General features: G+C 32.8%; 1 protein-coding gene and 5 pseudogenes across 1 annotated transcript; all 6 read left to right on the top strand.

The window, feature by feature from the left end:
• Positions 1-12,689: 12,689 nt before the first annotated feature.
• LOC149559776 (glutathione S-transferase U19 pseudogene) lies at positions 12,690-13,464 on the top strand (annotated as a pseudogene).
• Positions 13,465-23,902: 10,438 nt separating this feature from the next.
• Positions 23,903-26,822, top strand: LOC149559775 (glutathione S-transferase U28 pseudogene; annotated as a pseudogene).
• A 1,583-nt stretch (positions 26,823-28,405) lies between these two features.
• On the top strand, positions 28,406-29,189 carry LOC149559774 (glutathione S-transferase U21-like; annotated as a pseudogene).
• A 5,179-nt stretch (positions 29,190-34,368) lies between these two features.
• On the top strand, positions 34,369-41,104 carry LOC149559773 (glutathione S-transferase U25-like; annotated as a pseudogene).
• Positions 41,105-52,785: 11,681 nt separating this feature from the next.
• LOC149559772 (putative glutathione S-transferase parC) lies at positions 52,786-56,583 on the top strand (annotated as a pseudogene).
• A 7,074-nt stretch (positions 56,584-63,657) lies between these two features.
• On the top strand, positions 63,658-64,680 carry LOC149559771 (glutathione S-transferase U19-like). Its single transcript, XM_089823502.1, has 2 exons — positions 63,658-64,094; positions 64,197-64,680. The coding sequence occupies exons 1-2, from the start codon at positions 63,771-63,773 to the stop codon at positions 64,548-64,550; spliced, it is 678 nt and encodes a 225-aa protein (XP_089679628.1). The 5' UTR covers positions 63,658-63,770; the 3' UTR covers positions 64,551-64,680.
• The last annotated feature ends 7,409 nt before the right edge of the window (positions 64,681-72,089 follow it).

The following is a 72,089-nucleotide window of genomic DNA, read 5'->3' as shown; positions in this document are numbered from 1 at the left end:
TATAAACACAAACTTAGACACAGACCTATATTTTCATTTTCCTAAAAATAAAATAATAATCTATGTATTCTATAAATAATATGACTAGTTAACAAGTATCATATTAATCTAGTAGCTTAATTTATGAAGTTGGTCCATATATGCATGCATTTCGGCACTATATAGAATTATTTGATATCAAATGATGGAGATGTTATCATCAATGTCTAAGGTACAATAAAAGGTATCTTAGCAAGCTTAATGATAAGATATTTGTCAACAAAAATGTTATATAGATGAGTGACCAAGGTGAAATCAGAGAAGATAAGTCTTAGACGTATTATCATTGAACAAGCTACGACATGGAAGTCATGAATCCATATTACAATGAAACTAATTCATTAGAGATGGTGACAAGGCAACAATGAGATTTGAAAAATTACTAGAAGACAATGAGGAGTGGTTCCACCATTTAGACCTACACAGTAATGATAGCAGCGTGCATTTAAGAACAATGATTTTTCACTGAAGACATATGACTATTTAGTTTCAGTATCGAATCTATGCACAGTGGCTCAATCACAGCGATACACAACATTGAATAAAAGTAGATTATCATACTCATAGTTTACGGTGATAAAAGTCATTAAAAAAAAACTTCAATATCTATGCAGCAATAAGATTTTGGTTCACTGCAGCGGCAATGGTGATACAGAGGATACAGAGACATATTTGTCCTACACGGAATACTTGGAGCAGAAAACAACGATATATATATTTATGTACCACTGTCCAGATCATAAATGAAAGGTGGCTTTGAATAGAGAATTAAAAGCATTGATAGTAAAATCCAAAAGATAAAGCAACAGTAAAAGATAACAGTCGACTCTCCGTTTGAAACAAACATGGCGAGCATGCACAAATAGAAATGAATGATCAAGATCAAGATCAATTGTTTTTTCCAGTCTTGTGTATGGTTTTATGAACGTCTTATGCAAAGGAGTGCATTTCAATTATGGTTGAAATCCAATCTATCAAATCTAAAAGGGCTTTCAATCTCATATTCTTTGCCATTTACATTTCACTTATGTCAAACTGACATAGTTCATATTAGAATGTTTTAGATTCTAACTATTTGTATAATATTTTTAATCATCACAATGAAATAGGGGAGATGCCATTCTTTATAATTTTACACCTGACATAATACTTCAAACTCAGATACTCGAGAATCATGAAAATAATTACTTTTCAACAAACCTTCAACCATTATATAAGATAGGTTTTCCATATATGCTGTGCAAATATTATAAAGAAAACCTCTGAACCTCATTTATATCATAAAATTTGAAGAGAACATTATTAAACAAAATGCTTCATTAAAACATCGATAAGATTCAATTCTAAAGCCATCATAGAAGTCCAGAAGCCTTCTCCAATACACTATTTTCTCTTAGTTGAAAACGATGCTGAGACACGCTTTATTTAGTCACAGAAGCCATCTTCAATATCTAAAAAACCTGTTTCACTCATTCTACTAACAACTGTTGTACATCCTCTTCTTTGATAAAACATGCTTTCTATTAATTGACAATAATACTAAACAAGGAAACTATCAAAAAGTAACATTGTCAACAAATAGACACATGTACTATCAGAGAGGAAAATTTTCAGATCTGTTCTTACAAAGGGGCTCAAAATATCAAGAACAAATTGAGTTTTCATTTGTGCCCAGACAGAAAAATCAAGAAAAAATCAATTTTCCATCACATAACGACAACTCACCATTGTTATTCAAACATTTATGAGGGGCCATCTTGGATAGCTAAAAATGGCTTACGGGTATTGAAAACAAACAATTATATTTCATCTTCAGCCGTTAAAACTCTTCATACCAAAAATTCATCCAGGAAAAGAAAATCGAATATATTACTAGTGGATATGGCTAGAAGTCGTGAATCACAGTCTAATTCTTCTTTACAAGAAGGATGTTCAAAACACGCAGGAAAAGAACACCATAATGTTTCAGAAAATTTTAGCTTGACATTGGAAACTTCAAAATATGTTAGCATGGTTAGATAATGAGAAACCCCAACTTAATTATCGACTCTCAGCAGCGTATGTTTTATATATCCGATGGTTTTGGTACTCACATTTTTTATTTGATTTGTTTAACAAGAATAATTCTAAGTTCGGGTATCGTGATTATGTGGATCAGTTGTATTGTCATCCATTATTTGAGGAGTAAAGATGCAAGAAGCTGATGTGTAAGATCAGATATGCTACCACAGTCATTGATATGGTCTATGATAGATGCTACTAAGGACCAGCTGCTCCATTGCTAAGGTGCACAATCATAATTGCATACAATTAGAGAAATACTGGTAGCCCATATAGGAATTGTTGATATAAGATTTACTCTAAAGTATAACAAATGTTTTACCATCAAAATAAATAGTCAAAATTACTGATTCATTATAGTCTCTTCAATTAAAAGAATAAGTTTTCAATATTTTATAAGTTCAATGTAATAAAAAGTCATTTTCATTTATCATTGTTCAAACTTAATATAAAATACTTTACTCATCTTCATGAATATATAATATAATTTTACAAAAAAATTCAAAGCGGTGAAATTAAAAAAAAAATTAAGTTATGATGAAAAGGAATCCATTGCCAAACACTAACAAAACAGAAGCATAATACACCTAACATTATGTAAAAATTACTGATACCCATAAAATTACTCACCACAAGTATATTTGAACCCTATAAACCCTTTGCTAAATAACCTCGCCAAAGTCTTATACACCTAAAAATTTCTAACCTCAAAACAAAGAACCTCCACTCAATCTATACCTCAAGCTTTTCCCAACTATCAAAGAAACAAAAGCAATAACTAAATTTATTTTGAAAGAAAAAAAAGTTATGGACTTACAAGAAATATGAGAGAGGCAAATAAAGAAGGGAGAACTTGTCGGGAAGGACTCAATAAGCAATGTATAAGGTCTTCAATTGCATAAAGCCCTCTTTTAAAGGTGATCTTCATTATAGGTCACACTTAATGCACATTGCTCTTCTAGTCATGATGTATTTAGAACCATTGTAAAGCCCTCTTTTAAAAATGATCTTCATTATAGGTCACAATTATGGAGCACTACTCTTCTAGTCATGATGTATCCACAACCATTGGTTCTAATTTGTTTGCTATACTAGTAGTGGAATGTAGAATCTGTCTATTCTCAAGTCAACATATTTTAATGGAACTAACATTAAGTAGTGGAATGTAGAATCTTACTATTGGATATTGGAAACATATTTTAATGGAACAAACATTAAGTAGTGGAATGTAGAATGTTACTATAGGCAAGTCATAGCTTGATTTTTTTGCTATAACTATGATGTCATCAACAATAATAGATTCATTATATGAATCTCATAAAACATTGGAAAATCTTAATGAGTAATCGAAAGTAATACTATATTAAATAATATAATATATTATCACCTTTTATTTGAAAATCTCTTATTTGAATCAAAATAAAAGTAATAATATATTACATAATATAATATATTATTATCACCTTTTACTTGAAAATCTCTTATTTGAATCAAAATAAAAATTCATACTTCAAAATACATAATCCAAATTCTTTTTTGAACAAATAGAACATTATGTCATATTTAAACCATTTTATGTTTAAAGGTTCTAAAATTCATTTATAATTTCAATTTTATTCCTCATTTTTCATTTATTTATGTATTTTATATGAAAAATCATGTATTTCATATTTATTTGAGTACAAAACTCTATAGACATGCCTGTATCACTTCTCTATCCTCTACAAAATGATCTACTCTATGAACATTCGAAGGATCATATCATTAAACTTTTGACCTAGCTTATCTAGTATACCTGTCGAACATTTAATTACTTGCGTCTACTTACCAAATTTGGTTGCCTTTTGCTCTAAATTCGATGATATACTTTATACACTCCCTATCACAGAGGTCCAGGACCATGGCTCCCTATCAATGTGCAGAGCACATTGACACACAATTGTTTTAATTGTGCAAACATATCAAGCAGTTGAACAACTGGAGCAATAATTGAAATTGAAAATGGAAGATTCAATTGGGATACTTTCTCGCCAGCATCTAATTTATCTATAAGTAGGTTGCAGATGAAAGCTAGGATGAAAGTTGGAATCACAATAAACTACTAGTGATGCTATATTAGTTCATTGAGTTTGGCTTTACACCCTTTCTCAGGGGACTTTCCCCAACAACTTGACAAGATCCATGTTTTGTGATTGTGTTTTGGTAAACTCCTGAACCATTTTGTAGATTAAATTATAGAAATTATTGGGAATATGCATTTGAAGATTACCAAGGTTCATTCTATAGTAGCCAAGCTCATATATTTCAACAGCTTCAAGGCTTTTTCTACCAACACAACACCATCAAACATAAAAAATCTCATAACATTTCATGTATAAAAGTATTGTGATCTAACATATCTGCACAAATCTTCGCAAAAAAAACTCAATTTTTTACAACAAATTTGATTCTACACAATAGATCATCGATTTCAAAGTTTGACCAATGGATCTCAAATTTTCAAACAAAAAACTCAATTCTTTTACAAAAAACTAATTCTAAACAATAGACTAGGACAAGCTTCCATAGATAGATTTCATATAAATATGATTATCAGAAAAAAAAATACAACTACAACACAATATGTTCTAAACAATAAATTTGGACAAGATTCCATGTAAACATGATCATCACATAAAACAATACAACTAGAACACAATATAATCTTAAATAAAAAGAATAGAGAAATCTCTGACATACCTTGTACTCTAGTAGAAAGAGACGAAAGCCAAGCCTTTAGAAATGTGAATTAAAAGTAATCAACCATTGCTATAAATAAGCAAATAACAATTCTAGAAGATTCCATAATCAATGCTCACACATGACAAATGTTGACTTAAAAATCATTTATAAGCCACAACTATAAAGAAATATATTCCCTGACATCCATAATCAATGCTCACAGGACAAATGTTGACCAAAAAATAATTTATAAGCCACAACTATAAAGAAATATATTCCCTGACATCCATAATCAATGCTCACAGGACAAATGTTGACCTACAAATAATTTATAAGCCACGACTATAAAGAAACATCTTTTCCAAAGAAACTTATGCAACACTACAATTATAAACGACAAGATATGTCATCTCTCTAATTGCTTATTATGTCATATTGTTTTGTTTGTTTCTGTTGATTTCTTAGAAATGGAATACAACTGTAACCACAACAATAATAAACGACAAGAAATGTCATCTCTATAAATCCTTATCATGCTGTCTTGTTTTGTTTGTTTCTATTGATTTTTGAGAAATTAAATACAATTGTAACCACAATCTATAAATATTTGACAATACTAGTATTGATATCTAAAGTTTGGAAAAATAAAAAATTATTTTGTGTGCACAAAACAATAATGAAAAAAAAACTTTCAAACTCATGACTGTAGCACACATAGACCAATCAAATTGCATGAAAATAAGCTTGACTAAGTTTGCAAAAATGTCAAGAAAAAGATATGTATATAGTGGAAAATGGATAAAAATAAATAAAAGCACCTGATTGGACAAACTAATAAGATCATTCACTTTTAACGAATGCATAAGTTTCCTGCCATGGAAGGAACTAATAATACTTATAGATTGTAAAAATCTACTCACTAATATATATATTTTCATTCGCCTATTATTTCAACCATATAACTTTTATTACAACAGCAAACTAGAAATTGTGATCAGCTTTTATGTCTCTAGAATTTCTTCTTTGTGTTCGGTGCAATCGCCACCAAACTAAAAAAGAAGCGAAAGTTTTGAATGGAAAAATATGTTTTAAGAAAGGGTCTTGATTGTTTATAGTAGAAGATAGATAAACCAAAAACTTATAATAGCCCCACAAAAAGTGTTAGCATTAAACCATGAACAGAAATAACAATTACATGCAAATATAAATAATATTAGAAAATATTAGATCACACAAAAAAGAACACAAGACACCAAGATTTAACATGGTTCACCCAATCCTTGGGCTACGTCCAGCAAACAACAAGTTCGATATTGTTACAATCTAGTGATTAAAATTTGATTATAATCTATAATCCCTTACAGCTCAATACTGTTGCAAAAACCAATTTTTGCATCACAACAATGAAACAATCCCTAACTCTAAGCCATTTTTATACAAGTATTTTTACCATTTTAGGGTTATAATTAATAATTACATGTCGGCCTAAAATCTTGACCAAATAGGGCCCAAATTTTTCTTTTCCAAAGGATCTATGAAGTATGTATAGTACTTTCCTAATTAGTCACCATGAACTAACAAAAAGACAAGGTAAACCTGTCTAAAGTCAAGTTAGTTTGAAAAATTGTTCTTCTAAGACTTGTTCAACTTCAATTTTTTTCCTTCTTGTTGATCATGATGGTAATTCACACAGTTGGTAGAATGCAAGGTAATATTAAAAGGTGGTAAACATGGCATATATCATGGCATAATCAAAGACAAGTTTGACTTTGTTACATTGTAGGCAAGCTTGAAAATAAAACATGGCAAAGGCAAAACAAAATGTTTTTTTTAACATGGCACATATACCGGCGACATAGTAAATGAGAAGTACTGATCAGCACATGGCACTAAGTAAAAGCATGCATGTTTTTGCTAGTTGTAAGATTTTTATGGCAGACTCCAAAGGACATCAGAATGCAGTTAAGGTTGTGGGCATTTGATAGAATATGTTTTAAGCCTACATATGCTATTGTGAAGAGTTTCTTTTTCTACGAGTTTGTAAGTTTTTAATTTTTCTATATATAATGAAGGAATTTTCTCTATGTGAAAGATTTTGTAAGATTTCAGTATGATGTTTTTCGTGTGAAGCAAAATCTAGAAAATATGGGTTCTTTGGTTGCATAAAAGAAAAGGTTTGTTCTCTGCAAATTGAGGTTAAATGTGATAATGGTTTGAATAGCTTTTTTTAATAGTGAATGGTGTAAGGTTTGTTCATGCCGCTTCTTTGAAAATATTCTCATCTATTTATTTTCTTCGTGTGCGTGTGCATGGAATAGCTGAGGTGGAATAATGGAGTTTTTCTTTTAAAACAAGATAAAGGGGTTCACAATTTTGTAACAGAGAATAATGAAGGTAAAATTGAAAAGTTTTCCTACCAGTTATAGGCATGTCGCACTTCATTCAAAGTTTTAAAAGGATTAAGGTGGAAAAATTTGGAATGTTTTCAGACAGTTGAATTTTTTTTTGAAATGTTCTGGAAAAGGAATATAAAGTTCAAATGCTTTCCCATGAGTTATTCTTTAATTAAAAAGCCAAAGATATTGTTTGGTCAATCGGATTTATTCTTTGAAAAATTTAAAAATTATAGTCGATTTTTTTTAAAAAAATGAAATAAGGGTTATGAAAACTATTTTTTTGTTGTTGTGAAAACTATGGAAGTCTTTTCAAATCTCTAGTTTCAAAAATAAAGGCTTTTGATTAATCTTCAAAGGAAAATTTTTGTTCAAACTCTAATGGTTTGAATGAAGTTTCAATAAAATGAAGGGTCACTGTTCAAACCTTAAGATGACACTCTTTCGTTGAAGTTTTTTCATTTGTTCAAAATGCATTTTTTGAAGGCTTCAAGTTTGAAGTCCTACTTGCACAGTTTGAAGTTTATATGGCTGAACATGCACAAATCTGAGGCATAATTGATAAAAGTTGGTTTTAAAACAACATTTCATAAAGTGGTTTTGTTAAACGGCCCTAACTGGTTCAGTTTGTTTTGTATAACTAATTCATTTCAAATTCTATCTCTATTTAAAGAGATCATTGTAAAATCTGAAATGTAAGTGTGTGAAAAGATCATTGAAAAGGAGACACAAATACATTTGAGAAAACTTGTGAAAAGTTGTAATCTGAAAGCTATATTATAAGCTTACCTACATGTATAGATGTAGCATATACATGTATATGTGTATGTGATATTGTAAACAAATAGAAAAAGGTATAAAGGGTCTTGAGTAGTTATTGTTGCTGATTGTAAAGGGGTTGAAGTTCAATAAAGATTATAGATTCATGGAGTGGTTTTTTCTCTTTATGACGAATCCTTTTTGAGGAATTTTGAGGGTTTCCCACTTGGCAAAATAAATGTCTCTATCTTCTGTGAGTTCATGTTTTATATTTATGCATGATGAATGTTATTTATTTGAATAAGTTTTGAATGCATTCAGTTTCTCGAGTCTTTAAAGTTACAATCTGCAAATTGATTAATTAGAATTAGTGAGTTCTAATTCACACACACCCCCCACCCCCAAAAAAAAAACTCTAATACTTCCAACACTTCTAGCATAAATTTCCTGAGATAAAGAGGAATCAACATGCCCAAAGTCAAGTAATTTTGAAAAATTGTTGTTCTAAGTTTTCCTTTAAATGTGACATCGATGGGGGTTTCGATCCTACTGATGCTGGTATTTACTCTTGCCTCTCCTTTTCTCTTCATGGTTGCACTCCCTCAGCCCCTCACACCTGCTCTGGGAATAGAGCTAAGCAACACTCTCAATGTGTTAATCATTAGGGACACTGGTCTCCTCCTAAGGCGGGCATTCTTAAAATCAACACTGATGGTTCTTCTCGGGGAAATCCTAGTCTAGCTAGGATTGGGGGAGTTGGGCGTGATAGTTCTGGTGATATTCAGTTTCTATTTTTTGTATACAAGGGTTACCAAACTAATAACCTCATGGAAGCCCTAGCTATCTTGGTTGCAGTGGAACAGTGTTGTCAACGTGGCTGGAAATGAATCATCTGTGAGACTGACTCGCAGGTGGCTATGAACTTATTGCATAATAGGAACCTTGTTCATGTGGATTGGCATTTGGCTCTAGTTATTCAGTAGATCATTCAGTTAAGCAATTCTCTAGATTCAATGTCTTTTATGCATATCCCTCATAAGTGGAATGGTGTGGCTGATTGTTTGGCTAAATGGGCCTTAGAGCAGGGGCTGGCTTGGAATATTTTTGATCATAGGATGCTTCCCCTTGATTTATCTCAGATGCTGGTTCAACTTGTGGACCAGGATAAAACTATGTAGTTCTCTTTGTTTCTTGAGTTGTTAAGCTCTCTTTTTTATTTAATAAAATTTTTACCCCTCTTTAAAAAAAAAATTTGAAAAAAAAAACTTTGGGTTTTTTTTTCTTCTTCTAGCCTTAAATGTCTTGAGATAAAGAGGCATCATAAAATCAACCTACCCAAAGTCAAGTTATTTTGAAAACTTGCTCTTTTGAGTTTTTCTTAACAACTTTTTTTTTTCTTGTAGCCTAAATTTCTTGAGATAAAGAGAGAATAAAATCATTGAGAAGACTTTCATAAAACTCCTCCATGAATAGTTCATAAGAGCTTCCTTTTAATATTTGATGAATGAGCAGAGGAAAAAAAAATGAAAACACCAAACACAATGTGCTGTAGCACAATAAAAAATATATTGTATTCCATTCACCATGATATCAAATGAATACATAGTTCCTTTTTATAGGCAAGTGTATAATATTATAGAGAAATTAGCATTAGCTAACAAGACAAAATATCTACAAACTTCTAAAAAATACTTTAGCTAACACAACATAAACATCTAATGATGGAAAATTAATTCTAAGTAGAATTAATATTTCTAACAATATTAACTTACTGAACCTCATGAAAAGAGGGAGTAGAAGACTCCATAAAAATTCTTTTAATGTTAAACTATGTTTAAAGAAATTGGTACCAAAATTGTGTAATATGATATTCAACATTTTTACACAAATTGAGAGTAATAATAAATTAATCATATTAATTTTTTGCAGCCAATTTTTTTTAATAATTTCTCCAATATTTCTTGTGAAACTTTGAAATCTACCCCATTTCATCTTAAACTTTATAATCACTATACCCTATGACTCAAATTGTGGCTAACAATTGAAATCTCTTCACAAAGAAGAAAAACTTGAAAACAAATTGTTTGAGACATGCAACTATTTGGCATATAGATATGAAAGTGAGTACAGATTTTATTGTCCTTTTTGTTTTCTTTCATTCTAATGATGGATCATAGAATGTGATGATAAATGTTATATAAAAATTTGGACATAATCACATCCAGAAATAATAGCTTAAATATTTCATATATTGTGAAATTTTTTTATCATTAATTACTCTAATATACTTTGAAGATTAATGTGATGTGATTTTATTAGAGGCCTAATTGAATTATGTAGTCTACAAAGAAACACACAAATAGGGGGCATTGCTGTATTTTTCAACCAAGTTTATACAATGTCAATGTTAGACCAAATTACCATAATGAACTTGTAATAAAAAGTTATGTAAATTTATTATGATGTAGTATTTATAATCTTTAGCACATATAAAAATAATAATAGAGGACACATCTCAATACATTACAAATGTAAACTTTACTGAAACAAAGTTTAACTAAGCTTCTAAAATAGAACACTTTGTAAATTGCACTATGAATTGTAGCACTCTTTCTTGTTTTGGAAGTGCTTTTTTTATACTCTCCCTCTCCATACACTTCTTCACCCAGCCTATAATACTCAGAAATTTATCCTCAAACATAATCTTAAAATCTCCAAATGTTTCATATGTAGAAAAGAAACTTATTGCTAAATAAAATGCAATATATACCATTCCAAAGGTCATCCCTCCCAAATAATATTTTCCTTTGAGATTTTCTTCTAGTATTTCTAAACTCTCTATAACTTGTTGATTTCCTCCTTGTTCTTCTCCATTAGCCCTTCTTAGAAATGTTGAATGTTAGATCCATCTTTCTCTCCTTGTATAGCTCAAACATATATATATATATATATATATATATATATATATATATATATATATATATATATATATATAGTTTTTAACAATGAGATTTGTCTATTTTTCTTTTTTTTTCTTGTAGTTATATGATGAATTATTTAATTCTTATTTTTAACTTTTTTTCCCAATTAAATTATATAGGTGTATTATTGTTCTTTGGATTGTTCTATTTTACCTATCTCTTGATTTTATTTTTTCTTTGTTTTAGGTCTCTCTCTTGCTTTCATCTTTAAAGTAGATAGAGTGCAATCTGAAATGTAAATGCTAAAAAAACTCATACAATTGAATCTAGAATAGAGGACTGAAACAAGAGAGATCTATAATCTACAAAGTGAGTTATAAATTGTTATCAGATCAAGCCTTGTTATTGCATTAGTCTAGGGTAAATCCTTTGGATTAAGGTTGACCTAGCAATCATTTTTAAATTCTTTATCTAGGTGACATTCTAAGTGAATGATTTAAAGTCCTCAAACAAGACTCACTCATAATAGAGTGATTGAAATCTTCTAAACAGGTCACATTTAACAGTGTGCATTGTAACTTTGAACAAGGTTGGCCTTTCATAGGGCATCGCATCAGAAGAGTGAAAATTAGTATCATATTATTGTGGTTTTTTCCAAATTGGGTTTCCATGTAAAATCATTGTGTCAAATGTGTTATTAAATCTGTTATTTCATGCTTACATTTTTGCAAAGTTGATTTGATAGTAACCTAAAAAGTTTAAGTGATTGTATGATCTAATGGATGTGTGATATGTTTTATGGATATGGGTTCACTAAGTTGTGAAAAGTTCTATTTATACATTTGGACCTTGGATAATTGATTCACCCCCCTCTCAATTATTCTAAAGAATTCCAATAGTGTAGAACCAATGGTATTGTGACTAAATTGAAAGCAATTAAAATGCAATAGTAGATGTTTCTGCAAGACAAAAAGTTATCCATTCATTTTGAAAAATAGAGATTATACAAGTTTGATGGATCCCAAGGGTCACCATTATCCCTTGGGAATGAAAACGAAAATCTCATAAGCTAATTAATTATAAAATAAAGTCTAACAACTATAAAAACTACAAAAATCTATATTAAAATTCATGTCTACTTGTAGAAGTCATAACTTTCTTCTCATAGCTCAAAATCATGCACTGTTGAAATTTTTGGAAAGATCTTCTAGAGTTCTACATTTAGTGCCCAAAGTATTAAGTGTAGTTGCGATTTCTTGGCCCTACCAATTTTCCCATTTTTTCTTATGAAAACATCGTGATGAGCATCTTCTTGCACTATGTTTTGATCATGGGTAGATCTATCAAATTACCCACATTATTAGCTAATCTTTGGAGGTGTTTTATCCTTTTAAAAAATTTAAAACTGCACACTAAAGTGAAGTATTTTATTCATTATGGATACATAAATTAAAGATACAATAGGATCTGAAGTTAAAAATAAGTTTTAAAGTATCTGTTATTAAATTTTAAATTTTAAATTATGTTTCTAGTTAGCTTGTCATTACCCTTTTTTCTCGTTTCTCATTTTGTGATTATGTCATTTCTCATTTCTTGTTTCTAGCAAATATGCATGGAACCGATTTCCATATTTCGAAGAGACGGGTCAAAGTTGGAAAGTCCATTACACAAGTAGTTGCATCAACAGTAGTTTTTTTTCCCTTGCCCAACAAAGAAGATAAAATAGCTATTAACTACAACAGAGATTTATTCTTTTTCTTCATAAAAAGATTGATCAGTGAAGATTGAAGGGGAAATGGCTAAAGAAATAGCAGGTGAATATGAGGTTAAGCTTATTGGCTTTTGGGCCATCCCTTTTTCTCTGAGAGTCATGATTGGGCACAAAGAAAAGGGTGTAAAATATGAGTTTTTGGAAGAAGATCTCTTCAATTAAAAAAATCCCCCTTTTGGCTGAAATGAAGTTCTTATTCACAATGACAGACTTGTGGCTAAATATTCCATTATACTTCAATATATTGATGAGGTGTGGAGTAATGACCCTTCTTTTTTACCATCTAATCCATATGACCGTGCCATGGTTCAATTCTAAATAGTTTTTATAGAAAAGAAGGTACATGTGGCTTAAAAATTCATTGATTTTTACTTTAAAATTTATAATTGTTCATAAGATATTTGTTAATAGAATGTTTTACAACGTTGTTATTTTCCTCGGCTATGTATATTTATAGTTGAGGAAAATGTATATTTTGAAGTGAGGGAGAAGAACATGAAGAAGGAAAGCGACAATTTATAGTAAGTTTAGGAATACTGGAAGAAGCTCTTAAAGGAAAAGATTATTTTGGGGGAAATGATTTTGGAATGGAAAATATTGCATTGTCTCATTGATTCGTTGGTTTCTTACATATGAAAGATTTGGAGGTTTTAAGATTATGTTTGGGAATAAATTTTCAAGCATTTTTGGTTGGATGAAGAAATGTATGGAGAGGGAAAGTGTGAAGAAATATCTTCTATTAAAAAAGAGTGCCAAATCAGTAATACAATTTGAAAAATGTTTTGTCCCTAAAACTTAGTTAAACTTTGTATGGCTAAAGAGACATTTTGCAATGGATTCAATATTGTTGAATTTTTTATTTTATTTTTATATATATGTCAATGTTTACATATGATGTACAATAGTCTGGTTGAATAATTGTTCAAAAAAAGATCAATATGGGAAGTATTAAATACAATAATATTTTATTACATATTTGTTGGTTAACTTCTTGTAATATTTGCATATTAATAAGTTCAATTAGATAGAAAATATTTTTTATATTATAAAATTATAAGTCGATGTTAACATATAAGCCTAGAGAAACAAAAGTAAACAAGATCCAATTGAGAAAATGTATACAAAAAACTTTAACAAGATTGTGTCACATATTAATACTTCTTTCTTATTTCTTTTATGTTTCAATTTTATTTTTTTTAAAGCCAATCTTGAATAGAAATCCTAATCATCTGAAGTTTGTAAAGTTATTATCTCTCCTACTAAAATTTTAAAATCATCCAATAAATATTAAATTTGTGAGTAAATTCTAAAAGTTATTTCAAATGATTTGTTATTTTTAATAATTTTACATTTGAGAATGGACATACTTAAAAATCATTTTATGAATCAGACACTTAAATGAGTATTGAGAGAAATAGCCAAAATTCTTCAAAATATGGAAAAATACAATAAGATTGAGCCACAAATTAATTCATATTTCTTGCATGTTGCCAATACAAAAAAAAAAAACCCAATTTTTGAATTAAAATGCTCCTCTTTTTCTCATTGTAAAATTCTTAGTGCTCAAGTAGTAAACTCTAAAAACCCTCATAGAAATTAAGTTCTAAATTTTTTTCTAAAACTATCTTTCATGGACTACAAATTGTATATAAAAATAATCAAAACTTAATGGAGGTCTTTTTAATAAATAATATTTTTTTAGAAGATAGCTACTATTGGATGAGAAAAATGGTAGTTGCAATTGATGAGCTGGATGAGCATGTAGGAGATTCTTGTTAAGATTTGGGTGGTTTGGGAACACATCAGTAGAGTGTTGGTTTGGCTGATCAACAATAGAGTGATGGGTTGGCAGCTCAACAACAAGATGTTTTACAAGTGGTTTCCTTATAGGCTAAGATCGACACTGCTCCTACTAAATTGTGTCGAGGTGATTTCCCTTTTGATGAGGAAGATGTGGCATGTTTGAAATTATTTGGCATTTATTGCAATGGGTTCTTTGACAAGGAAAATGGAGGGAAAGTGTGAAGTCAATGATTTTTTGTGATCCGCAAGTTCAGGTGCATCAGCCAAGGGTTCAATCTGAATTTTCCCCAAGGCTTCTATGTTTAGAGGTATTATGGGTCCTCATCCTTCTTCTAGTGCTCAATTTGGTAAGTCGATTACTAGCATTCTTAGTTTGCATCCCCCTCATCAATTTAAGCCTCGTTATTTTCCCGCTTTCCATGCTTCTCATGGATTCAAGCATAAGAAACCCTTTGTATGTCAACCCCCATTTGATATTTGTTAAGACTCTCAACCATTATTGCATATTTCTGTGTCTCTAGGAAGTCTTGTCCTGTGATTTGTGTCTTCTCCTAATTGGAACCCATTTTTGAAACCCTCATTTTAGTTGCATCAAGCTCTCTTCAATCTAAATTTAGGGTGCCCTTGTCCTAACTTTTCCTTGATTCCCATTCAGAATCAAGGGCAACAAGTTTTGACCTAGGGTAGTCTATCTCATCAGCCACCCAAACCTAGGCTTGTATTTCCTTTCGATATGATTAGTTCTAGAGTGGATTAGCTATGTTTGTCAGCTCTTTTTGGTATGCTACAGTCATTGGTAGAGTTTGAATCTTGGCTTTCTTGGGCTAGCTATTTTTGGGTGAGTCTGACAAAGTTTTTTTTTTTGCAAAGGATTCTTTAGCCTTTGTTGTGATTTTAGACTCTCACATTCACAAAGCAAAAATTCACTAGTTTAAGGGTTGGTTCTACAAGGAGGTTGGCATTACTACTATGGGTTGGATGCCCCATTTTTATTGTTCTAAATGCTTGCCATGGTTTTACCCTTAGTGGGTCACATTCCTGAATCTTCCATTGGAGTACAAAGATCCTTCTCTAGTTAAGATTATTGCAAATAAGCTGGGAATATTTGTTAAGCATGATTTGATTCCATTCTCTGGGCCACATTTGGTAGTAAGTGTTTGTATTCTCATGTAGAATATGGAACCCTTCCCCACAAAAATTTCAATTTTTTCAAAATTTGGGACATGGGTTTAGCAAATTTAGTATTTAGAGGCAGCCACTATTGAAAAAAATGCCAACTCTTTGGGCCATTTTTTACATCAATGTTAGCATTTTCTTTTAGTTTTGCATGTTATCTATCAAAGTTTTGTTTTTGGTCTAAATGTGTGTTCATTTTCTTGCCCTCATTCGTCCTCAGTATCACACTTTTTATAGTTGGTTCCTGCGAACCAATGTTTTTTCATGTTGATTGTACAGTGGAAGAGTTGGATGGTTTGATCTAGAGAAGAGTCGTGGGTTGCAAGTAGTGCCAACTATTCAAGAGGTCTTTCCTATATTTTCTTCTTTACCTCCATTGCTATTTTTTGTTATCTTTTTCTTGTGTTAATGGTAGTTTTGGTTTTTCCTACTCTTTTTCTTTTTTTGATTCTTGTGGTCTAACTGTTGTTGAACTTTTGGTCTCCATTGTATCTTACCTGCTTATTTATTCCTTTGAATGGGTTGATTTTCCTCTAGTGCATTAGTCATTTCCTCCTCTTGAAGAGCAAGGTATCATTTAGAACTAGATTTTTTGTAGTTAGCATTTTGTCCCTACTTTGTCTTCTCCTATTTTTTGCTATCTGACAAAGAAACTTGTCTAAGATCTAGTAGTGTCACGATTTTGGTGCTGGCTCAAGTACTTGATGATATTTCTTTGGAAGAGGGTGTATTTTTTAATGAAGACATTGAGAAAAATTATCCATCTGTTCCTAACTTCTTTGATTATTCTAAAGAGTTATCCATTTCCCAATCCAAGAGTTCTCTTGTTCCTACATGTCACCTGTGTTGGTTATTAAAAACCCTTCAAAGAGGGGTTGCAAACCTCTATCTTCCAAGGTCAAAGAAGAAATTGAAGCTCGTATTCAATCAACTCTTTTGGAGTACTTTTTGCCTATTATTAGAACCAGGAGAGCGACTCGCTCTCTAGCGTCATAATGGAGATTATGTCTTGGAATGAAAGGGGTCTAAATGCCCCTAACAAGATTCGTAGGATTAAATTTTTTTATCTTATCCTCTAAATTTGATATTGTTCTTCTCCAAGAGTCCAAAATTTCTCAAGTATCTTTTAAAAAGTTTTGTAGGAATTGGTTCGCTTGGGAGTCTAGATGTGTCCCATCTTCTAGAGCCTCAGGAGAACTTATTGTTCCTTACAAGATTAAGTGTATTAAAGCCCATATTCTAGTGTCAAAACCCAACTAGAAACTAATTGAATTCAATTGGTTTGATGTAAAGTTTCTTGTATTTAATGTCTATGGACCGTCTTCACCCTAGGATAAACTCATCCTTTGGGAATAACTTTCTGATCAGATTAGTAAACTTGATGATCTTCCAGTTGTTAGTAGTTGTGATTTTAATGCCATTTCTTTGCTGATTGAAAAGATTGGGGGTGGTGAGACTGCTCAGAGGATCATAGATGAGTTCAATTTTTTTATTCAAAATAATGTCCAGTGTGATGTTCCCTTTTCTGAATGGGATTTTTACATGGACTAATCATAGGTCTATTGCACCTATCTCCTATAGATTGGATAGATTCCTTATTCCTTTGGACCTAAAGCTTCTAAATTTAAATCTCTCTACTGAAATTATGTCTTCTTTAGAATCTGATCACTTTTCTATATCTCTTGATTTGATGAATCCAATCATGTCAAAGTAGTGTTCATCCTTTAAATTTGAAAGTATGTGTTTCACTCATCCCCATTTTCTTTAGCTACTTTGGCAATGGTGGATTAGTGCGTCTTTCTATAAAGGTACCAAAATGTCTCAATTTTCCAATAAGCTTAGATTTGTGAAATCCAAAATTAGAATTTGGAATAAAGAAGTATTCAAGAATGTGTTCCATGAAAAGTCTAGGGTTGAAAATTATCTTAGTCTTATTTTAGATCATGTTATGAATTTTGGGATAGATGTAGAAGTAGAAGAGAAACAAAAATATCTCCAATTTTATTGGGAAACTCTACGTGCAATGGAGGAGATTTATTGGAGACAGAAATCTCATGAGTTGTGGTTAATAGAGGGTGATAATAACATGAAGTTTTTGCATGCATCTGCTAAAATCAGGAAAACTTCTCCATCTATCATGTCCATTAAAATTGTTTCCATTAGGGATACCTTGGTGTTGGAGCAAGACATCAACAATGAGGGAGTAGGTTTTTTCAAAAACTTGCTCCTAGTGTGTCCTTGAGAGATAATAAGTGTGATAGGAATGTGATACTACAATCTATCCCATTTTTAGTTACAAGTGCAAATAATGATAACCTTATGAATCCTTTTAATATTCATGAAATCCATTCTATTGCTTTCTTTATGGCCCCAGAGAAAGTCCCCAGTTCTAATGGTTTCACCATGCTATTCTATCATAAGTGTTGGGATGTGGCTAGTTTTGATTTCTTAATGGTTGTAGACAAATATTGTAAGAAAGGATATATTCTTAAAAGTTTTAATAGAATGAACCTCACTTTGATCCCTAAGTCGAATTCACCTCAAACATTTGCAAAATTTAGGCCCATTTCATTATCCAATTCCATATAAGATCATAACTAAAGCTATCTATCTCTTGCTCAAATCCCTAATCCTTAGGCTTGTTTCTCCTTAGAAACGAGGTTTTGTTCCATGCAGGGATACTTCTGATGGGGCTCTTGTTGCTTTGGAAGTCCTACATACTATTGAAACTTATCAGACGTATTCTTTTATAGCTAAGTTAGATATGATTAAAACTTATGATAAAGTGGATTGGGCATTTCTTTTGGAAATCCTTTCCAAGTTTGGTTTCTTAGCTGTCTGGTGTAAATGGATTAATAAGTACCTCTCTAGGGCCTGTTTTGTAGTTATTATCAATGGCATACCTTCTTCCTCTTTCCAAGCTACTCAGGGAGTCTAACAAGGGGATCCACTTTATCCTTTCTTGTTTATTAATAAGGTTGAAGCTCTTAGTAGATACTTAGAAAAAAATTTCTTTCCAACTAGAAGGGTACAAATATACCGAATTCAGAGGTCTTTGTGACCAATATTTTTTTTTCCAGATGATATGCTTTTGTTTGGAAGATCCTTTATAAGTGAGGCTAGATGTATTAAGTAGATTCTAGATACATATAATTCTAGGTCTGCTTAGGTCATTAACAAGAATAAGTCAAAAGTCTTTATTCTCTTTACACCTGACTCTATTAAGCAAAGAATAATTAATATTCTTGGCTTTTAATTTGATGACTTGCCATCCACTTATCTAGGGATCCCATTCTTCATGGGACAAGTGAAAGCTTCATTTTGGGACAATGTTATTAGTATACCAAAGAGTAGAATTTCAACCTAGAAGGTGAGGTGGCTCTCTCTCTCTATTTGGTAAAATTTTATTGAACAAAATAGTTCTCTTAGTTATCCCTACCTATTATATTTTAGTTCTCCAAGATCCACTGTCTGTTATTACTTAGATTGAAAAAATCATTCACACTTTCCTCTGGTTCTCTAATATGACTAATACTAGAAGGATCACCTTGGTGTCCTTGCAGAAGCTCTCCGCCAACAAATTTGCTAAAGGGTCTAGTCTGTAAAACTTATCTCTTTGGAATAAAGCTTTTGGAGGGGAATTAGTCTAGAATATGTATTCCAAACCTCAATCTCTACGGTGTCAAATTATGCAAGCCAAATACTTAGATTCACCTTGCTATCATAGAATCTTTACTATTTCTAATCCCCCATCTGGGTTGTCTACTTAGAATTTTATGATGTCTTCTAAAGAAGTTGTCACCAAGTTCTTATCTTAGCAGGCTCACTCCAATTTTAGTGTCTCCTTTTGGAAGGAATCTTGGAATGTCTTATTACTATATTAAAGGAGGTTATGAGGGTGCCATCTTTAATCAAGGGGGACCTTTTAGTGGACTATGTGGAGTACGTTGACACTGTGTCACATAAGGTATGTTGGAAAGATTCTTTCTCTCTTCCTATTGGAAGAAACTTGGCCAAGAAACTAGCTGATATTCTGGCAAACAAGTTGGCTTTTTTGTCCAGAGGTTGTCATAAATTAATGTGGTGCCTTGCTCAAAGTGGTTTGTATTATGTTAAGTCTGGGTATAAGGCTCTCCTACATATGTTTGAGTAGCATATCACCCTCTAAGCCTTTATTTTCTGTTGGGATAAATGTGTCCTACCTAAAGTTGGAATTTTCTCCTAGTTGACTATTGAAACCAGAATCCTTACGAGTGATCGACTAGGAAAGCTTCATATAGCTGATCCCTTTAAATGTGTTTTGTGTGGACAACATGAGGAATCAATTGATCATCTTTTTGTGCATTGTCAATTCTCTCTACAATGTTGGTATTATATCATGGGGAAATTATCTATCTCTTTCCCTCTTCATAGATCCTTATGGGAGTTGTTCAAAACATGGCCCATATTGTTTACTAATTCAATCTTTGCATGATTATGGATTATTGTTCCATCATCAGTTATATGGTCTATTTGGTGGGAGCGTAATAAGAGAATTTTTAGAAAGAGGTGGCAGATGTGAACATAGTATTTTCCACAATTGAGCATCTTACCTTTGAACAAGTAAATAATTATGCTTGTGGGCATTTTATTGGGAATAAAATTTTCTCATCTTGGGATAGTTCAATAGTCTGATCTTGGAAGGTTATCTCACTTCCCTCTTCTCCTATGTTTCCACATATTAGAAATATCCCAATATCTAGAAAGTCAATTAAATGGAAGCCTCTTGATTCCTCCCTTGTTAAGCTAAATTTTGATTGTTCATCCAGAGGAAATCCTGGTGAGTGAGGTATTGGGGTGGTTCTTCTATTATTATTAATAGAAGAAATCATTTTGATGTATTTTTCTTGCTTGCATTTTGAGGGTGGTTCTTCTATTATTATTAATGCTTGCATTCATAGGAAGAGTAAGAATTCACATCTTTGCTATGTCTTCCAATGAATTTAGGGTCTCATTGACTCTTTGTATAGATATATTTCATTCCATGTCTATAGGGAAGGTAATTCTTTGGCAGATTGTTTAGCAAATGTTAGATGTGATAGACTTATTCTAGACTCTCGATCTTCTGCTACTTTGTTAAAAAAGTTCCCCTCCATTATCTCGACTATCAAGTATGAGTCATCTTTGTTTCACTAGCTGTGAGTTGCTAATTTTATGTTAATATATTGAATGACATCATGTGTGCTTTATTTATGTATATCTGATTATATAGTTTACATGTATAAGCAGTTATGGACCATATAAGTATGTCATGTATGAGGTTAATTTGAGAGTATCAACCATGGTAATATAGGATTAGTAGTTGGTAGGTAGTGTGTAATTTATGATGATATGTCAATGGGCTTATTAGATAGTAGAGTTAACATGAATTAAGAGTGGGTCTGACATTCATACTTGGCATGCTTATGTGGTGGCATACTTATTTGGTGACATCTAAGGTTTAGACTTTGGTACTTCTTTTGTATTTCAGGCTAGTGTTTATATATTGGTAGTTGTTAGAAGGCTTATCATTTATTTGGCATTTTGATATGGAGGCAATTAATAGGTTCATCTAATGGTTGGATTATGATTTCATCTTCATAGCATCAAATCTTTTATTTTAGAGTGGCATTGGACAATTTAAGGTAGTTGTTTGTGCAAAGTTATGATAGCTTTGTTCTCCCTGTAGGATACACATTTCATACATGTATCCTACTTTTCTCAAACTATGCAACAAATTTCATATCTTTCTATGCTAAAGGTTATCATTGCAAGCTCAAGTTATTAAAGTGTCAGGAATAGAAGTCACTTTGGCTTTGATTAAGTAAAAAAAAAATTTGAAAGGACCTAAAACCTTGTGCAAAGGGACAAGAAAGATATAAGAATGAGAATCTTTAAAAAATTGTGGAGAACCACCTGGAAAATGAGAGGGACACACTAATGTTCCCAACAAGAAGGCAACCAACCCAAATCAAACATAGACCATCAAGATTTACATTTTGGTCCCTACTTTTGAGACTATAAGGCCATATCAAATGAAGATTTGGAGGACTTTCCTTTTTTCCCTTTAACTGAAGTCCAACCATCCTCCACCTTCCCTGCAACTTTCTCCCAATCCCCACTAACCCCCAAAAACCCCCCAACCGAAGAGCTAGCAGCTATGTTCTGGAAAGAGTTAGCAACAGAAGGGACAAAAAAAACAATTCTAACTCAAAGTAGGCAAAGGGTTTGGAATCGCAAAGTCAGTAGGATACAGAACATCAACAACACTTTGAATCAAAAATGTGGAAGGGACAACATGCGCAGCATCAGAGACATCCATAGAATCCTCATCCAAAGTAAGATTAGTATGCAAAGAACTATCCAACCCATCCACAACTGAAGCAACTTTCTAAACCATATAATGATCATTTGAAACCCCCAACCACCAAGAAGGTGATTTCTTCAATCTAACCTTATTAGAGGAGCATTGAGTAGTAAGATGTCTAGTATTATGACACTTCCTACATCTAAAGGGTATACCTTCATAATCGAGAAGCTGAATCCAGGAACCACTTGAAGAAGCCAACTTAATCATAGTAGGGAGCCCTTTAGAGATATTTATCTCCACAAGGATGTGAGCATACATTGTCCTAAAGACATTGGAGGAAATTGAATCAACCATTAAGAAATCTGCAAGGCCATCCCCCACAACCTCCAAGATTGAGTCCTACCATAGGTGACGGGGAAGATTCAGAAATTTACCCCAAAGAGGAATCTTATCAAAGGACTCTGTAGTAATGTTGAATACCAAGGTTTGGCTGGATACTGTAGTCACTTTGGTTTTTTGGGCTTTTTCTTTTGTTATTGAATTGTTAAGGGTGTTGTTTTTGGTTATGTGTTCTAATCTTCTTTGTGGTCAGCAATATGTTAGGCCGCACTAGCTCTCTGGTAGGGGTTAGTTATCAAGTCATGCTATGCTCAGCTTGCTTAGCATTTAACATGGATTATTACCTTAGAAACTATAGCTTGGTTTCTTGAAAACTGAAGATTGGGAAATTTTTGGGTTGTATCAAAGATGATATGTTGGCTACGATCTTCTTCTATGATTGTCTACATATACGAAGAGGAATAAAGAGAATCATTGGGCATGAAATTCTTTTCCCTCTAGGAAAGAGAATATTTTATTCTTCTCAGATTTTATCAATTGTCTTGTCAAAATACCTTAGACCTGTTGCAATATCTATTTCATCTGGAGTTGATAGTTGCTATATTTATCAAGCTTGGTTTTTTGTAGGCAGGTAAGCTTGCTAAAGCTTTCCAGAAATATGACCTCTACAGTGGCACCACTCTCATAGGAAGTTTATTTCACCACCATGCACTTCTTAGTAATCATGGTGTTTATGTAGTTTTTGAGAGTATTGAAAAGGCCCTAGAGAGGTAGTCTTTTTGTTTGGTTAAGGCTATTTTGTAGTAATATGGTGATCACCTGTCTAGAGATCGTGTTAATAGTGTGCAGCCATTTTGGTAGTGGCTACGATGCAACTTTAATGCACCTAGACTAGTGTTAAATAGTCTTTAAGTCTTTAATATACAAATGAAATACACTTAAAACAGGTGTGGTAGACAGTGCAATTTTAATATGGTAACAACAAAATAGATTAGTAGTTCATTCAAGCATTTAACAATGCGAAGACTTTCTATTTAATATCGTCAAACACAACGTGTATACTAATAATTTTATCGTAATAACATCTATAATGAAACTTTTATTGTTAGTGTTGATTAAAATTATTTTTCCAATGTCATTAAATCAAATGTCTTTCAATTTAGATCACAATATTAATTAGATAACAAAAAACCATTAAAACTTCCACACATTTCAAAACACAAAACATAAATAAACCAATCATTTCTATCATCTTTCATGTTTAACCAACAAAGTAAAAGTCAATTGAAATCTAATCAGTCCTTATTATAATAGACCCGTTTCTCTACATAATGCTTTGTTTTATGTTTTTTAAATGCATGTTCAAATAGCTGCCTTAGCTTATGCTTATTTCAATTCACCAATTTTAATCTAATAGCCATTACATTTCATTTTACATAGAAAGAGTCAAATTAATTTAAATTATTTGGCTTTATAAAACATTAGGTTGACCCACTTTTTCTTAGCAACAAAGTAAAGTGAAGAGCCCAAAACAACTATAAATGCATCACAGATTTGCTCTTCTCTTTGCATAAAAACTTGAGTGAGATTGAAGGAGTTAAAATAGGTGAAGATGGACAATGGAGATGAGGTTAAGGTTCTCGACTTTAGTGTCAGCCCCTATACTCTCAGAGTCTTGATTGGGCTTGAAGAAAAGGGCGTTAAATATGATTTTGTAGAAGAAGATTGGATGAATAAAAGTCCCCTTTTGTTACAAATGAATCCTATCCATAAGAAGGTACCTATTCTTATTCACAATGGAAGGCCTTGTTGGAAGTATCAGGGTTTTGAGAGGGGGGGGGGGGGGGGTGGGGGGTGTTGGTGGTGTTGAATCAGAGCACTATTAAATTATCCCAAAATTTGATTTCAGTAATTTTAATTCATAATTTACACTAGTGGAGAAATCAAACTGTACTGAAATGTAAACATATTGAATAATATCAACTCACAGAAAGAAGAGACACCAATTTTGTGTCGAGTGGAAAACCCTCAAAAATCCTCATGGTTTCGTCATAGGGAGAAAAACCACTCCATGAACTTGTATTCTTTATTCAGTTTCAACTCTTTTACAATCAATAGCTTCTACCGCTCAGGGTATTTAACCCTTTTATCAATGTTGTAATTACAACCTTATACACACATATAAATGTGTATGTCAGACATTTATACATGCATACAAGTCTATAATAAGACTTTTAGTCTTTACAAATTGTTCTGAAATATAAGTCTTCTTTCTTTCTTCTTTCAACTCATACCTTTTAAATTACAAATGATCTCTGTATTTATAGAGATAAAATTCAAAACTGATAAGTTACATGAGCCTAACTGAACCAATTAGGATTAATCAAAAATTTCCTTTTAAAAATGTTGTTTGAGAAACTAACTTCAAAACAGTTACAATTTCGGATTTGTTCCTATTTCAAAAACCTTCCAAACTGAGCAAGGGTCTTTTATGTTTAAGATCTTCACGAATGCCATTTTGTAACCCAAAGTTATACAACTGAAACTGCCTGCCAGCTTTTCTTTTGTTTTGAAAAAATAGTGCATATAGTGTTCTGGGTTTAATACCCAAAAAATTTTTTATTCATCCTTCATGAGAAATGCAATAAATTGTTCATGCATATTTCCCACAAAACAAAAACTTCATTTTAGAACCTTCTGCAATGAAGATAGTTTTCATGTTTGCTTCCATTTTCACAAAACTAGTATGTGATCTTCTTATTCAAGAAGTATTTCGAAAGCCTTTCCCTTTTTAAAACAAAAATGCTTGACTCTGATTTTTAAAGACGGTTTGACAATCAAATTTTTTAAAAAAATTGAATAGTATATGTATCTTAGAAGAAATCTCTTTCCAAATAATTTTGCCTCTTTCAAAAAATTAAATGTGTTAATTTCAGATTCAACAAATAAAACTTCACTTTTTCTCTGTCGTAAGATTGAAACAAAACCTTTTCATTCTTCATTTATTTTGTAGTCTCAAACCAAAGACGTACCTATGCTTTTAAGAGATACCTGTAATGCCCTTTTTTAAATTTGCACTTCAAACTGAAAGTTCTCTAAATCTTCCTCTTATATTTGCCTCCAATTCCTCATGCATGTGAGCAAAATCAAATGAAGAAAAAATCATTACCCAGAAACCTTAACTGTGAAACTTGAATCAATGTTGACACAAAGCCTTTCAAGTAGTTTACTGAAGGAGAAACTTCAAGAAGAATACTTACGTCTTTGAAGATGAAACCCAAACAATAGATCATAATTCTATCAAAGACATATCAATCTCGCAGGTAAGATAAATGTGAAGACAAATTTTTAGTTTGCACAGAGAGACAAAGAAGTTTTCCAGAACAAATGAATTTTCCTTTAGTCACAAATCACCCACAAAGAAAAATGAGTTTCATAAACATTTCAAGTCCACTATACAACTCTGACAAATGGCGAGATTTCTTTCAACATGCAGTCATTCCTTTAATCCTTGCGTACCATCTGGCTTCATTTATTAAACAAGGGTCATGATGTCATGTTTTTGTTTTATGTTGATGCCAAAGCATTTTATTCTCTTTTAAAACTGTCTTTATTTTATTTACCTTATTCCCAACATTCAATTCATCTGTCAGTTTTATTAAATTTTTATTTATTTATTTTTTGCCACTTCTGTGTTAAGGTATTTTGTCAACTCATTTTGCCGCCTTTTCAAAAGAATCATCGTGGTCAATAGGCCTCTCATTGATTCTTCTATTATTTTGCAATACATTGATGAGACATGGAGCAAGGGTCCCACTTTTTTACCATCTCATTCATATGACCGAGCTACGGCTTGGTTTTGGGTAGATTTTATAGATAATAAGGTATGTCTATTCAATTTTATCAGTAAATCAAAAAAAACTTCACTTTGTTTCATATTTTGAATTATAAATAGAATCTTTAACTTCTCCAATTTAATATGTTGCAATAGTATACTTTTAACTTCTCCAATTTAATATGCTGCAATAGTATACTTTAAATCCATATATAGTACTTCTCAATTATTTAAACATATTGCACATTCTATTTTTCACCATTCTTTTAAATTTATGTGCATTCAAATAATTATTAGTAATAATTAAATATTATTTCAGATCTGTAATTCTGGAGGAAGAAGCATAGCATTAAAAAAAGGAGAAGAACAAGAAGAAGGAAAACAAGAATATATGGAAGGTTTAGCAATACTAGAAGAAACTCTCAAAGGGAATGATTACTTTGGAGGGAGTAATTTTGGAATCGTAGATATTGCACTTGCCCCACAAATATGTTGTCTTAATACATTAGAAATTGTTGGAAATTTTAAAATTATGGTTGAAGATAAATTTCCCAACATTTTTGCATGGATGAAGAGATGTATGGAGAGGGAGAGCGTGAAGAAAGTACTCCCACAACAAGAACAAGTGTTGAACACATTAACTCAAACTAGAAAGTTTCTTTTTGGAGAGGTTTAATTGAGCTTTCTTGTAGAAGGCTTAGTTTTGTAATGCATTGAATTGTGTTATGCTTTAGTTTGTCTTAGGTGATGTCTATTTATATATGTGGTGTTTAGTAGTTTAATTATATAATTACTATAAGGAGGTCAAAACCAATAGATTTAAATAATATTATTATTTAAATATATTCTAAGTAAAAGAATATTTCAGAATTATGTAGTTGGTTGAGAAATATGTGGGATTAGGTAAATTGTTCATCCACTTTGATAAAATTATGAGCAACTATGTAATTCTATATGTATTTCCTTCAATATTGAATAAAATGGGTTTTGATGTGAAGATGAGGTTTCATAGGATTGGTATCAAAGTGAATTACCAAGATCCTCTTTTGTTGTATTACATTAATAGATAAAGACTTTGGTGCAAATGTGTAAGTGGTATTGAGGAAAATGAATTTTAATAGAGAGATGAAATTTTATAGCATTTATATCAAGTGATCAATTGATACAGATTTGTGAAATATGTAGACTTGTAGAACTTGATGCACAAAAGGGTTGAGGGCCTTGTGGGACCTTTTTGGTGGATTCATTTATTTTGAATATTCATTAAGAGGCTACCGCAAAAGACCTTGTGCTCTTAATTTTATGCTTTTATGTGGAATGTACAATTAATTATCTAAGTAGATAATTTTTCATGCATTATTTTATATTTGTATTAATTCACATAAGTTAGTATTTTATCATTTCTACCTTTATTCTAGAAAGTCTAGATCAATAAATTATGTCTCATGTATATGTGTGTCATAACACAAATGTACACCTCTTGGTCTAGGAAGGTCAATCTGAAGTTGACACGTGGTTGGATGGTCTATCAAAAGTTGACACATGGTTGGATAGTCTTGACCATCTTTATTTTACATGTTGGGAGTACAGGAATTCATTTTAGTGGTCAAGTTTGTACTTCATGTAGCCTTTTTTCTACAATTTGACTAGTGTAAATCTATTTAACATTATTTTAATTTTAAATTAAATTAAAACTAAACCATTGTATCTCTATAATTAGTTAAAGCATATAAATGTCTAATATTCAGATATCTCGATGTAAACACACAATATTGTGTGGTGTAACTCAAACTAATCATACTTCTCATTTCTTTCTCATGATATATTTTTGAGATCCTTATAAATATTACTACAATGACAATGGGTAGATGAATTTCCGATGAATTTATAAATCTACTTGACATTTTATGGATCCTTACTTCTTCCAAGTATAAAACAAAATCTCTTACTAGATGTTCTTTGTGATCAAACCTAAAAACTTCAAAGTCAAATTTCAACATAGAAAATTGGTAACAACCACCTTGTTGAATGTCTTTTAAAAGACATTTACTGAGGACTCAGTTATCCTCCCTACAAAATGCATTGTTGACCAAATTTCAAAATATTGAAAGCACACTTTTTTTTAAATCTTTGATACATTTTATCTGGGATTTAGCGAACGCCCTTTACCAAAATGTTTGACATTCAAATATGCCACAGTTTTCCCTCAAATGCCAATCTTTGATAAATTCATTTTGTCAAAAGTCTTTTTAATTGACAATGCCGCCATTTTCCACATGGTCTTCCTATAGCAATAGAGTAATAGAGTACATATGACAGAAACATTGGACTAATTTTCAATGTTTTAACGAACAGAAGGTGTGGAAACGGGTCAAACTTTGATTGTCTTTTTGGCCCATCAAAACCACTAAACTACAGCAAAGATTTGTTCTTGTTCGGCAGAGAAAGTATAATTGAAGATTGAAGGAGAAATTGCTGAGGTTAAGCTTCTTGGCTCTTGGGTCAGCCCCTCTGCTATGAGAGTGATAATTGGGCTTGAAGGAAAGGGCCTAAATTATGAGTATGTCGAAGAAGATTTGTTATATAAAAAGAGCCCCCTATGTTTGGAAATGAATCCCGTGAATAAGCAGGTACCTACTCTTAATCACAATGGAGTAATGGAGTAATGGTTCTGCTTTCTTACCATCTGATCCATACGACAGAGCTATGGCTTGGTTTTGGGTATATGAGGCTAAAAACATATTTGATATTTAACTAAAAATTAAATTGTTTATGAGAAAGCTTAGAAATCTTAGAGGAAACTCATTATTTTGAAGGACAAACTTTTGGAATGGTAGATTTTGCATTTGCTCCAATGATACGCTTATTTCATAGTGATGAAGTACTCGGAGATTTTAAGCTTATGCTTAAAATACTATTAAGAAATTGGGGCAGGATTAAGAAATGTACTAAGAGGGAAAGTATCAAGAAAGTACTTCTACAACAATAACGAGTTTTACAATTTATGATGCAAATAAAAAAGCATCTTGTTTCACAAACTTAGTAAAATTATGTTTTTTATTATAGGTTATTAGGGGACAGGTTAATCTTCCGGAGAAATGCACTAAAGACAAAACAAAGTCAAAAAAATTTTTTTTAGATTCATGAAAACACAGTTATATTTTTCTAATTTTTTTGTTGTTTTTTACTACAAACTACGTAGATCATGAAGATCAAATGCTGAAATTTTCAGAAAAATCCATTTTTTTTATTTTTTGAAAATTGATCAATGTACAATTTTCCTAGAGGATAGCCGCATCCCTTTAATAATGTATTGAGACTTGTTTTCTTATACTTTGTTAGATATTTAAAATCATGGACGTTAAAATCATACAATTGTATTACCTTGGAACCGATTATAACCTATACATAATTATTGTGCGAATTGTGAAAAATACAACTTCACAACACAAAAAATTTCTTGGGATTAGTGGTTTATGAGTGACAAGCAGTGGGTGTCAAGTGAGCTTTGCACATTAAGGAGTCAAGTGGAGTGCTCGGTAGTAATGGATGTTGAGTGGGCTCGGCAATAGTGGGAGTCGAGTGACTCAGTCACCAAAGGGGAGCTCAGCACCTAAAGGGAACACAACACTAAGTGAATTTGGTAGATGAAGGAACCAAGTGAGCTCAGTAGGCACAAGATGGAAACTTGGTAGTGCCAACTATAACTTGACAAAAACAACAAAAACAAGTGTTGACTGAGTGAGCATAAGGAGAGCTCAATTTACATGTGAACTGAGTGAGTCAATAACATACTTGCTTTAGGGGAAACTGATCATTTCAAAATTTCAACACACCCCCTTTTTCTCAAGCCAAACAAACAAAGATCACTCTTGATCCAAATCAACTACATCAAAACTCCTTGTTAGGTGTAAAAAACTTGATATTCCCAAAGGCTTAGTAAATATGTCTGCTAGTTGTTGCTTAGACTTACAAAATTCTATTTTGATGTCTCCATTCTCCACCAACTCTCTGATGAAGTGACATATTTTTTTTATATGCTTGCTTCTCCCATGGAAGACTAGATTCTTAGACAATGTAATTGAGGAATTATTGTCACAAAAAATTGTGGTTCCATCCTCTTGTTTCTCATTCAAATCTATCAAGATTATCCTTAACCAGTTCCCCTTAACCAAATAACTTTACATGTTGTTGCATTCGCTACTATGTATTTGGCCTCTATGGTTGATTGAGCAACAATAGGCTGCTTCTTGGATGCCCATGAAATTGCACCCGATCTCATATGGAACATGTACGCGAAAGTACTCTTCCTATGATCTAGGCTTCCAACTCAATCACTATTAGTGTAGCCAAAAAACTTAAAATCATTATCTGTAGTACACAACATTCCAAATTTCTTGGTACCATTCACATACCTTAGGATCCATAAATCTAGAAATCAAACTTATTGCATCCATCATGTCAAGCCTAGTTGTTGTCAAATACATTAAGCTTCCAACTATACTCTTTTACAATGTTGGATACACACTTTTGTTGCAATCTTCCTTACTCAACCTGAGACCTACTACAGTCAGTGTTGGGGCTTCCTTACTATTCTGCAATCTGAATCTATCCAAAATCTATTGTGCATACTTTTCTTGAGAGATGAAAATGTCATTATGCATTTATTTTACTTCTATGCCTAGAAAATACTTCAAGAGACCAAGGTCTATCATTTCAAATTCATTCTCGATGGCCTCTTTGAATTCACCAATTAGGAAATTATCATTTTCAATGAAGATTAAGTCATCTACATACAAGACAACAATCAAAACCTTACTATTTGTTACCTTGATGTAGAGAGTGGGCTCGCCATCACTTTTGTAAAGCCATTGCTCATAAGGTATTCAAGTCAATTCTACTGTACCATTCCCTTAGATCTTTCTTGAGCTCATATAAAGCTTTCTCCAATCTATACACCTTGTGTTCTTCACCTACAACTTCATAACTAGGTGGTTCCTTCACATATACTTCTTCTTTCAATACACCATTTAAGAAGGAAGACTTCATATCCATTTGTGTTGGGTTGCTATTGCTATGAAAGCACACATGGTTTCCATTCTTACAATGGGGGCATAAGTCTCATCATTATCTCTGTCATACTACTGCTTGTACCTCTTGACCACTAAACATGCCTTATGCTTGTCTATTTTTCCTTTAGCATTACACTTGGTCTTATAAACCCATTTAACTCTAATTACTTGTGTTTGGGAAGCAAAGTAGTTAACTCCCATGTCATTTCTTTCAGCAACATCTATTTCCTCATCCATGGCATTGTACCATTTCTCTTCTTTCATAGCTTCTTCAAAGTAAATTGGATAACTTTGAGAAAAATAATACAAAATTGAAACTCTTATCAAACTCTTCATTGTACCTTTCTTCTTGGTATATTTCTCTTAGAAATTTAGTCTTTCTAGGCATCAGGGATGTGAGAGTAGGATTTGAATTTTTAGTATTGTCACTGCTACTATTTTGAATGCCAACTTTGGGTCTTCTTGAGCTCGTTGGAGCTAAATCTCTGCACATTAGAGATTGCTTGTCTATTTGCATTTGTCTGCAAATATCTAAGTTTGTTGCTCCATCATCTTGTCGATCACCAAAATCTTCTTCTTCATCAATAGTTGACACTTTCCTTGGAGTGCTTAAAGATTCATCTACTGAGCCATCCCATGACTGATTTTAAAGAAACTCCACAACTCTTAAAATGATGATCTTCTTGGTGATTGGATCATACAACCTATAAGTATTTGATTCTGAGTTGTAACATGTGAAGATATAATTCACACCTTTATCATCCAACTTCTATCTTTGTTCTTTTGGTACATGTGCATATGCTACACATCTGAAGACTCTCAAGTGTTCAACTATCCATCTATTCCTTGACCATGCCTAAGGAGGAATATTGTCATGAACTAACTTTGTAGAACTAAATTTTAGCCCACAATTGGAATGGTTCCATTATTTCCCATATTAATTTCAAACTTGAAATTTCTATAAATGAAAGAAAATAAAATTTCATTACCACTCATGTGGTTTCTACAACCGTTGTCCAAGTACCATACCTCAAGGTTGCCTTCTTCACCAATTTTACACATAATGAAGGTTATGAGATTGTTTGCATTCCCCCATATTCACATCAGCCAATTTTCATTATGCTTTGACTAATCACCCTACTTCTAGCATTCACTAGCATAATGCCCAAACTTATGACAATAGTAGCATTCTACATTGCTCTTGTTGGAGTTGTAATTCTTCTAAGTACCTCTTCTAGAGTTGTTTTGAGAGGTGCTTACTCCATCTTGATTGCTAGCTCATCCCAAGTTTTGTGCACTAGCATTCCTTTGACCATTCCATCCATGACCTTTACTTCTTTAGCCTCTACCAGAGCCATTTCTTCCTCTCCCCCTACCTCTTGAATTCTCTTGAGCCTTGAAACACTGCTCTTGGGAAGTTGTTGCTGATCTATTGATCCAGTGCTCATGGGTTTGAAGAGTTCCCATCAACTTATCCATGGTCAATGTGGTAACGTCCTATTCTTCCTCAATGGTCATCACAAGATTCTCATATCTCTAAGGTAAACTCCTCAATATCTTCTCCACTATCATTTTCTCTTCATACTCTTCTCCATTTATTTTAAACTAGTATATCAAATTAGAGATTCTTGAGCTAAATTTTGCAATAGATTCATTTTCCTTCATTTGAAGTTCTCAAACTCCCTTTTGATTATCTGTAGCTTTACTACTCTGACCTTATCAGTCCCCTTGAAGTTTGTCTCAAGGATATCCCATGATTCCTTTGAATAATTTATTATTGTAATCTTGGGAAAAATAGTCTTTGTCATTGCCACCTCAATTAGACTTAATGCTTTTGCATCCTTTTTTCGTGACTCCTTCAATTGAGTCTTTTGAGCATTTGTGAGGGTGGCATATGATGTTGGTTCGGTTACATCATTGAACCCATTGATCACAAATTCCCACAAATCATTAGCAACCATAATGGTTCTCATTTTCTTTGCCCATGCATCATAATTTTACAAATTAAAGGATAATGGTTGCTACCATATCTTTCCTGCATCTCTTGCCATGTCAAATATTTAGAAAATAAATGCCCTAACTCATTGTGGATGTGGAGCATTAAAGCTCTGATACCATGTGAAAAATACAACTTCACACTGTGAGCTCAGAATGTTAAGGATCCCAGTGGAGTGCTCGGCAATAGTGGATGTTGAGTGATCTTAGTAACAATGGGAGTCGAGTGACTCGGTCAACAAACAGGAGCTCAGAACCTGAAGGGGATACAACATCAAGTGAGCTTGGTCCACACAAGATGGAAACTCGGTAGTGCCAATTATAACTTGGTAGAAACAACATAGACAAGTGCTAACAAAGTGGGCATAAGGAGAGCTCAGTTTACACATAAACTGAGGGAGTCAATAATAGACTTCTTATCTAGACCTTTCCACCACTAAAACATGATAAAGATAATAGAGAACACACAACTCTAAACTTCTCAAATACTTAATGCAACATGCATAATGAATAGAAAGGAGATGAAAATGAGCCAATACAAATGGATCGATTAATATGTCAACTTGCTTGCTTTCTATACAACTGAGTCAAACTATTACAAAATCTAAGAGCATTTAGCTTCAACCAGAAAAATGCAAAATACTTCAACTAATAAAACTAATCTTAAACTTACAACACTAAAGGCTACATGTAATAGTGTCTAGAGCAATCACTACTTCATAGGACAAAATAGTGGAAAGTAATAGTCATTCACATTTGGAGAATAGATAATAGACATACATTGGGAATAGTAAAATATTAAAATATTTGAGTATTCTTTTCCTTAAATTGTATTTATGATCAAACTAAAATTTGAAAAATCTATAGTTGATATGCTAAAACTACTGCATAACCTTCAACCACTTTCTAATCAATTATAAAACATAAAAATGTTTATGATTCAAGATTCTTTTTCTAATAAATTATAAAACATAAAAATGTTTATGATTCAAGATACTTTTACTTTTTACGTATGACAGCAAAATGGAACCAATTTTCATGTTTCCAAGAGATGGGTCAAAGCAAACAAAACAACAATAAACTATGGCAAAGATTTCTTCTTCTCCTACATAGAAAGTTTAATCAGTGAAGATTGAAGGAGACAAAGTTGAAGAAATGGTAGGTGAAGATGAAGTTAAGCTTATTGGCTTTTGGGCCAGCCCTTTTCCTCTGAGAGTCTTGATTGCTCTTGAAGTAAAGGGTGTGAAATATCAATGTTGTAAAATAGTCTATTAACAAATTTCAATGTTGGACTTGAAGAAAATAACAATGTTGTAAAATAGTCTATTAAAAAATATCTTATGAATAAATTTAGTTTTTAAACAAAAAATCAATGAAGAATTGAGCCATACCTTTTTATCTATAAAATCTATCCAAAACTGAGCCATAGTTCAATCAGATGGATTAGATGGTAAGAAAGCAGAACCTGCCATTGTGAATAAGAATAGGTACCATCTTATTGAGATGATTCATTTCCAACAAAAGGTACCATCTTGTACACCCTTTTCCTCAAGTCCAATCATGACTCTCAAAACAAAAGGGCAATAAAAGAGGTACAATATAACATTTGATTTTGGATGAGTCAATGTAAAGAGATTTATAAATATTTCTATATTTATGTGTTTCTAAATAGTGTTAATTCATTCCATGTACCCTTATCAATATATGTCTATTCCTGATTTAAAAACTCTTTGGAACTATAAGTTTTAACTACTCAACCCATCTAATATAAATTTTCTTGATCTCATTAAATATTCTATAATCATTAAAGATTAATGTTTTTCCTCTTTTAGCAGAGCTTCAACACTCACACAATCAAATGCAACAACAAAAAAACATTTTAGATAATACTTATAGATTGTGAAAATATACTCACTAATATATATATATATCCACCATATTACTTTTATTACAATAGCAAACTAGAAATTTTGATAAGCTTTTATGTCTCTAGAATTCCTTCTCTATGTTCGGTGCAATCACCACCAAACTACAAAAGAAGCAAAAGTGTTTAATAGAAAAATATGTTTTAAGAAAGGGTATGTAGACCAAAAACTTATAATAGCCCCATGAAAAGTGTTAGGATTAAACCATGGACAGAAATAACAATTACATGTAAATATAAAAAATATCAAAAAATAATAGATCACACATAAAAGAACACAAGACACCAAGATTTAGCATGGTTCACCCAATCCCTGGGCTATGTCCACCAAACAACAAGTCTGATATTGTTATGATCCAATGATTATAATCTGATTACAATCCTTAATAGCTTACAACTCAATACTGCCACAAGAACCAATTTTTGCATCACAACAATGAACAATCCCTAGCCCTAAGCCCTTTTTATACAAGTATTTTTACCACTTTAGGGTTATTATTAATAATTATATGTTGGCCCAAAATCTAGGGCCCAAATTTTTTTTTTTACCAAAGAATCTATGAAGTATGTACAATACTTTATTGATCAGGCACCACAAACTAACAAAAAGACAACATAAACTTGTCCAAAGTCAAGTTAGTTTGAAAAATTGTTCTTCAGAGTCTTGCTGAACTTTGGGGTTCTTTTGGCCTCTGGCCTAAATTTCCTAAGACAAAGAGGCATCAATATGCCCAAAGTCAAGTAAGTTTGAAAATTTGTTCTTCTGAGTTTTGCTTAACTTTGGGGTTTTTTGTCTTCTTCTAGCCTTAAATTTCTTGAGATAAAGAGGCATCATAAAATCAACCTGCCCAAAGGTCAAGTTACTTTGAAAACTTGTTCTTCTGAGTTTTTCTTAACAAATTGTCTTTTTTTCCTTCTAGCCTAAATTTCTTGAGATAAAGAGACAATAAAATCATTGAGAAGACTTCCATAAAGCTCATCCATGAATAGTTCATAAGAGCTTCCTTTTAATATTTGATGAATGAGCAGAGGAAAAGAAAATCAAAACACCAAACACAATGTGCTATGGCACAATAAAAAATTTATTGTATTCCATTCACCATGATATCAAATGAATACATAATTCCTTTTTATATGCAAGTGTATAATATTCTAGAGAAATCTTACCATTATCCAACAAGACAAAATATCTACAAACTTCTAGAAAATACTATAGCCAATACAAACTTCTAGAAAATACTTCAGCTGACACAACATAAACATCTAATGATGGACAATTAATTCTAAGTAGAAGTTAATATTTCTAACAATATTAACTTACAGAACCTCATGAAAAGAGGGAGTAGAAGACTCCATAAAAATTCTTGTAATGTTAAACTATGTTTAAAAAAATTGGTACCAATATTGTGTAATATGATATTCAACTTTTTTACACAAATTGAGAGTAATAATAAATTAATCATATTAATTTTTTGTAGAATTTTTTAATATAATTTCTCCAACATTTCTTGTGAAACTTTGAAATCTACCCCATTTCATCTCAACCTTTATAATCATTGTACCCTATGACTCAGATTGCGGCTAACAAGTGAAATTTCTTCACAGAGAAGAAAAATTTGAAAACAAATTAGTCAAGACATGCAACTATTTGGCATATAGATATGAAAGAGAGTACAAATTTTATCCTCCTTTTTGTTTTCTTTCATCCTAATGATGGATCATAGAATGTAATGATAAACGTTATATAAAATTTTGGGCATAATCACATCTAGAGATAATAGCTTAAATATTTCATATATTGTGAAAAAATGTTATCATTAATTACTCTAATATAATTTGAAGATTAATGTGATGTGATTTTATTAGAGGCCTAATTGAATTGTGCGGTCTATAAAGAAACACACAAATAGGGGGCATGTTATATTTTTCAACCAAGTTTATACAATGTCAATTTGTTAGACCAAATTACATAATAAACTTGTAATAAAACATTATGTAAATTTATTATGATGTAGTATTTATAATCTTTAGCACATCTAAAAAAACTAATGGAGGACACATCTCAATACATTACAAATGTAAATTTTAGTGAAACATAGTTTAACTAAGCTTCTAAAATAGAACACTTTGTAAACTGCATTATGAATTGTAGCACACTTTCTTGTTCTAGAAGTGCTTTCTTGATACTCTCCCTCTCCATACACTTCTTCACCAAGCCTAAAATACTAAGAAATTTATCCTTGAACATAATCTTAAAAACTCCAAATGCTTCATATGTAGAAAAGATACTTATTGCTAAAGCAAATGCAATATCTACCATTCCAAAGGTCATCTCTCCAAAATAATCTTTTCCTTTGAGATTTTCTTCTAGCATTTATAAACTCTCTATAACTTCTTGCTTTCCTCCTTGTTCTTCTCTATTAGCCCTTCTTAGAAATGTTGAATGTTGGATCCATCTTTCTATCTTGTATGGCTCAAACATATATATATATATATATATATATATATATATATATATATATATATATATGGATTTCATAATTATATATTTATAGTTTTTTACAATGAGATTTGTCTATTTTTCATATTCACTTCTTATTTGTTTTTGTAGTTATATGATGAATTATTTGTTTCTTATTTTTAAATTTATTTTTCCCAATTAAATTATATAGGTATATTATTGTTCTTTGGATTGTTCTATATGTCCTATCTCTTGGTTTTATTTCTTCTTTGTTTTAGGTCTCTCTCTTGCTTTCATCTTTAAAGTAGATAGAGTGCAATTTGAAATGTAAATGCTAAAAACACTCATACAATTGAATCTAGAATGGAGGATTGAAACAGAGATCTGTAATCTACAAAGTGAGTTATAAATTGTTATCAGATCAAGCCTTGCTAAAATTCTAATTATTATATTAGTCTAAGGTAAATCCTTTGGATTAAGTTTGACCTACCTAGGCGATATTCCATGTGAATGATCTAAAGTCCTCTAACAAGGCTCACTTGTAACCAGGTGATTGAAATCCTCTAAAAAGGTCACCTTTAACAGTATGCATTGTAACCTTCAACAAGGTTGGCCTTTCATAGGACATCACTTCAAAAGAGTGAGAATTAGTATCATGTTACTATTGGTTTTACCCAAATTGTGTTTCCATGTAAAATCATTGTGTCAAATGTGTTATTGAATCTGTTATAATTTATGCTTACATTTTTGCAAAGTTGATTTAATAGTAACCTACAAGTTTAAGTGGTTGTATGATCTATTGGATGTATGCATGATGAATATATTTTATGGATATGAGTTCACTAAGCTGTGAAAAGTTTTATTTTCACATCTGGACCTTGGATAATTGATTTACCCCCCCTCTCATTTATTATAAAGAATTCCAATTGTGTAGAACCTATGGTATTGTGACTAAATTGAAAGCAATTTAAAATGCAATAGTAGATGTTTCTGCAAGACAAGATTATACAAGTTTGATGGATCCCAAAGGTCACCATTATCCCTTGGAAATGAAAATGAAAAGTCCATAAGCTAATTAATTATAAAATAAACTCTAACAACTATAAAAACTACAAAAATCTATATTAAAATTCACGTCTACTTGTAGAAGTCATAACTTTCTACTCGTAGCTTGAAATCACGAACCATTGAAATTTTTGGAAAGATCTTCTAGAGTTCTACATTTAGCATCCAAAGTCTTAAGTGTAGCTATGACTTCTTGTCCCTACTAGTTTTCCCATTTTTTCTTATGAAAACACCCTGAGCATCTTCCTAGACTATGTTTTGATCATTGGTAAATCTATCAAATTACCCATATTATTAGCTAATCTCTAGAGGTATTTTATATTTTTATAAAATTTAAAACTAGACATTAGAGTGAATTATTTTATTCATTATGGGTGAAAGCACAAACCTATGTCACCCTTTTGTAAAGGAAAAAGGCTAACAAAAGTATAAGTATTCACCTTCAATGACATAAAACTGGTATTATTATTTTGAATTTGAAAATGAAGTAAACTAATGAAATGTCTAGAAATGGATGAATTTTAGGATTATAATTTATAATAATTATTTAGAATAAGAATTGATATATTTTCCTAATTTTTGAAGACAAATTTTTAGCTGCTGTAAAACGCTAAAAATTGGGAATCTAATTCCCAACACAAAACTATTCGGAAATAAATTTATTTCCTTTTGATCTCAAACTATGTTATAGATAACATATATATCTAGAACAATCAAAAATAAAAATCAACTTTAGACCTATAGTTTTTCTTTTATAATGATTCAAATTTCAACTCATCTGAAATTGATAGTTTTCATCTCACACCACATTTTTCAAAACAAATATATTCTAACCAAGAGAAAAAATTATACATTCTTGAAGAATACTCTCTCCTCTAGAATGTCATAAAATTTTTAGATTTTTTTGATATGATTTAATATATTTTTCTTTGTCAAAACTGACATCTTTTTGAGTGTTAAATACGTGCTTCTAGAATTTTTTAATTACAATATACTATACCAGCTAATTAAAACACTATAAACTCTGTATGAGAATTTTCTTAACTCTGAGCTCTATAAAATGATTTTTATATGTTATTAAAAAAAATCATAAAAAATAGTAATAGTTATTGAAACACCAGTTTTCTATATTTTTTATTTTTTTAATAATTGGATACAAACTAGTATAAAACATGCATTTAATAGCCATTTCCAATTGGAAAAGTGTGAGACCATATATAACTTAGTTAGAATAAATTTATCTAGCTCATATTTTTTAATAAAATTGATTTTTAGATAGAAATACTCAAATACAGTTGTTCTGATAAGTTGGCCTGAAAGGTGACACAACTTTGTACTTTTACACTTATGGATACATAAATTAAAGATACAATAGGATTGAAGTTAAAAATAAGTTTTAAAGTACATATATTATTAAATTTTAAATTTTAAATTATGTTTCTAGTCAACTTGTCATTACCCTTACATTTTCTCGTTTTGTAATTTTGTCATTTCTCATTTCTGACAACTATGCATGGAACCAATTTTCATATTTCAAAGAGATGGGTCAAAGTTGGAAAGTCCATTACACAAGCAATTACGTCAACAATAGTTTTTTTTTCCCTTGCCCAACAAAGAACATAAAATAGCTATTAACTACAACAGAGATTTATTCTTCTTCATATAAAGATTAATCAGTGAAGATTGAAGGGGAAATGGTTGAACAAATGGCAGGTGAAGATGATGTTAAGCTTATTGGCTTCTAGGCCAGCCCTTTTTATCTGAGAGTCATGATTGGGCTTGAAGAAAAGGGTGTAAAATATGACTTTGTGGAAGAAGATCTCTTCAATAAAAAAAATCCCCCTTTTGGTTGAAATGAATCCTATCAATAAGATGGTACCTATTCTTATTCACAATGACAAACCTCTAGCTGAATATTCCATCATACTTCAGTAAATTCATGAGGTGTGGAGTAATGACCCTTCTTTTTTACCATCTAATCCATATGATCATTCCATGGTTCGATTCTGGATATATTTTATAGAAAAGAAGGTACATGTGGCTTAAAACTTCATTGACTTTTACCTTAAAATTTATAATTGTTCATAAGATATTTGTTAATAGAATGTTTTACAACATTGTTATTTTCCTCAACTTATTGATCCAAGGAGATGCATTTTTCGAAGTGAGGGAGAAGAACATGAAGAAGGAAAGTGACAATTTATAGTAAGTTTAGGAATACTAGAAGAAGCTCATAAAGGAAAAGATTATTTTGGGGGAAGTGATTTTGGAATGGTAGATAGTGCATTGTCCCATTGATTTGTTGGTTTCTTACATATGAAAGATTTGGAGGTTTTAAGATTATGTTTGAGAATAAATTTTCAAGCATTTTTGGTTGGATGAAGAAATGTATGGAGAGGGAAAGTGTGAAGAAATGTCTTCTATTAAAAAAGAGTGTTTAATTGGTAATACAATTTCAAAAATGTTTTGTCCTTGAAACTTAGTCAAACTTTGTATGGCTAAAGAGATCTTTTGCAATGTATTTAGTATTGTTGTCTTTTTTTTTTACATATCTGTCAATTTTTATATATGATGTACAATAGTTTGATTGAGTAATTGTTGATAAAAAGATCAACATCGGAAGTATTAAATAAAATAATATTTTATTACATATTTTTTGGTTAACTTCTTGTAATATTTACATATTAAAAATTTCAATTAGATAGAAAATATTTTTTATTATTATAAAATTATAAATTGATGTTAATATATAGGCCTAGAGAAACAAAAGTAAACAAGATCCAATTGAAAAAATGTATACAAAAAACTTTAACAAGATTGTGTCACATATTATCACTTCTTTCTTATTTCTTTTATGTTTCAATTTTTCTTTTTAAAAGCCAATCTTGAATAGAAATCCTAGTCATCCAAAGTTTGTAAAGTTATTATTTCTCCTACTAAAATTTAAAAATCATCTTGTAAATATTAAATTTGTGAGTAAATTCTAAAATTTATTTCAAAAGATTTGTTATTTTTAATAATTTTACATTTGAGAATGGACATACTTAAAAATCATTCCTTAAATGAGTATTAGAGTAGTAGCCAAAATTCTTCAAAATATGGAAAATTACAATAAGATTGAGCCATGAATTAATTCACATTTCTTGTCTGTTGCCAATACAAAAATTAAAAATTAAAAATTAAATAAAACCCAATCTATAAATTAAAATCCTCCTCTTTTGCTTGTTGTAAAGTTCTTAGTGCTCAAGTAGTAAACTCTAAAAAGAAATCTAAAACTATCTTACATGGACTACAAATTGTATATTAAAAAAATCAAAACTTAATGGAGGTCTTTTCAATAAATAATATTTTTTAGAAGATAGCTACTATTGGATGAGAAAAATGGTGATTGTGATTGACAAGCTGGATGAGTATGCAGGAGATTCCTATCAAGATTTGGGTGGTTCGGCAGCATGGCAATAGAGTGTTGGTTTGGCAAATCAGCAACAGAGTGATGGGTTGGCAGCTTGATAGCAGGATGTTTTACAAGTTCTTTTCTCAGAGGCTAAGATCGGCACCCCTCCTGCTAAATTGTGTGGAGGTGATTTCCCTTTTGGTTAGGAAGATGTGGCATGTTTGAAAATATTTGGCATACATTGCAATTGGTTCTCTAACAAGGAAAATGGAGGGAAAGTGTGAAGTCAGTGAAGTTTTGTGATCCACAAGTCTAGGTGCATCAGCAAAGGGTTCAGTCTAAATTTTCCCCAAGGCTTCTATGTTTAGAGATATTATGAGTCATCATCCTTCTTCTAGTGCTCATTCTGGTAAGTCAATTGTTGGCATTCTTGGTCCACATTCCCCTCATTAGTTTAAGCCTCATTGTTTTCCCACTCACCATGCTTCTCATGGATTCAAGCATAAGAAACACTTTGTAAGTCAACCCCCATTTGATATTTGTCAAGACTCTTAGCCATCGTCGCATATTTCTATGTTGTTGGGAAGTCTTGTCCAAAGATTTGTGTCTTATCCTAACCAAAACCCAATTTTGAGACCCTCTTTTTAGTTGCATCAAGCTATCTTCAATCCAAATTTAGGGTGTCCTTGTCCTACCTTTCCTTTGATTCCCATTCAGAATCAAGGGCAACAAGTTTTGACCCAAGGTACTCTTTCTCATTGGCAACCCGAACCTAGGGTTGTATTTCCTTTTGATATGATCAGTTCTAGAGTGGATCAGTTGTGTTCATTGGCTCTTATTGGTATGCTACAGTCATTGGTGGAGTTTGAATCTCGACTCTCTTGGGCTAGCTATTTTTGGGTGAGTCTAATAGAGTTATTTTTGTTTCTGAAGGATTCTTTAGCCTTTGTTGCGATTTTTGACTCTCACATTCACAAAGCAGAAGTGCACAAGTTTAAGGGTTGGTTCTACAAGGAGGTTGGGATTACTACTATGGGTTGGATGCCCCATTTTGATGTATCTAAATGCTTTCCATGGTTTTTCCTTTAGTAGGTTGCATTCCCAAATCTTTCATTGGAGGACAGAGTTCCTTCTCTAGTTGAGATTATTGCAAATAAGATGGGAATATTTTTTAACGATGATTTGGTTCCATTCTCTGGGCCACATTTGGTAGTAAGTTTTTGTATTCTCATGCAGAAGATGGAACCCTTGCACATAGAAATTTCAATTTTTTCAAAATTTGGGACATGGGTTTAGCAGATTTAGTATTAAGAGGCAACTACTATTGATAGAAATGCCAACTCTTTGGGCCATTTTTTACATCAATGTTAGCATTCTCTTTCAATTTTGCATGCTATTTATCAAAGTTTTTTTTTTGGTCTGAAGGTTTGTTTATTTTCTTTCCCTTGTTCATCCTCAGTATCACACCCTTTAAGGTTGGTTCTTGCTAATCAATGTTTTTTTTGTGTTGATTGTGTAGTGGAAGAGTTGGATGGTTTGATCTAGAGAAGAGCCCTAGGTTGCAAGTAGTGCTATCTATTCAGGAGGTTATTCCTATATCTTCTTCTTTACCTCCATCATTATTTTCATTATCTTTTTCTTGTGTTGATGGTAGTTCTAGTTTTTCCTACTCTTTTTCTTTTTCAGATTCTTGTGATCTAACTGTTGTTGAACTTTTGGTCTCCATTGTATCTCGCCTTCTTATTTCTTCCTTTGAATGGGTTGATTGTCCTCTAGTGCATTAGTCATTTCCTCCTCTTGAAGAGAAAGGTATCATTTAGAAATTGATTTTTTGTAGTCAGCATTTTGTCCCTAATTTGTCTTCTCCTATTTTTTGTATCCGACAAAGAAACTTGTCTAAGATCTGGTAGTGTCATGATTTCGGTGGTGGCTTAGGTCCTTGATGATATTTCCTTGGAAGAGGGTGTATTTTTGAATGAAGACATTAAGAAAAATTATCCATTTGTTGCTAGCTTCTTTGATTGTTCTCAAGAGTTATCCATTTCCCAATCCAAGAGTTCTCTTGTGGTGCAGGAGCATGTCTGCGACAGGAAGACAACCTACAATATGACAAAAATGCAGGGCACAAAGCAAATATCAAAAAGTTTTGAGCTTAAAATCTGAAATTTGAAATGTTTGTGTGTGAGTTTAGAGTTTTATATTTTAAAATAAATGTCCTTTTTTTTGTGGTGGAAATGTTTAGGTGGCATTCTTATAAGCCTACCCAACATTATCCACTTAGGACTTAGTATGAGTTTATTTTATATTATTTTGGGTGTGTTAAAGGTTTCTAATTTTTGAAAATGTTTATGGGAAAAATCAAAGGGAAGAAAATGATGAATATTCCTAAAGCACCATGTGTAGGCATTCAAAATGTAACTGCCACAAGAAAGCTATGATGGATTTTTGGGAGTTACATTAGAAGGTGAATATTCCTAAAGCACCATGTGTAGGCATTCAAAATGTAACTGCCACAAGAAAGCTATGATGGATTTTTGGGAGTTACATTAGAAGGTTTTTCAAAAAGAGAAAGAGTGCATATTGTAAGAGAGATTTTTGGAGAGAAATTTTTTTTGGGAGAAAGTGAATAGAATGAAGTTCTTGAGTTTTCCTGTAATTTTCTTAAGTTTCTAGTGTTGTACAGATGTGATTGTGTAGTATTCTACATACATTTTTCTATTTGTATTTAGATCAACATCTTGGAAGAAATTTGAAAATAAGATCTTAATAGTTTAATATTTCTTTATTTTTCATTTCCTATCAGCCGGATCTCTCTATTGTTTTGAGAGTGGTCTTTGCATGGGGGTTTTCTAAAGATCCTCCAATGGTCTTTGTCAGCCATTGGAGGATCCTCTATAATTTCATGCATTTATTTATTTCTGTATTGTTGTCTCATATCAGGTTACAGGAAAACCCTGTTGTAATGCAGATTTGAATGGGCAACATCTTCATGTGTTGACCCTCATTTCATTAAATTTCTATGCATTTGCTAAAATTATCATTCGTGCATGTGAAGCCTGAAGTCTTGTATTTGATTTTCTAAAGGGTTCTAAATCCCTCTGCATCATCTTGTTCCTACATGTCACTTGTGTTGGTTATTAAAACCCATAAAAAGAGGGGTTGTAAACCTCTACCTTCCAAGGTCAAAGAAGAAATTGAAGCTAGTATTCAATCAACTCTTTTGGAGTCCCTTTCACCTATTATTAGAACTAGGAGTGCAGCTCGCTAGCATCACAATAAAGATTATTTCTTATAATGAAAGGGGTCTAAATGCCCCTGACAAGAGTGGTAGGATTAAAAAGTTTATCTCATCCTCTCATTTTGATATCGTTCCTCTCCAAGATTCCAAAATTTCTCAAGTATCTTTTGAAAAGTTTTGTAGGAACTAGTCCACTTGGGAGTCTGGATGTGTCCCATCTTTTGGAGCCTCTAAAGGACTTATTGTTCTTTGCAAGAGTAAGTGTATTAAAGGCCATATTCAAGTGTCAAAACCCAACTACCAACTCATTAAATTCAATTGGTTTGATGTAAAGTTTTTTGTATTTAAAGTCTAAAGACCGTCTTCACCCCAGGATAAACTCATCCTTTGGGAATCACTTTCTAATCAGATTAGTAAACTTGATGATCTTCCAGTTTTTATCAGTTGTGATTTTAATGCCATTTCTTTTTTGATTGAAAAGATTGGGGGTAGTGAGAATGCTCAGAGGATCATAGATGAGTTTAGTTTTTTATTCAAAATAACATCATGTGTGATGTTCACTTTTTTGAATGGGATTTTTACATGGACTAATCATAGGTCTGCTACACCTATCTCCTCTAGATTGGATAGATTCCTTATTTCTCAGGACCTAAAGCTTCTGAATTTAAATCTCTTTGCTGAAATTATGTCTTCTTCAAAATATGATCACTTTCCTATATATCTTGCATTGATGAATCCAATCATGTCAAAGAAGTGTTCATCCTTTAAATTTGAAAGTATGTGTTTCACTCATCCCCATTTTCTTCAATTGTTTTAGCAATGGTGGATTAGTGCACCTTTCTATAAAGGTACCAAAATGTTTCAATTTTTTAATAAGCTTAGATTTGTGAAATCCAAAATTAGAATCTGGGATAAGGAAGTATTCAAGAATGTGTTCCATGAAAAGTCTAGGGTTGAAAATGATCTTAGTCTTATTTCAGATCATGTTTTGAATTTTGGGATGGATGCAGAAGTAGCAGAGAAACAAAAATCTCTCCAATTTTATTGGGAAACTATATGTGCAATGGATGAGATTTATTGGAGATAGAAATCTCGCAAGTTGTGGTTAAAAGAGGGTAATAAGAACACGAAGTTTTTGCATGCCTCTACTAAAACCAAGAAAGCTTCTTCATCTATCTTGTCCATTAAAAATGTTTCCATAGAGGATACTTTGGTGTTGGAACAAGACATCAACAATGAGGGACTAGGTTTTTTCAAAAACTTACTTGCTCCTGGTGTGTCCCTGAGAGATAATAAGTGTGATAGGGATGTGTTACTGTAGTCTATCCCACTTTTAGTTACAAGTGTAGATAATGATAACCTTATGATGCCTTTCAGTATTGATGAAATCCATTCTGTTGCTTTCTCTATGGCCCCAAAGAAAGCCCCTAGTCCTGATGGTTTCACCATGTTATTCTATCAGAAGTGTTGGGATGTGGCCAATTTTGATTTCTTAATGGTTGTAGAGGAATATTGTAAGAAAGAATATATTCTTAAAAGTTTTAACAAAATGAACCTCACTTTGATCCCCAACTCGAATTCACCCCCAAAATTTGTAAATTTTAGGCCCATTTCATTATCCAATTCCATATATAAGATCATAACTAAAGCTATCTATCTCAGGCTCAAATCCCTAATCCGTAGGTTTATTTCTCCTCAACAAGGAGGTTTTGTTTCATGTAGGGATACTTTTGATGGGGCTCATGTTGCATTGGAAGTTGTACATACTATTGAAACTTATCAAATATATTCTTTTATAGCTATGTTAGATATGATGAAAACCTATGATAAAGTGGATTGGGCATTTCACTTGGAAGTCCTTTCCAAGTTTGGTTTCTCGGCTACTTGGTGTAAATGGATTAAGATGTACCTCTCTAGGGCCTCTATTGTAGTTATTATCAATGGCATACCTTCTTCCTTTTTCCAAGCTACTCAGAGAGTCTGCCAAGGAGATCTTCTTTCTCCTTTCTTGTTTATTAATATGGTTGAAACTCTTAGTAGATACTTAGACAAAAATTTCTTTCCAATTAGAAGGGTATAAATATACTAAATCCAAAGGTCTTTGTGACCAATTTTTTTTAGATGATACATTTTTTTTGGAAGGTCCTTTATAAGTGAGGCTAGATGTATTAAAAAGATTCTAGATACATATAATTCTAGGTCTGGTCAGGTCATTAACTCGAATAAGTCAAAAGTCTTTATTCTCTTTACACCTGACTTTGTTAAGAAAATAATAATTAATATTCTTGGCTTTTCAATCAATGATTTTCCATCCACTTATTTGGGGATCCAATTCTTCATGGGACAAGTGAAAGCTTCATTTTAGGACAATGTTATTAGTAGACTAAAGAGTAGAATCTCAACCTGGAAGGCGAGGTGGCTCTCTCTCTCTGGTAGATTTTTATTGAGCAAAATAGTTCTCTTAGCTATCCCTAACTATTATATTTTAGTTCTCCAAGATCCATCATCTGTTATTACTTAGATGGAAAAAATCATTCACATGGTCCTCTAATATGACTAATACTAGAAAGATCCCCTTAGTGTCCTTGCAAAAGCTCTCCACCAGCAAATTTGCTGGAGGGTCTGGTGTGCAAAACTTATCTCTTCAGAATAAAGCTTTTGGAGGGAAATTAGTCTAGAATATATGTTCCAAACCTCAGTCTCTATGGTGTCAAATTATGCAAGTGAAATACTTAGATTCACCTTGCTATCTTAGAATCTTTACTATTTACAATCCCCCATCTAGGTCATCTACTTGGAATTTTATGATGTCTTCTAGAGAAGTTGTCACCAAGTTCTTATCTTGGTAGGTTCGCTCTGGTTTTAATGTCTCCTTTTGGAAGGAATCTTGGAATGGGTGTCCTCCATTGTCTCATTACTACATTAAAGGAGGTTATGGGGGTGTCATCTTTAATCTATGCAGACCTTTTAGTGGACTATGTTGATTATATTGACATTGTGTAGCATAAGGTATGTTGGAAAGATCCTTTCTCTCTTCCTATTGGAAGAAACTTGGCTAGGAAACTAGCTAATATTCTGGCAAAAAGGTTGGTTTTTCTATCTAGAGGTTGTGATAAATTAATATGGTGCCCTACTAAAAGTGGTTTGTATTATGTTAAGTCTGGGTATGAGGCTTTCCTACGTATGTTTGAGTAGAATATTGCCCACTGAGCCTTTATTTTTTGTTGGGATAAATGTGTCCTACCTAAAAATGGAGTTTTCTCCTATTGGCTATTAAAACCAGAATCATTATGAGTGATGGACTAGGCAAACTTCATATAGATGATCCCTTTAAATGTTTTTTATGTGGAAAATATGAGGAATCAATTGATCATCTTTTTGTGCATTGTCAATTCTCTCTGCAATGCTCACATTATATCATGGGGAAATTATCTATCTCTTTCCCTCTTCCTAGATCCTTATGGGAGTTGTTCTAAACATGGCCCATAATGTTTACTAATTCAATCTTTGCATGATTATGGACTATTTCTCCATCATTAGTTATATCTTCTATTTGGTGGGAGTGTAATAAGAGAATTTTTAGAAAAGAGGTGGCAGATGTGAACATAGTATTTTCCACAATTGAGCATCTTATCTCTAAACTAGTAAATAATTATGCTTCTAGACATTTTAATGGGAATGAAATTTCTCATCTTGGGATAGTTCAATAGTTCGATCTTGGAAGGTTATCTCACTTCCCTCTTCTCCTATGTTTCCACATGTTAGAAATATCCCAATACATAGAAAGTCAATTAAATGGAAGCCTCCTAATTCATCCTTTGTTAAGCTAAATTTTGATGGTTCATCTAGAGGAAATCCTGGTGAGTCACGTATTGGGGTTTTTCTGAGAAATCATTTTGGTTAAGTGTTGGCTTTTTATGCAGTGCCTATTAGTTCAGGTACTAATAATATGGCAGTTCACAACTGCTTTGCTAGAGTTGAGGGTGATTCTTCTATTGTTATTAATGCTTGCATTCATAGGAAGAGTAATAATTCACATCTTTTGCTATGTCTTCCAATGAATTTTGGGTCTCATTGACTCTTTCGATATATATATTTTATTCCATGTCTATAGGGAAGGTAATGCTTTGGCAGATTGTTTAGTAAATGTTGGATTTGTACTGATATGTTTCTGGATTCGATTGTGTTAAGATGTTTGTACACAATCGAATCCAGAAACATATCAATACAATATAATGGATTGTGGAATTTTGTTCTCTTTAAATGTTGGATTTGATAGAATTATTTCAGACTCTCGATCTTCTGCTACTTTGTTAAAAAAGTTCCCCTCCATTATCTCTATTATCAAGTATGAGTAATTTTTGTTTTGCTAGCTGTAAGCTAGTAATTTTATGTTAATATATATTTAATGCCATCATGTGTGCTTTATTTATGTATATCTGATTATATAGTTTACATATATAAGCAAATATGGGTATACGTATGTCACATATGATGTTAATTTGAGAGTATTAAGCATGGTTATATAGGATTAGTAGTTGGTAGCTAGTGGATAGTTTATGATGATATGTCAATGGGCTTATTGGATAGTGGAGTTAACATGAATTAAAAGTGGGTCCAACATTTGTACTTGGCATGCTTATGTGGTGGCATACTTATTTGGTGACATCTAAAGTTTGGACTTTGGTTCTTCTTTCGTATTTCAAGATCATGTTTATTTATTGGTAGTTGTTAGAAGGCTTATCATTTTTTTGGCATTTTGATATGGAGGAAATTAAAAAGTTCATCTAATGGTTGGATTATGATTTCATCTTCATAGCATAAAACCTTTTATTTTATAGTGGCGTTGGACAATTTAAAGATAGTCACTTGTGCGAAGTTATGATAGCTTTATTCTCCCTTTAGGATAACACATTTCATACATGCATCGTAGTTTTCTCATACTATGCAACAAATTTCATATCTTTCTAAGATAAAGGTTATCATTGCAAGCTCAAGTTATTAAAGTGTCAAGAATAGAAGTTTCTTTGGTTTTGATTAAGTAAAAACAAGTTTTGAAAGGACCTGAAACCTTGTACAAAGGGACAAGAAAGATATAACAATGAGAATCTTAAAACAACTATGGAGAACCACCTAGAAAACTAGAGAGAGACACTAATGTTCCCAACAAGAGGGCAACCAACCCAAGTCAAACATAGACCATCAAGATTTACATTTTGGTCCATTCTTTAGAGACCGTAAGGCTATATCAAATGAAGGTTTGGAGGAATTTCCTTTTTTCTCTTTAACTGAAGTCCAACCATCCTCTACCTTCCCCAAAAAAATTTGCCAATCCCCACTAACACCCAAAAACCCCCCAGCTGAAGAGCCAGTAGCAGTGTTCTAGAAAGAGTCAACAGTAGAAGGGACAACAACACAATTCTGACTCAAAATAGGCAAAGGGTCCAGAACTACAAAGTCAGCAAGAGATGGAAAATCAACAACACTTTGAGTCAAAACCATGGAAGGGACAGCATGTGCAACATCGGAGGCATCCATAGAATCCTCATCCAAAGTGAGATCAGTATGTGAAAAACTATCCAACCCATCCACAACCAAAGCAACTTTCTTAACCATATAATGATCATCTGAAACTCCCAACCACCAACAAGGTGATTTCTTCGATCTAACCTTATCAAAGGAGCATTGAGCAGCAAGATGTCTATTATTATGACAATTCCTACATCTAAAGGGTATACCTTTGTAATCGATAAGTTGAATCCAGGAACCACTTGAAGAAGCCAACTTAATCATAACAGGGAGCCCTTTAGAGATATCCATCTTCACAACGATGCAAGCATATGTTTTCCTAAAGACATTGGAGGGAACCAAATCAACCATTAAGAAATCCCCAAGGCCATCCCTCACAACCTCCAAGATTGAGTCCTTCCATAGGTGAAGGAGAAGATTCAACAATCTAACCCAAAGAGGAATCTTATCAAAGGACTTCGTAGTCAGGTTAAATGCCAGATACCAAGCTTTGGCTAGATACTATAGTCGATTTGGTTTTTTGGGCTTTTTTTTTTGTTTTTGAATTGCTAAGGGTGTTGTTTTTGGTTCTGTATTCTAGTCTTCTTTGTGGTCAGTGAACTCTCTAGTAGGGGTTAGTTATCTAGTTGTGCTCTGCTTGGCTTGCTTAGCATTACACATGGATTATTACCCTAGAAACTACAACTCAATTTCTTGAAAACTAAAGATTGGGAAATGTCATTTTTGGGTTGTATCAAAGATGATATATTGGCTACGATCTTCTTCTATGATTGTCTACATATATAAAGAGGAATAAAGAGAATCATTGGGCATGAAATTCTTTTCCCTCCAAGAAAGAGGATATTTTATTCTTCTCATATTTTATCAATTTTCTTGTCAAATACCCTAGACCTATTGCAATATATGTTTCATCTACAACTGATAGTTGCCATATTTATCAAGCCTAGTTTTTTGTAGGGAGGTAAGCTTGCTAAAGCTTTCTAGAAATATGATTTTTGTAGTGGCACCGCTCTCATAGGAAGTTTATTTCACCACCATGCACTTCTCAGTAATCATGGTGTTTATGTGGTTTTTGAGAGTATTGAAAAGGCCCTAGAGAGGTAGTCTTTTCATCCAATTAAGGCTAGTTTGCAGCAATATGGTGATCACTTGTCTAGAGATTGTGTTAATAGTGTGCAACCATTTTGGTAGTGGCTACGGTGCAACTTATATGCACCCAGACTAGTGTTAAATAGTCTTAAGTCTTTAATATACAAATGAAATACACTCAAAAGAGGTACAGTAGATAGTACAATTTTAATATGGTAACAACCAAATAGATTAGTATTTCATTCAAGCATTTAACAATGCAAAGACTTTCTATTTATTATTGTCAAGCACAAAGTGTATACTAATAATATTATAGTAATAACATCTATAATGAAACTGTTATGTTAATGTTGATTAAAATTACTTTTCCAACGTCATTAAATCAAATGTCTTTCACTTTAGATCACAATATTAATTAGATAATAAAAAACCATTAAAACTTCCATACATTCCAAAACACAAAACATAAATGAACCATACATTTCTATCATCTTTCGTGTTTAACCAACAAAGTAAAAGTCAATCGAAATCTGATTAGTCCTTATTATAATAGACCCGCTTCTCTACATAATGCTTTGTTTTATTTATTTTTATGCATGTTCAGATAGCTGCCTCAGTTTATGCCTATTTTCATTCACCAGTTTTATCTAATAGTCATTACATTTTCATTTTACATAGAAAGAGTTCATTAATTTAAATTATTTTCCTTTCTAGGAAACTACCTCCATGCATTATAAACCATTAGGTTGACCCACTTTTTTTGAGAAATGAAGCAAAGTGAAGAGCCCAAAACAACTATAAATGCACCCCATATTTGCTCTTCTCTTTGCATACAAACTTGAGTAAGATTGAAGGAGCTGAAATAGGTGAAGATGGGCAATGGAGATAAGGTTAAGGTTCTTGGCTTTAGTGTCAGCCCCTATACTCTTCGAGTCTTGATTGGGCTTGAAGAAAAGGGCATCAAATATGAGTTTGTAGAAGAAGATCCGATGAATAAAAGCCCCCTTTTGTTACAAATAAATCATGTCCATAAGAAGGTACTTATTCTTATTCACAATGGAAGGCCTGTCATTGATTCTTTTATTATTTTGCAATACATTGATGAGGCATGGAGCATGTAACAGGCCCAAAGAATGTGCAACTGAAAATATAAAATGAAAGAGCAAAAATATAAAATGTTGAAACTATTGATTCAAATTGTCTAGATACATTTGGAAACATACCAAATTGAAACTAATAAATGATATTGAAATGATACTAACTATTATACTAGAATGATATGAATATAATATACATTGATGTCTGAGCATCTGTATATAGTCTTATTTTCCCTTACAACAACTACTTACAGGAATAACTTCCCACAACTATATATTGAACTAATTTTATTTATCTAATCTAAACATAGAAACTAACCTAATTAATGTAATAAATCTAACATTCCCCCCTTATTACATTAATTCAACAATAAACTAACCTAACCTAATTAATGTAATAAGTCTAACATTCCCCCCTTATTACATTAATTCAACAATCTAACATTCTCACTTATTATAAACTAACCTAACCTAATTAACGTAATAAGTCCAACATTCCCCCCTTATTACATTAATCTAATAAAAGTGAAAAGCCTTCACCAATATTATTCCTCTAGAAACTTTGATGAAGTTCCTTCACCAATCTTTAAAAGTAGTTTGCAAGTTCAGATTGCAAATCCTAATCCTGAAGTTGAGCTCTTTCACCAATCTTTGGAATTAGTCTACAACTTTAGATTGCAAATCATAATCCTAAAGTTGAGCTCCTTCACCAATATCCTAACTTCAAACTATAAATCTTGAAGTTGACCTCACAATAACATTGTTTCCACCTCCCTTACACAACAAGACATAGTTCCTCCACAATTTCACATCTCCATGGAGTGTGCTTGATGCCTCCTCTGTGCCACACATGAGACACCTTTCCTCTGAAAGTCCACATCTCCTCTAAGTGTGTCTAAAGCCTCCTCAAGTGCCATAGAAATAATTGCCACTAACATATGGATGTCTTTCCTCTGAAAGTCGACATCTCCTTCAAGTGTCTCTAACACAATTTTTGAAATCCTACTCCCCTCACTCAATAGAAGGACAATCACATAACCAAGCCCCCTCTTTTCTTCAGGGACACAAATAGGTGCTTCCCATGCAATAATCATCTCTAAGCAAGAAGCTAGCTAGAGATGATAAGAATCCTCCAACCTCTATTGCCTCCAACCTCCTATTTTATTCACAACAAATAGGGTCTAGTCATCCAAAATCTATTAAAAGCACTCTTCTCCCCATTGATTAAGGGTGAATGCACAAAGTTGGGTCACAATTCTGCAAAAGTCAAATCCATGGAATGAGACCTCTTAGAAACAGGTACCTGATTTTTAAAAATGGGTACCTATTTTTGACTCGGGTGCCCAACACTAAATTTAAAAAATGAGCACCCGTTATTTTTAAAAATCAGGTACCCATTTTTATTTTCAAAAAACGGGTACCTATTTCTCAAAAAATTAAAAATTTGAATTTTTAAGAAACAGGTACCCATTTTTAAAAAATAAAAAATGGCTACTCATTTTTTAAAAGTAAAAAATGGGTACCCATTTCTTAAAAATTCAATTTTTAAGTTTTCGACAGATTTTACATGTCGCTTTTAGCTTTTCAAAATGGGTACCCATTTTTTGAAATTCAAATAATGGGTGCCTGTTTCTTACAACATGAGGTGAGATTTTTTTTTTCTTGCCTCAGATTTTGGTTTGGGACAGGCTTTGTGAGACCAAGCCTATACCTTGGCCTCTCAAGATTTGGCTAAGGCATTGAACTGACAAATTCATGCCTTGCCATAATTTTTAGAGGGTCTTCTCGATCAAATTTTTTTATGAAACAAAAACCCATTATAGCTCTCACTGTTCTAATTTCATAAATATAAATTTTATAGCATTATGATTTTATTTACTATTTTTGTATTATTTTTTAATCAAAGGTGGTACCTTAATGTAAAATAGAAACGTTCACTAAAACTTTAATAACTTTTTCATTTTATAATTTTTCTTAAATTAATTTATATGTCATCAATATACATTCAATTCTTTTGAAGTTAAAAAAAATTTGAAAAAAGTGAAATTTTAATCAAATTATGGTGTCCGTACATGAGAGGTTTTAAAATTATCCTTTATAGCCAATTAAAAATTAATAATAATAATAATAACTCATTCAAAAATTCAAAAAAAATATTCTCATCAATCTTTGCTGTGTCAGGTAACTCCATTTAAAATGATTCACAAAAAGTCATTCATTTGTGTCAAATTATGGTGTTTGTACACGAGCGTGGTATGGTCCTGAAACAAGCATTTTGAAAAAGTGGTTTTTGAAGATCCATACCAAAAAAATAATCTATCATATGGGCAAACAAATAAATTACATATTCAAAAAGAAGATTCCATACACTACAATTTTTATTCTGAAGTTTTTTTATATTTAATCTCTAAATGGCTCAAATTTTGGCATCAATTGACAAAATATTTCAGAAAAAGAAAAAACACTTCCACTTTTTGGCCAAAAGTGAGACCCAACTTCTTGCACTAACCCTTAGCCTACTCTGATACCACTATAACAAGCCCAAAGAATGTGAAACTAAAAACATAAAATAAAAGAGCAAAAATTTAAAATGTTGAAACTATTGATTTAGATTTTCTAGATACATTAGGAAACATATCGAATTGAAACTAACAAATGATATTGAAATTATACTAAATATTATACTAGAATGATATGAATATAATATACATTGATGTCTAAGCATCTGTATATAGTCTTATTTTCCCTTACAGCAACTACTTACGGGAATAACTTCCCACAACTATATATTGAACTAATTTTATTTATCTAATCTAAACATAGAAACTAACCTGATTAATGTAATAAATCTAACATTCCCCTCTTATTACATTAATTCAACAATAAACTAACCTAAACTAATTAATGTAATAAGTCCAACAGAGCAATGGTCCCACTTTTTTACCATCTGATCCATATGATCAAGCTACGGCTCAGTTTTGGGTAGACTTTGTAGAAAATAAGGTATGTCTATTCAATTTTATCAATAGATCAAAAATTCATATTTTAAATTGTAAATAGAATTTTTGATTTATCAAATTTAATGTGCTACAATAGTATATTTTATATCAATATAGTACTTTTCCGTTTTTAAAATATATTGCAGATTTTATTCTTGTACTATTATTTTAAATTTATGTGCATTCTAATATTTCTTAGTAATAATTATGTATTATTTTAGATCTGTACTTCTGGAGAAAGAATCATAGCATTAAAAAAAAAGAACAAGAAGAAGGAAAGTGAGAATTTATGGAAGATTTAGCAATACTAGAAGAAACTCTCAAAGGGAATGATTACTTTGGAGGAAGTAATTTTGGAATCGTAGATATTGTAGTTGCCCCACAAATATGTTGGCTTCATACATTTGAAATTGTTGAAAATTTTAAAATTATGACTGAAGATAAATTTCCCAACTTTTTTGCATGGATGAAGAGATGTATGGAGAGGGAGAGCATGAAGAAAGTACTCCCACAAGAAGAACAAGTGTTGAACACATTAACTCAAGCTAGAAAGTTTCTTTTTGGAGAGGTTTAGTTGAACTTTGTTTTAGAAAGCTTAGTTTTGTAATGGATTGAGTTGTGTTATGCTTTAGCTTGTCTTAGGTGTTGTATATTTATATATGTGGTGTTTAATACTTTAATTATATAATTACTATAAGGAGGTCAAAACCAATAGATTTAAATAATATTATTATTTAAATCTATTCCAAGTAAAAGAATATTTCAGAATTATTTAGTTGGTTGAGAAATATATGAGATTAGGTAAAGTGTTCATCCACTTTGATAAAATTATGAGCAACAATGTAATTTTATATGTATTGCCTTCAATATTGAATAAAGTGAGTTTTGGTATGAAGATGAGGTTTTATAGGATTGGTATCAAAGTGAGTTACCAAGATCCTCTTTTGTTGTATTACATTAATAGATAAAGACTTTGGTGCAAATGTGTAAGTCATATTGAGTAAAATGAATTTTAATAGAGAGATGAAATTTTATAGCATTTGTATCAAGTGATCAATGAGTTGCAATACAAGTGTGAAATATGTAGACTTGTAGAACTTGATACACAAAAGGGTTGAGGGTCTTGTGGGGCCTTTTTGGCGGATTCATTTGTTTTTGAATATTCGTTAAGTGGCTACCACAAAAGACCTTGTGTTCTCAATTTTATGCTTTTATGTAGAATTTACAAGTAATCATCTAAGTAGATAATTTTCATACATAATTTCATATTTTTATTAATTCACATAAGTTAGTATTGTATCATTTCTACCTTGATTCTAGAAAGTCTAGATCAATAAATTATGTGTCATGTATATATGTGTCACAACTCAAATGTATATGTCTTGGTCTAGAAAGGTTGATCTAAAGTTGACACATGGTTGGATAGTCTTGACCATCTTTATTTTACATGTTGGGAGTACATGAATTCATTTTAGTGATCAAGTTTGTACGTCATGTAGCGTTGTTCTACAGTTTGACTAGTGTAAATCTATTTAACATTATTTTAATTTTAAATTAAATTAAAACTAAACAACTATATCTCTATAATTAGTTAAAGCATATAAATGTTTAATATTCAGATATATCTCAATGTAAACACACAATATTGTGTAGTGTAACTCAAACTAATCATACTTCTCATTTCTTTCTCACGATATATTTTTGAGATCCTTATAAATATTACTACAATGACAATGGGTAGATGAATTTCCGATGAATTTATAAATCTACTTGACATTTTATGGATCCTTACCTCTTTCAAGTATAAAACAAAATCTCTTAATAGATGTTCTTTGTGATGAAACCTAAAAACTTCAAAGTCAATTGTCAACGTAGAAAATTGGTAACAACCACCTTGTTGAATGTCTTTTAAAATATCTTTACTAAGGACTAGTTATCCTTCCTACAAAAAGCATTGTTGATCAAATTTCAAAATATCAAAAGCACACTGATTTTTACAAAATTTTGATCTTCATGATCTACATATTTTGTAATCGAAAACAATAACAAATTTCAGAAGAACTTTATTTTATCTTTAATAAATTTTATCGAGAAATTAGCCCACGCCCTATGCCAAAACTTATGGCATTCAAATATGCCACAGTTTTCCCTTATATGCCAATCTTTAATGAATGCATTTTGTCAAAAGTCTTTATAATTGTAATTGACAATGTCGTCATTGTCCTCATGGTCTTGCTATAGCAATAGAGTACTCGAGAAAACCTTGACCCAATGGTGTATAATCGAGATTTCATTTTACATATGATAGAAACATTAAACTAATTTTCAATGTTTTAATGAACAGAAGGTGTGGAAACGGGTCAAACTTGGATACCCATCATTATGCAAGGAACTACGTAAGCAATTGATTTTTTTTTTTGGTCCATCAAAACCACTAAACTACAGCAAAGATTTGTTCTTGTTCGGCTCTCCTTTCTTACCATTTGATCCATACGACAAAGCTATGGCTTGGTTTTGGGTAGATTTTATAGAAAATAAGGTATATGAGGCTAAAAACTTATTTGATATTTAACTAAAAATTAAATTGTTTATGAGATTTTTAATGGATCATGTTATAACAGTGTTTTATTCTAGGGAGGTTGTTAATTGAAACCAAGAGAGAAGAACAAGGAGGAGGAAAGCGACAAGGTATAGAAAGCTTAGAAATCTTAGAAGAAACTCATTATTTGGGAGGAAAGACTTTTGGAATGGTAGATTTTGCATTTGCTCCAATGATATGCTTATGTCATAGTGACAAAGTACTCAGAGATTTTAAGCTTATGCTCGAGGATAGATTTCCAAGGATTTATGGCAGGATTAAGAAATGTACTGAGAGGGAAAGTATCAAGAAAGTACTTTCCCAACAAGAATGAGTTTTACAAATTATGATGCAAATAAAAAAGCATCTTGTTTCACAAACTCAGTAAAATTATGTTTCATTAAAGTTTAGTATGTTCTATTATAGGTTATTAGGAGACAGGCTAATCACCTCGAGAAATGTACTAAAGACAAAATAAAGTCCAATCTTTTTTTTTTCACGTTCATGAAAATGCAGTTATATTTTTTCAATTTTTTTGTTGTGTTTGAATACAAACTACGTAGATCATGAAATCAAATGTTGAAATTTTCAGAAAAATCCATGTTGTTTTCAATTTTTTGAAAATTGGTCAATGTACAATTTTCCTAGAGGATAGTTGCATCCCTTTTATAATGTATTGAGACGTGTTTTCTTATAGTTTGTTAGATATTTAAAATCATGTAGGATGTTAAAATCATACAATTGTATTACCTTGGAATCAATTATAACCTATACATAATTATTGTGGGAATTGTGAAAAATAAAACTTCACAACACAAAAAATTTCTTGGGATCAATCGATGCCGAGTGACAAGCAGTGGGTGTTGAGTGAGCTTCACACGTTAAGGAGACGAGTGGAGTGCTCAACAATAGTGGATGTTGAGTGAGCTCGGCAACAATGGGAGCCGAGTGACTCGGTCACCAAAGGGGAGCTCGACACCAAAAGGGAACACAACACCAAGTGAACTTGGTAGATGAAGGAACCAAATGAGCTCAATAGGCACAAGATGGAAACTTGGTAGTGCTAGCTATAACATGATGGAAACAACACAGACAAGTGTTGACTGAGTGAGCATAAGGAGAGCTCGGTTTACACATGAATTGACCAAGTCAATAACAAACTTGGGAAACCGATCATTTCAAATTTTTGACACTCCCCCTTTGTCCCGAGCCAAACAAACAAGGATCACTCTTGATCCAAATCAATTACACCAAGACTCCTTCTTAGTTGCACAAAACTTGATATGCCCAAAGGCTTAGTAAATATGTTTGCTAGCTATTGCTCAGACTTAGAAAATTCTATTTTGATGTCTCCATTCTCCACCAACTCTCTGATGAAGTGATATATGATTTCTATATGCTTGATTCTCCCATGGAAGATTGGATTCTTAGACAATGTAATTGAGGAATTATTGTCACAAAAAATTGTGGTTCCACCCTCTTGTTTTTCATTCAAATCTATCAAGATTTTCCTTAACCAACTACCATTCTTTTCTTGGACAATAAATTTAAGCCGAAAAAACCAATATGCCCATACCTGAGATATCATAGGTTGGAGGGGTCTTCAATCACCCTCCTTAGAGCTGATTGTTGATGTACTACCATACATGCATGCTTGGGAGGTGCAACAGTGACTTGAGAAGATAAACATGTCTCTATCTTCAATGGAAACATTTGGTTCTTTGTCATTTGGACTGCTTCAAGTACTCTCTTACTCTCATTCTTTTCATGAATAACACACTTTTCATTTTCCATCAGTGCCTTGTAACCATTTTGAATGACTTGTCCAACACTCATCAAATTGTGCTTCATACCTGGGGCAAATATACATTTTATATCTTCTTCTTCTCACCTTGCTTTGTGCAAACCATGAATGATCCTTTTCACACAATGGGAATGGTTCCATTATTTTCCATTTTGATTTCAGACTTCAAATTTCTATCAATGAAAGAAAATAAACTTTCATTACCACTCATGTGGTTGCTGCAATTGTTGTCCAAGTACCATAACTCGGGGTTTCCTTTTTCACCAATTTTACACATAGTGAAGGCTATGGGATTGTTTGTATTCCCCATATTCACATTAGCCACAATTGCATTATGCTTTGATTGACACCCTACTTCTTGTAGCATTCATTAGCATAATGCCCAAACTTATGACAATAGTAGCATTCTACATCATTCTTGTTGGAGTTGTAATTCTTCTTACCTCCTCTAGAGTTGTTTTCAGAGGTGCTTGTTCCCTTTTGATTGCTAGCTTGTCCTAAGCTTTCTAGACTAGCATTCCTTTGACTATTCCTTCCATGAACTCTACTTCTTGAGCCTCTACTAAAGCCATTTCTTGCTCTCCCCTACCTCTTGAATCCTCTTGAGCCTTGAAAGACTTCTCTTGGGAAGTTTTTGCTAATCTATTGATCTGGTGCTCTTGAGTTTGAAGAGTTCCCATCAACTCATCCATATTCAATGTGGTAAGGTCCTTTTCTTCCTCAATGGTCATCACAATATTGTCATATCTTTGAGATAAAATCCTCAATATCTTCTCCACTATCCTTTTCTCTTCATACTCTTCTCCATTTGATTTGAACTGGTATACCAAAATAGAGATTCTTGAGCTAGATTTTGCAATAGGTTCATTGTCCTTCATTTGATGTTCTCAAACTCCCTTTTGATCATCTATAGCTTTACTACTCTAACCTTATCAATCCCCTTGAAGTTTGTCTCAAGGATATCCCATGCTTCCTTTGAATAATTTGTTGTTGCAATCTTGGGAAAAATAGTCTCTGTCATTGTTGTCTCAATTAGACTTAATGCTTTTGCATCCTTTCTTCTTGACTCCTTCAATTGAGTCTTATGAGCATTTGTGAGGGTAGCATATGGTGCTGGTTCAGTTACATCATTGAACCCCTTAATCACAAACTCCCACAAATCATTAGCAACCATAATGGTTCTCATTTTCTTTGCCCGTCTATCATAATTTTGTCCATTAAAGGATGGTGGTTGCTGCCATATCTTTGTTGCATCTCCTTCCATGTCAAATACCAAAAAAAAAATGCCCTAACTCACAATGGATGTGGGGCAATAAAGCTCTGATAACTTGTAAAAAAAAAAAAACTTCAAAACACAAAAATTTGGTCAGCAACAATGGATGTCAAGTGGCAAGCATTGGACGCTGAGTGAGCTTGGCAACAATGGGAGCTGCATGACTCAGTTACCAAACAGGAGCTCAAAACCTAAAGAGAACACTACATTGAGTGAGTTTGGTAGGCACAAGATGGAAACTCGGAAGTGCCAATTATAACTTGCCAGAAACAACATAGACAATTGCTGACTGAGTGAGCACAAGGAGAGCTTAGCTTACACATGAACCTAGTGCTCGTCAATAATAGACTTATAGTCAAGACTTTTCCACAAGTAAAACATGAGAAAGATAACAGAGAACATGCATCTTTGAACTTCTCAAATACTTAATGCAACAAGCATAATGAATAGAAAGGGGATGGCAATGAGCCAATACAACTGGATTGGTTAATATGCCTGCTTGATTGCTTTCTATACAACTGAGTTAAACTATTACAAAATCTGGGAGCATTCGGCTTCAACCAAAAAATGAAAAATACTTCAACTAATAAAACTAATCTTAAACTTGCAACACTAAAGGCTGCATACAATAGCACCTAGAGCATTCACTACTTCATAGGGAAAAAAATGAACTTTAGAATGACAGAGAGAATCAACACATGTTGTTGCATACTTTGAAATTGAACCTTCCTTCTATCATTTAAATGTTGCCTTGATCCGCTAATCTTCTTCATGTTCTCTCTAATTCTTATTGAATGAATGAGCTTTATCCCTTTTGTTTTGTCCACAAAAAACTTCCCTCTCTTTTTGGATTTCAAACTCACTTACTGAGTTTAAGAGTGTCGAGCGAGTAGGTGGGCGTTTCACTCCAGGGCAACTGATCATTTCAAATTACTAACAGGAATATCTCAATGTGATTGCTTAATATTGTATCCACCAAACTTGCTCATGTAGCTCAAACTACTTGTGATTCCTAACTCCCCCCTTGAAAATATTTTGGACACTCTTATACACATGGCCAGTAACAAGGCATTTGGACATGATGACTTTCCTTGAATTATCAATAAATCCATTTGGCATTTATGTGTTATTGCCTCCAACAAGTATAAAATGTGATTCCTTGAGGTTTGATATCAATTATGGAAGCTTCAAGTTCATTCCCAAATTTGTTGGCATTGAACACATCACCAATTGGTAGCCAAGGTTTCTTGTTGAATGTATCATATAACATTCTTTCAAGGTGCTTTTTATTCATATATGTTACAATTTTCCTTCAATTCTGTGCCTTTGGGAAATTTATTTCATCAAAAAGCTATATTCCTATCATTGTTAGTATTATTTGAGATGGAATAGAATTGTTTGAAGCATCTAATAAATGTGTTATTTTTTTCAAAAGTAACTTTGAAAAGTTTTACCAACATATAGTGTGAAATAATCAAAACTCTAAAATTTAGAGGTTCCTATTTGTAAGATATAATAACTATATTCTATGATGCTTATAATTGTGTCTCTTATTATTGCATATCATTTTAAAAAAAATTAACTCTATTAGTCAAGGTTATCCCCTGATACTTTGTATGTTCTTGCTGTCCATAATTTATCAACTAGAAATCTATGAATAATTCATTTCTAAAATTAGTGGAAAGTAAGAGGCATTCACATTTGGAGAATAGATAATAGACATACATTGGGAATAGTAAGATATTAAAATATTTGAATATTATTTTTCCCACTTGACAAGTTCTTAAAACTGTATTTATAATGTAGTTGACATGCTTAAAAAATCTATAGTTGATATGCTAAAACTACTGCATAAGTTTCAGCCACTTTCTAACCAATTATAAAACAAAAAAATGTTTATGAGGCGAGATGCTTTTTACGTATGACAGCAACATGGAACCAGTTTTCATGTTTCCAAGAGACGGGTCAAAGTTGAATAGCCGTCATTACAATAATTTTGTTTTCTTGCCCAGCAAAGCAGACAAAACAACTACAGCAGAGATTTGTTCTTCTTCTTCTTCATAGAAAGTTTAATCAGTGAAGATTGAAGGAGAAATAGTTGAAGAAATGGCAGGTGAAGATGAAGTTAAGCTTATTGGCTTCTGGGCAAGCCCTTTTGCTCTGAGAGCCATGATTGGGCTTGAAGAAAAGGGTGTAAAATATGAGTTTGTGGAAGAAGATCTCTTCTCTAATAAAAGCCCCCTTTTGTTGGAAATGAATCCTGTGAATAAGATGGTACCTGTTCTTATTCACAATGGCAGACCTGTGGTTGAATCTGCCATTATTCTGCAATATATTGATGAGGTTTGGAGTAATGGCTCTTCTTTTTTACCATCTGATCCATATGACCGTGCCATGGATCGATTCTGGACAGATTTTATAGAAAAAAAGGTATATGTGGCTCAAAACGTCTTGGATTTATAATTAAAATACTAAAATTGTTCATATGATTTTTGTTAATAGAATGTTTTACAACATTGTTATTTTCCTCAGCTTATTGATCCAGGGAGATGTATATTTCGAAGTAAGGGAGAAGAACATGAAGAAGGAAAGCGACAGTTTATAGAAAGTTTAGGAATGGTGGAAGAAGCTCTCAAAGGAAAAGATTATTTTGGGGGAAGTTGTTTTGGAATGGCAGATATTGCATTTGTCCCATTGATCTGTTGGTTCCAAACATATGAAACATTTGGAGGTTTTAAGATTATGTTTGAGAATGAATTTCCAAGTATTTTTGATTGGATGAAGAAATGTATGGAGAGGGAAAGTGTCAAGAAATATCTTCCAGAATCAGCAAGAGTGCTAGAATCTGTCATACAATTTGAAAAGCGTTTTGATCCTGAAACTTAGTTAAACTAGGTATGGCTAAAGATGCCTTTTTGCAATGTATTGAGTATTGTTGTCTTTTGTTTGACATATCTGTTAATGGTTGTATATGGTGTACAATAATTTTAGTTGAATGAATATTTTTATAGATCAATAGTGGAAGTGTTAAATAAAACAATATTTTATTATATGTCTATTGGCTAATTTATTGTAACATTCTTATATTTTAAATAAGTTAGATTAGGTAGAAAATATTTTTTATATTATAAAACAAAAAATGGATGTTAACATATAAGTGTAGAAAAATAAAAGTAAACAAAGATCTAATTAAAAAATGTATACGAATAAGCTTCAACAAGATTATATCACATGTTATCATTTCTTTCTTATTTCTTTCATGTTCTAAATAAATATATATTATAAAATTATAGAGGATGTTAACATATAAGTATAGAGAAACAAAAATAAACAAGATCTAATTTTAAAATGTATATGGGTAAACTTCAACAAGATTGTGCCACATGTTATCACATCTTTCTTACTTTTAATTTTATGTTCCAAATAAAATTCAATCTTTCAACAGAAATCCTAATCCTCCAAAGTTTGTAAATTTATTGTTTGTCCTACTCAAATTTTAAAATCCTTCCACAAATATTAAATTTGTGATTAATTTTGCTAAAAGTTATTTCAGAAAATTTATTATTTTTAATAATTTTATATTTGAACATAGATGTACCTAAAAATTATTTTGTGCACCTATCACAATTAAATAAGTATTGGGAGCATTTTTCAATTCAAGATCACACTTAGAAGCTAAATCTTGAACTCTGACTGGACATAATTTGCGTCGGTGTTTTTGGAAATCATCTGCAGTCAATTTTGGATTGGGGTTTTATTGTTTGCATGGCAGGGCATGAGATTTCTTCTCCGTTGGTGAGAACAGATGGTTCTTCTCCAACTATGCATGCAATGCGATCTGAATCATTTTATTCAAGGGAGAGCTCCAAGCTGAAAAAAGTTAATGGTTATTTTTCATGTAGCCATGATCGCCCTGTTTTGGTTATTCCTCCAACGACTGTAATGGAGGACATTGATTACTGGACCAAGCATGCTTTGATATGCAAATTTCTTGGAATCCGAATTTCCCTATCCGCTCTTGAGGCATGGATCCGCCGCTCATGGCAAGTGGAAGGCGATATGGAGATCATGTTGGTGGGAAATAGTTATTTTTTTGTTGTATTCTCTTGCATGTCTGATCGGGATCGTGTTTTTGAAGGAGGCCCTTATTTCTACAACCATGTGGGGTTATTTGTCAAACCTTGGCATTCAGGTTTTAATTCTGCTAAGGATCTCCCTTCAACAGTGCCAGTTTGGGTTCGCTTGCCTCGTCTTCCCTTGGAATTTTGGCGTGAAGACATCCTTCGACAAATTGCTGCTTTATTGGGAAAGCCGGTTGCGATTGCACATCAATCCCTCGATAAAAAGGTTATTTCTTATGCTAGAATTTGTGTTGAAATTAATTTGAATAACCCATTACCAGATTCTTTGGAAATTTGTATGGGGGATTTTTCTTGGGTGCGGCAGTTAGATTATGAATCTCTCCATTTCTCTTGCCAGATTTGTCATGAGTATGGTCATTTACTGCCCCCATAACTCAAGTTTCAAAGGAGTGGATGGTTCTACAGCTGGCAATACTGGTAATTTGGCAGATACTACAGGGAAAGGACAATCTCAAATGGCTAATACTACCAAGGGGATGAATCCGCAAGATGCTACAAGTAAGGGTAAGGCTCAAATGTAGGATAATGATGGATTTACCCTTGTTCGCCCTCGTGCTAAGGGTCGTGGTCAAAAGAGGCCTTTGAAAGAAAGATTATTTGATTCAGGTTTTAACCGCTTTGAGGTGCTGGATAGTATGGTTCTAGAGGAGGGTATTCCTCCTCCTATCTCTTCTGATCCAATTTTCCCAGATGAGAGATCTGTTCCTAATAATGCTTGTGGGGCATCCAAAGTCATAGTATATTAGAACTATGAGGTCCCTGTAGCTCCTGTGACTGAGGCTCTGGTGATTCTTGCAGTGTTGGAGGATAATGATGTTGTTTTAGCTGATTTGGTTAAGGATGTGCTACCATCAGGTAAGGGCAAGGGTTCTCCTCTCCCCTTGGGGTTGATGTCTCGACCCTTTAATCGAGCTTCTTCTACTCCTCCTCTAAGGAGTGGGCGCAAAACAGACCAAGAGAAGATTAAAGTCACAGGAGATATATTGATTGAGTTTGGTTCAGTGAAACCTTTGGATTCTCATTTTCCCAATTCTACCCAATGATGATTATTCTCTCATGGAATGTAAGGGAGTTGAATAGCGTCCCTAGAAAAAAGGCTATTCATAACTTGGTGGTTGATCATAGCCCTGATGTTTTTTGTATCCAAGAGACTAAGCTCTCTGTGGAGTCTATGGTCCAACATGCCTCTAGTATTTGGTCTCGTGGCCAATGCCAGTGTGTTGGGGCAACAGGCAGTGCGGGTGGTTTAGCTATATTTTGGGATCCTCAAAAAATTTCTCCTCTTGGCTGGATGTCTTCTCGCTCAGCTCTCTCTATGGTAGCTTCTGCTCTAGACTCAGGAGAGGTAATCATGGTTACTAATGTGTATGCACCTGCTGATCTTGTGGGAAAGGAGGAACTTTGGGAAAATATTCAATATGTTAGAAATTGTCATCCTTATCATCCTTGGGTGTTAGCAGGGGACTTCAATTCAGTTTTAAGTCTGGAGGAGAAGCATGGTGGTTTGGCTAGATTGGGCCTTCTTTTGCTCTTTTTCGGCAACATATATCTCTTTTGCATCTCTCTAATGTTAAGCCTTCTAATGGTCTCTATACCTAGAATAATCGCAGGACTGGTGTTGCTGCTATCTCAGAACGTCTGGATAGATTTCTTGTTTCTTGCTTCTAGGTTAGTGGCACCCTTACTATCTCTTCAAAAATCCTTGATTGGAGGGGTTTAGATCATTGGCCAATCAAATTTTCTGCTATAGGGGCTTATGTTCCGAAGCATCCTCCTTTTAAGTTCCAGTTGATGTGGCTTTGGGACTCCTCTCTTCATGATTTTGTTTTCTGTTGGTGGAAAGATGGTGCTCCTACATATGGTACTGCAATGTTATCATTTTCTAAAAGGCTTCAATATGTTAAAAGGCAGCTCAAGATATGGAATAGGGAATGATTTGGGAACCTTCACTTTATGAAGAGGCTTGCTCAAGAAAATCTTGATGTCATCACAAGGGAGATTAGAGATCGAGGTTTCTCAGAGGATCTTGGCAATGCTGAATCCTTTGCTTCTAGAGCTCTAGAAGAATGGGAACTTCGAGAGGAAATTTTTTGGAAGCAAAAGGCTAGAGTTGATTGGCTCTAGGAAGGTGATCGTAACACTACCTTTTTCCATAAAATAGTGCAATCTCGCCGAAATCAGAGCACTATCTCTTCTTTGGTTAATTCTCAAGGTATCCAACTAAATTCCTTGCCAACTTTGTTCCAGGAGGCTATTTGGTACTTCTCTACCATCTTCTCTAAGGACTCTCCTCCTACTGATAATGAAGAAGATCTTCTCAGGAAATGAATGATTATCTCATGCGTCCTATTTCTTTGGAAGAGCTGGAGGAGGTGGTCTTTGGCATGCCTAAAGGGAAGGCTCCTGGTCCTGATGGCTTTCTAGTTGAATTCTTTCAAGAATTTTGGGACATCATTAATCATGAGTTGTTGGAGGTGGTTAAAGAATCCTATGCTAGCAAGCAGATGCTTTGAGCTTTGAACTCTACATTCTTGACTCTTATTCTTAAGAGAGAGGGTGCTAATCAATTGGAGTTTTTTAGACCAATTGCCTTATGTAATGTGGTTTACAAAGTTATTACTAAGTTGATTGCTGAGAGATTGAAAAGGTGGCTTCCCATTATTATCTCAGAAGAACAAGGTGGTTTTGTTGCTGGTAGACAAATTTTGGATGGGGTGGTTATTGCTACTGAGGCTATTCACTCTATGGCTACTTCAAGGGAGAGAGCCATGTTTGTTAAGCTGGATATGGCTAAGGCCTACGATAGAGTTAAATGGAGCTTCCTAAGGAGTATTCTTCTTTCTTTTGGATTTAGCTCTGACTGGGTGAGTTGGATTATCAGTTGTGTTACTTCTGCCTCTTTTTATGTTCTTATTAATGGTCAACCTTCTCAACTATTTGGTGCTTCTAGAGGCCTCCTCCAGGGTGACCCTCTCTCCCCATATCTATTCATCATCATGGCTGAAGGCTTGGGCAGATTCATTAAGCATCAGGTGTCCCAGAATTCTATTCAAGGCTGGCGGTGGGGTAATGGCTTACCTTCTCTTTCCCATCTTCAATTTGTTGATGATTCTGCTCTTGTTAGTCTTGCCAGGATCAAGGAAGCTGAAGCCTTTCGACATGCTTTGGATGTTTATTTGGCAGCTTCAGGCCAGATTGTTAATGAGCACAAATCTTCCATTTACTTTTTTAACACTTCTGATTCTATTCAGCATAGGATTGTTGGTATCCTACGGTTTCAAATAGGATCACTTCCTTTGACTTATCTTGGCATCCCTATTGCTGTTTCTAAGCAACCACGTCTCTTCTAGCAAAATTTGATTACCAAGCTTCAGGATAAGGTAAATCATTGGACTCATAGATGGCTTTCTATTGTTGCCCGGGTTACTCTTCTTCAAGCTGTTATCCAAGCTCTTCCTACTTATCGAAGCATGGTTCACGCTGCACCTATTTACTTTCTCAAGGAGTTTGATGCTCTTTCTTGACAATTCCTTTGGAGTGGTAATTTGCATAGTACTAAATGGAGCTTGGTTAATTGGGCAACTGTTTGTAGGCCTAAAAAGGAGGGTGGTCTTGGTCTTCGATCTTCTCTATTGAGTAGTCAAGCTTTGGCTGCTAAACTTTATTGGCGATGGTGCTCTGGACAACATCAACTTTGGGCTCGTATTATCACTCATAAATATTTTCATGGTGCTGATCCTTGCTCTGTTTTTGCACTTCCTCTTGAAGGTCGTGGCTCAATGGTTTGGCATACTTTGAAGACAGGTGCGATGTTGGTAAAGAGGGGTCTATTTTGGATATGTAAAGGAGGTTCTCAGGCTTTGTTTTGGTCTGATGCTTGGGATGGATTTCCTTCCATTTTATCCATATACCCTCGTCAGCCTCTTTGTGACTCTTTTCTTGCCACTGGATGGGATAAAGTGGCTCATTACAAGACTCCTTATCAATTGGGACCTGTTGTTGGTTACAGATGGAAGCATTCTTCTAATTGGCCTCTTGGAGGTACAGACATGGATCGTCACGAGCTTTCTCAAATTCTGGCCTCTAGAGAGTCTTCTTCTTTGCTTGGTCCAGATGTTTTGGCTTGGGGCAGTACCTTGTCTGGTAAATATCATGTCTCTGCTGGGTATCAGGAGATAACTAGACAATTATTTGGGGATGCTGAGGTCCCTTGGTGGAAGCAAGTTTGGAATAAAGTTTCTTGGTCCAAGTGCAATTTTTTCATGTGGCTAGTGGCTCACAACTATTGTCTTACCTGGGATAATCTTTGTAAACGTAGATTTCAGGGCCCCTCTTATTGTGTTTTGTGTGGTAATGGAGAGGAGTCTGTCTCCCATCTGTTCTTCCATTGCTCCTATTCTACTCAGATATGGCACCTTTGGTGGCGCGCTTGGGGTTGCTCTTGTCAGCATGCTTCCTCTTTGCCTGAGTTCTGGGCCCACTTGGGTACTGCTCCCTCCAAGTCTTCTTTTCTCCATGCTGCTTGGATTGCTGGCCCATCTTTCATGCTTTGGCATATCTGGTTGGAGAGGAATCGTCGCATATTCCAAGATGTTCGACTTGGTGTTTTGCATCTTTGGTGGAAAATATCACATTCTCTTCAGAAAACTATTCTTGTGAAGTGTGAGCTTGATGGGGGTATGGATCCGGTTGATCTTGCTATCTGTAATCGCCTCAATTTTCATCTGCAGGATGGGGCTGCAGCTCATAGGTTTCCTTCTATGTCCAGGCAGCTTCATCATCAGAGGAAGGGTCGGGTTAACCGGAATGGGCACTGGACTCCTCCTCCCTGTGGAGTTCTGAAAATTAACACTGATGGTTCTTCCCATGGGAATCCTGGTCCGGCTGGTATTGGCGGAGTGGCTCATTGTAGTTTTGGGGATGTTAAATTTTTCTTCTCAGTTCATAAGGGTGATTATACTAAAAATCTCATGGAAGCTCAGGCTATTTTATATGATGTGGAATGGTGTTGCTTGCAGGGATGGAGTAAGATTATCTGTGAGTCTGATTCCCAAGTAGTGGTGAACATGCTTTCTTCGCAAGAGCTTGAGGATGTTAGTTGGCAGCTGGCTACTATTGTTAAGCAGATTCTTTTCTTCTCTTCCTCTTTTCAGTTCATTAGGTTCACGTATATTCCTCGTGAATGGAATAGAACTGTTGATTTTTTAGCCAAATGGGCATCTAGTCATGATCTGGGTTGGAATATTAAGGATAGGAGGTAACTGTCCTTTGAGATGGTGCAAGAATTTGATGATCTTGTTGCTCAGGGTCAAGCTCCTTGTTGAGCTCTCCTTGTTGTATTCCTTTCTGTCTTAATAAATTTTTACCCCTCTTTTTGCCAAAATCTTGAACTCTCCAAGATTCTTCAAAATATTAAAAACTACAATAAATTGAGTCACAAATTACTTATTATTTCTTGTGAGTTTCCAATACAAAATAATATATCCAATCTTTCAATTAAAGTCCCCCTTCCTTTACTAGTTATAGAGTTCTTAGTACTCATGTAGCACGAACTCTAAAATCCTCTCTTAAAAATCAGCTTTGAGAATTCTAAAAAAAAATTACATCAATTTATGAAGTATATATTGTATGTCAAAAAATAATCAAAACTTTTTGTAGGTCTTATCAATTTATAAATTTTTTTAAGGAGAAATAGAAAGAAAGAAATTAAAATAGTTTGATAAATTTATTTTTTCAAAAAAAAAACAGTATCTATTTATAATAGACTATTAAAGCATGATACATTTTATTAATGAATAAAATTATGGGAGGGGAGAAACAAAAGGGAAGAAATTAAATAGTTCACTAATATATATATTTTTCAATGGGTATTTATAATGGAGAATGCAAGCCTAAATCATCTAGTGGCTTAGAAACTAGAATAACAAGGGATTATGGTAAAGAAAGGTCCATTTAGCTCTTAGTGTTCCATGTTCCATATCTCAAGGTTGCTTTAAAGGTAGAACAATTGAGAAAGTTTTCTTTAGAAGCAATGGACAACAAGAAGTATAAGAATATATATATATATATATATATATATATATATATATATATATATATATATATATATATATATATATATATATATATATATATATATAGTATGGTAAAGAAAGGTCATTTAGCTCTTAGTCTTCCATGGTCCATATCTCAAGGTTGCTTTAAAGGTAGAACAATTGAGAAAGTTTTCTTTAGCAGTGATGGACAACAAGAAGTATAAGGAAATTCACACACACACACACAC

This window comes from Cupressus sempervirens, chromosome 4 (assembly GCF_028749045.1).
Source record: "Cupressus sempervirens isolate cs-2001-9-10 chromosome 4, ASM2874904v1, whole genome shotgun sequence".
Lineage (NCBI taxonomy): Eukaryota > Viridiplantae > Streptophyta > Pinopsida > Cupressales > Cupressaceae > Cupressus > Cupressus sempervirens.
This window is presented reverse-complemented; position numbering and strand designations above follow the sequence as displayed.

Excerpts from the sequence above, each read along its gene's own strand:
- LOC149559771 (XM_089823502.1), top strand. The coding sequence starts at position 63,771 with ATGGCAGGTGAAGATGAAGTTAAGCTTATTGGCTTCTGGGCAAGCCCT. Across the intron at positions 64,095-64,196 it reads CAGATTTTATAGAAAAAAAG|CTTATTGATCCAGGGAGATG; the intron begins GTATATGTGGCT and ends TATTTTCCTCAG.